The 65,633-nt window shown below is 47.0% G+C and overlaps 6 protein-coding genes across 25 annotated transcripts; 2 read left to right on the top strand and 4 right to left on the bottom strand.

Moving 5' to 3' along the window:
- Window positions 1-6,524: 6,524 nt before the first annotated feature.
- On the top strand, window positions 6,525-14,264 carry APOBEC2 (apolipoprotein B mRNA editing enzyme catalytic subunit 2). Of its 2 annotated transcripts, XM_052698409.1 has the most exons (3): window positions 6,527-6,900; window positions 12,560-13,107; window positions 13,651-14,264. In XM_052698409.1, exons 1-2 carry the CDS (start codon window positions 6,773-6,775, stop codon window positions 13,098-13,100), a joined length of 669 nt encoding a protein of 222 aa, XP_052554369.1. In that variant the 5' UTR covers window positions 6,527-6,772; the 3' UTR covers window positions 13,101-13,107; window positions 13,651-14,264. The 2 variants fall into 2 exon arrangements, with proteins under 2 accessions (XP_052554370.1, XP_052554369.1); XM_052698410.1 differs by having other exon boundaries at window positions 6,525-6,900; window positions 12,560-14,264.
- Window positions 14,265-14,811: 547 nt separating this feature from the next.
- OARD1 (O-acyl-ADP-ribose deacylase 1) lies at window positions 14,812-18,386 on the bottom strand. Of its 2 annotated transcripts, none has more exons than XM_052698415.1 (6): window positions 18,157-18,386; window positions 17,807-17,871; window positions 17,182-17,326; window positions 16,991-17,049; window positions 16,519-16,631; window positions 14,812-16,213 (listed from the first exon to the last, which is right to left on the bottom strand). In XM_052698415.1, the coding sequence occupies exons 1-6, from the start codon at window positions 18,239-18,241 to the stop codon at window positions 16,111-16,113; spliced, it is 570 nt and encodes a 189-aa protein (XP_052554375.1). In that variant the 5' UTR covers window positions 18,242-18,386; the 3' UTR covers window positions 14,812-16,110. The 2 variants fall into 2 exon arrangements, with proteins under 2 accessions (XP_052554375.1, XP_052554376.1); XM_052698416.1 differs by having other exon boundaries at window positions 18,262-18,386.
- A 259-nt stretch (window positions 18,387-18,645) lies between these two features.
- NFYA (nuclear transcription factor Y subunit alpha) lies at window positions 18,646-30,381 on the top strand. Of its 16 annotated transcripts, none has more exons than XM_052698392.1 (10): window positions 18,646-18,780; window positions 21,230-21,349; window positions 22,867-22,953; window positions 25,175-25,321; window positions 26,480-26,611; window positions 27,216-27,321; window positions 27,767-27,933; window positions 28,719-28,892; window positions 29,257-29,358; window positions 30,171-30,381. In XM_052698392.1, exons 2-10 carry the CDS (start codon window positions 21,275-21,277, stop codon window positions 30,222-30,224), a joined length of 1,044 nt encoding a protein of 347 aa, XP_052554352.1. In that variant the 5' UTR covers window positions 18,646-18,780; window positions 21,230-21,274; the 3' UTR covers window positions 30,225-30,381. The 16 variants fall into 16 exon arrangements, with proteins under 16 accessions (XP_052554352.1, XP_052554355.1, XP_052554350.1 ...); XM_052698395.1 differs by having other exon boundaries at window positions 18,651-18,780; window positions 20,556-21,349; XM_052698390.1 differs by having other exon boundaries at window positions 18,651-18,780; window positions 19,773-21,349.
- A 5,955-nt stretch (window positions 30,382-36,336) lies between these two features.
- LOC128088145 (uncharacterized) lies at window positions 36,337-42,833 on the bottom strand. The gene is made up of 8 exons (XM_052698383.1): window positions 42,387-42,833; window positions 41,509-41,862; window positions 40,463-40,783; window positions 40,008-40,091; window positions 39,406-39,460; window positions 38,645-38,745; window positions 38,351-38,403; window positions 36,337-37,764 (listed from the first exon to the last, which is right to left on the bottom strand). The coding sequence occupies exons 1-8, from the start codon at window positions 42,427-42,429 to the stop codon at window positions 37,477-37,479; spliced, it is 1,299 nt and encodes a 432-aa protein (XP_052554343.1). The 5' UTR covers window positions 42,430-42,833; the 3' UTR covers window positions 36,337-37,476.
- Window positions 42,834-43,165: 332 nt separating this feature from the next.
- Window positions 43,166-49,667, bottom strand: LOC128088156 (triggering receptor expressed on myeloid cells 2-like). 2 transcript variants are annotated; one of them, XM_052698412.1, is made up of 5 exons: window positions 48,589-49,667; window positions 45,786-47,802; window positions 45,307-45,651; window positions 44,937-44,991; window positions 43,166-44,536 (listed from the first exon to the last, which is right to left on the bottom strand). In XM_052698412.1, exons 3-5 carry the CDS (start codon window positions 45,611-45,613, stop codon window positions 44,311-44,313), a joined length of 588 nt encoding a protein of 195 aa, XP_052554372.1. In that variant the 5' UTR covers window positions 45,614-45,651; window positions 45,786-47,802; window positions 48,589-49,667; the 3' UTR covers window positions 43,166-44,310. The 2 variants fall into 2 exon arrangements, with proteins under 2 accessions (XP_052554372.1, XP_052554371.1); XM_052698411.1 differs by lacking the exon at window positions 45,786-47,802.
- A 1,033-nt stretch (window positions 49,668-50,700) lies between these two features.
- On the bottom strand, window positions 50,701-55,868 carry LOC128088148 (uncharacterized). Of its 2 annotated transcripts, XM_052698388.1 has the most exons (8): window positions 55,565-55,868; window positions 55,035-55,370; window positions 54,388-54,720; window positions 53,372-53,447; window positions 52,123-52,220; window positions 51,712-51,723; window positions 51,632-51,669; window positions 50,701-51,188 (listed from the first exon to the last, which is right to left on the bottom strand). In XM_052698388.1, the coding sequence occupies exons 1-8, from the start codon at window positions 55,605-55,607 to the stop codon at window positions 50,982-50,984; spliced, it is 1,143 nt and encodes a 380-aa protein (XP_052554348.1). In that variant the 5' UTR covers window positions 55,608-55,868; the 3' UTR covers window positions 50,701-50,981. The 2 variants fall into 2 exon arrangements, with proteins under 2 accessions (XP_052554348.1, XP_052554347.1); XM_052698387.1 differs by having other exon boundaries at window positions 51,632-51,723; window positions 55,565-55,867.
- Between the last annotated feature and the right edge of the window lie 9,765 nt (window positions 55,869-65,633).

Below are 65,633 nucleotides of genomic sequence, written 5' to 3'. Positions count from 1 at the left end.
CAAGAGAAACAAACAGCAGCAGCTGAGCACAGACAACATTTGTGCTGCTTTTTGGAAATCTGGCCACGGATCTTGTTCTGTCAATTTGATCCCATCCATTTCCTCCATTGCAGCTGAAGGACACCTTCATTCAGGGCTGCTGCGAGCGTTCTGTCATCTCTGGAGTAAAAGCTGCGTGAGAGCAGGGCATTGAGCAGACGTGATTGTCAGCTAAAGTAGGGCCATAAAGCACAAAGCAAGCAGCAGCAGAAAGATCATAAGCCAATTACAAACAAACAAACAAGCAAAACAATACCATGTGCTTCTGGGCTTTATCTAACTGCATGCTACTCATCTTATTTACAGCAAAGGACAGGAGGACATACATTATTTCTCCCTAAAAAGAAAGTAATATCTGGGCTGGAGATTCAATTCGGTGGAGTTAGGAACGATTGGGGGCATCTGAGCACCGTTACGCCTCTGCTCTCCTGGTTAGCAGCCTCGAGGAGCAGAGCAGAGCCATCTAGCGCAGCAGGAAGGATAAGGCAAGTCCTCGCAGCGCTCCGGCCTCTGCAGAGAGGAGGAACATCACTTAAATTACGTGTAAGCTGGTGAACTGCTCTTGAATCGGCACAAAACTGCAATGCTTAATAACACGTCCAAATTCAATACCTGGACACCTATTTGGACATTCTTCAGAATTCCCCCTCTTTTCCCTTCTCCCTAATTTTTATTTCCTGTTAAGGTAAAGTAATACCTTGAATTAAATAGGATTGACTTTTATGAATATTCATATTTGCCCTCCCCATTTTCACCGCTGGCTTCTTTATTGCAGTTCTCCCTTCCAGTCCACCTATAATGCACCAGTAGCTTCTCTGATGCTTGCAGTTTCTTGCAGGCAGCAAAGCCAGCAAGTGCTCCCATGTGTAATGCATACGATTACAAGAAATCAATTGACAAACTTAAATTCAGCAAAGCACCCTCTTGTATTAATATTTAAAGCATCATTTAGTGTATTTACCACTTAAACAACTATGCTAAAACCCTTTGCATTAGAATAACGTTAATGATGTTTCAAAGTCAGCCATCCAGAAAATCTCTTCTGTTGTGCAGTGCAGAGCAAAACCAGCCTGTCCTCATGGCCTGGTTTTCTATTACTGCTACCCTGTGGATCTCGTGCTGCTGACCACCCAGGAGGGGAGTAAACTCTTCAAAAGGGCTGACAATAGCAGGACTAGGGGAAATGGATCCAAGTTGAGGGAGAGAAGATTTAGGTTGGATGTTAGGGGGAAGTTCTTTACAAGGAGAGTGGTTAGGCCCTGGAACGGGCTGCCCCGGGAGGTTGTGGATGCCCCGTCCTTGGACGTGTTCAAGGCCAGGTTGGACGGGGTCCTGGACAACCTGATCTGAATGTGGATGTTTGGTGGCCCTGCTGGGCAGGGGGATTGGAACTACATGATCCTTGAGGTCCCTTCCAACCCTGGTGATTCTGTGATTCTGTGATTCTGGAATCGCGACAGCTGGAAGAAGCACGTGGCAACACAGCATCCTCCTGCAGACCTGGGCTACCGTCAAATCAAAGGGAAGAGGAAAGAGAACCCAGAAAGATGCAAGAAATCCAAACCGTGCCTTGGAGCCTGACCTGCCAAAACTTGTGAAATTTTGCCTCTAAGAGGAGATTTCACTGGAGGTGCCATGGGGTTGAGCTCAGGGCCCTCCTCCCTGCCATTCTCTGTCCGAGGGGCTTTTTTTCCCCAGCCCATCTGCAAGGAGCATGGAGGAATTTTGCCTGAGCCAAAACAAACAAAGGCAGCCGGCAGGCTGGATCCACGTCGCCTTGGTGGCTATGCAAGGTGCTCGTCCAGCCCCCTAAATTAGCCTATGGAATGGATACCATATCCCACCCCAGTGTCAGGGAACATTCATAGCACACCGCAGGACATGTCGTGGTCTACATGGCTCAAGCAGTGACTCAGACAAAGGCCATGCATTCGTGGCAGTTTTCGCAGGGTCGTGGCATTTAGAGAAGAGCCACCTCTCAGATCTCCATGTCCAGGGATGATCCTTCTCTCCAGGCTTCAGCCAGTCTGTCCAGAAAGACATTTTCAATACGAAACCAATTGTACACTTGATCTGAGCCCACAGGGCACATCCTCTGCCTGCTGGATACGCAGTATTTGTCCACAAATAAAATCTTGCTGCGCCTTTCCATCCAGCCCCTTTCTCCAACCCTTCCTCATTCAATAATTTACTAGCTGTTCCAGAAAACACTCTGGCTTCAGCAGGGAGGAACTTAAATTGACTCGCTGGTGTCTGGAGCTATGTTAAAATAGAGAGTGAAATGTTAGAAAGAATTTGCTGCTGTGTGTAAACTTCAGTGAGCTGATGACAGGCCAGCAGCCCTCCCACAGCCTCTCGTTAGCGCTGGGAGGAGCAGAGCATCAATTCCCAGGGCTCTGAGCACCCACGGCTGGGGCTGCTCCCAGCAGCAAGGAGGTTGTGCTGCCTGGAGTTGGCCTTAACTTCCAGTTGGACTTTGAGTTAATTGGGCAAGCAGCAGCGCCTGCCCAGTAACACTCCTTCTCAGCCCTACAGGAAAGCAGTAATGGCCGTGTGTGCTGGGGATCGTAGCCAGGGACGTCTAGGGCTCAGATGTGAAGAGAAAGCGGGCGAGGAGGTGAGAGCATCCCTTCTCTCTGCTTGCACCATGGCTCGTTTCAGCTGAGGTATTGCTCTTTTCACAGCACTGCCCAGAGGGGCACTGCTCAGGTTGAACCTTGTGGGATTCTGCAGCAGCTGACGTCTGTGTTTTCCTACCCCTTCTCTTAAAACTTGGCAGTGCAGTCCTGCAGTGCAATGAAAGGGGCAGGTGAGGGCCTCCAGGGGCTGAAGGAAGGAAAGCTGCCTCCGCACATCACTGTCAGCGAGTGTTTATTTATTTATCACGTAACGGTAGTTACAGCCGGAAAAAGCAGGAGGGGGATGGCTGCCAGACAATGTATCTAGGGAGATGTTTTGTTACTGCCACCAGCTGTCCCTTTGGAATAGAGAGCACATCTCAGCCATGACTCACACAGCCAGTGTCTTATTTCACTCTCACATCTATCCAGAAATGTTCCTCCAGCCCAAGAATGCAATAAAAGCCTCCTTTTCCTGGCAAGGACTTCCACTGCCAGGTCTCTTCCACTGCCCCTTTGTGATCAGCACAGAGCAGCCATTTCAACAGCAGTAAAGCTGCTCGGGCTGCAATTAAGAGGACAAGCAAATAACCTGCTGGGCAGACAGGTCAAGGGATTACAATACTCTCCTTGTCAGATACTCGTTCAAGATGAGAAAGGGGAAAAAAAAAAACCCATCAGATTGTTCCCACATGTCTCTAAAATCAGTGGGAAAAGTGCTCTGTATTTGGAGGGACCCATGATCAGATCTTAATACCTGAGACGTGAGCCAAGCCAGAGCGCAGCCTCCAGAACAGAGCTCAGCCTTCCCTTGCTGGCTGTCCCCTGCCGGCAGCTTTCCCAGCTCTTCAAGTCCTACTGCAGGGTTGGTGACTTTGAGGTCTATTCCTCCTCTTTATTCACAGCTCTGATCGGGCATTCTGGCCTCGATGCCCCAACAAGGGGAAGCACAGGGGGACGGGCTGCCAGATGTTGTAGGACACATCTTTCACAGGATGGAGAACGGGCTGAGGCAGGAAACCACAGCCTGGGTTTGCGCCGCTGAGAGGGAAGCAGCTGAAGGGCCCGTCCAGTCCTGCAGGGTCGGGTCCCTCCGCGGGAGCTTTCCCCACAAGCGAAGTGCAGCTGCTGAAGATTTACTGAAGAGGGAACAGTCCTCCCCTCCCTGCATCCAGCAGGGAGAGGCACAGGGTTCTGCTGGAGGTGAGCAGGATTTGGCCTCTGCTCTCAGCCTGCTGTGAGCTTTGAGGTGCTTGCAGACCTCCTGCGCTTTGCGGCCACGTAGCCGTTCTGCTGCGCAGGGTTCTCAGAGCTGCATGAACTTCACAGGCAACAAAATAAAGCATGGAATCAGTGAGGAGAGGAAGGGTGAAGGAAGCCTGGGTAACAACGCCTGTTGGGAAGCGCAGTGATTTTAGCCGAGTGCTGCTGGGAGGTCCTGACGTGAGGACGGCTGCAACCCGGACCCCCAGCACTCCTGTTCCATAACGTCTGATGGGGAAAGAATTCCATCAGTGGCTCCAGCCATCAGCTCCATGCGTGGATGCCCCTGAACACACGCACAACTTCAGGGGAATTAGGGTCATTTAAAAACAACTGAATACAACCGATCAAAGCTTTCATTCCTAAGGCTCTAATGCAAAATGTCAGCTCGACAGCAGCTCGGTGGTGTCCCTTTATATTTTTGGCACAGGCAGACTCTGCAGGGGGGTGGATTGTGACTATTTAGTGCACTGCCCTAGATGGAGCTGTGAAGCAGCTGGGGAAGGGCTGGATAGAGGTAGAGTCTCGGTGCCACATTCCAGAGATTAGATAGGAGCTCTGCCCTGAGCTCTGCGGAGGGGCCAGGCCAGTGAAAGCTAAGGCTGCAGGAAAGATGGGACCTTAACAGTCAAGAGCTTCCAGAAATAAAAAAAGAAAAGTGGGTCAGAGTGAAGAAGGGTGCGTTTAACATACAGGGGGAAGACAGAGACAAGCTGTCAGTCATTAAGAGAGGATCCCCATCCCCAAAAACACTCCCAAAATGTCAGAGGTGAGAGTAACTGGACAGGGGAGCTGGAATCTGAGCGTAGTTACCAGGCAGAGCAAAAACACTACACTTGCTCTCCAGGAAAGTATTTCCAGCTTAAAAATAAATAAAATTTTGCACCAGGAAAATATATGTTCCACGGATAGGATGTCTTGGAACGTCTCAAATCCTTCACTGCGCTGCTGTCACAAAACTCCATGCCAGCCATCACATAAACAACTTTCTCATCACTAGCAAACAGAGGAGTGAAGGGGTGGGTGGTGCGCCCTGTCCCCAGAACACATTTCAGTGATGCTGTTAGTGAAGAACTACAAAAGGTATTGTGATTCTCACAGTGCAGAAAGCCAAGCTAGCAAGGGGCTTGATAAAGCAGCCAGAAGGCAAACTATCTGCCCAGCAGCACAAGTTCATCCCTTTGTGGTGGTGCACAGCCTGTAAAGCTGTAGGAGAGCTGGCGATGGGGGAACCACAGGTGTGAGATGAAAGCAGGTGCTCACATCTCTGATTCCTACACAGAGCAGCCTGTCCTCCTCAAAGCTGTTTCCCGCTAACGTAGCCTGAATGTTCGATACAGCACAACATTTCATCTTCATCTAAATCATGACAGAGGGCTCCTGGGTGCAGAACCCAGGATGCTGGAGCTTTGATTTCCAATGTGCTTTGGCTAAAACTTTTGTTCTGCATCACTACACGCCTCCCATTCACCCCACTTCATGTCACAGAAAAGTTTCTCTGAGAAAGGCATGCTCAGGTTTTCACCAGGCTTGGCTCACATGGGATTGATACAAACTTTGATTAAACTGTGAGAAGAATTTCACATCATTCTGCACTTCTGAAGAGAGAATCCTCCCAAACTGAACATACAAACCCCTTTTCACAGCTCACGGGAAGCCCAGACAAACCCTGAGTATCCTTCCAAGCCACCACAGCCTCTTTGAGAGATCTGCTTGACACACTGCTGAGCAAAGCAAACACCCAAAGCTTGTGTCAATAGAATCTCTGTAGTCCTCATTTCTTTTATGAAGGACGGGTTCCACACCCACAATAGTTCAGAGCAATCACAATAAGCACTTCACCACAATGCCTCCAAGTGCTCTGTCCTTGGCACGCAGCTCACACCAGTCCCACTAAGTGCTGCCTCACCTCCAGGTCTGCACACACGTTTATCATCACGGCTCACAGCCTGTCTGATTCTTTGGCTCCTGTGCAATCACTCATCCGACATCTGCATCCCCTGCAGAAGCAAAGGGGAAAGAAACAGAGGAACCCTGCAAGAATCTCTAAGGCAACAGGCTTTCAAAATCCGTACTCTTATCTAGCAGTGTCATCACTCTTGGAGTGCTAAGCATTTTTTAAATATTCAGCCAAAGAAGAGAAAAAATAGAGAACAATGTGCTCAGCACGTGGAATTGGAACTGTCCTGCACCCCAAATACCCACTGTGAATTATCAGCCTAACAACATCTGGAACAAACTTCTGGCTTCAATTCGCACCGACACCATCTGTAACACTAACTTCAACAAGCTCCAATTTGGGATTTCATTCTCCTGGAAGAGCAGGGGAAGGAAAGGCAATTTCTTGCTCTGGGCGCTCCAGGTGGCTCTCAGGGCCAAATCCACAACAATGGGGATTTTCCAGCAAACCAAAGGGGATTGCCACTCTCCCCTCTGAGCCAAAACAGTGGTCCTTCAAGGTCAGCAAAATAATAAACTGGCAAATGGAAGGTGAATGGAGAACCTGCCAGCGATCCGTCACAGTCATGGATAAACAGATCCTTACACTTCCAGGATTTTCCACCCATCTCTTGTCCCGCCCACCACCAAGTCGTCACTTAATTTTAAATTAAAAAGGAGCGCGGGGGATCGTTAAAAAGACGTAGCAAAAGCTGGGGAGGGAAAGCTGAGAGCCTGGGACACCCAACCCCATCCAGCCTCTATCGCTGCTTTGTTCCATATTTAGCCCCCGACAACTGCCTCCAGCGCAGGGACTCCCAGCTCTGTTTTTCCCTGCCCCCTGCACTCCCTGAGCTCTCCAAAATTGCTCTTTTTCCCGGTGGCTGTAACTGACTGCCCCCACAGCCGAGGAGATGGCAGAAAAGCAGGAGGAGCCCAGCAACACCCAGAATGGTGAACCCGACAACGCAGAGGAGGGCGAGGGGAAAAAGAAGAAGAAGGTGAAGAGGGAAGACCTGCCTCCGTTTGAAATCGTGACAGGGTAAGGGGGTTCACCAGGCAGGGGTGCAGCAGTCTGACATGGGCACCTTCAGAGGTTTTTGCCTCAGCTCTGATGTCAGGTAACTAAAGGCAGCATCTGAAGTCGTGCCCTTCTCGGTGTTCTTAAAGGCTTTAAGTCTGGCTTTCATTGCTGCGGGATTTTGTTAAGTTTCAACGTGTTTTGGAGCACAGACTCAGTCTGGGCAGGCAGGCAGTCAAATCTATTTGTTTTTATACAAGTAGGGCTGCTTCCCTAGAATTCAGCAGTCTTTTGCATTGCATGGAGTCCTGCTGAGTGCACTGGGATGGCTGCCCGATGGGAGGCACGGCCCTTGGTGAGCAGAGATCGATTTCTTGGCGTAATCAATGGCTCTTGTCTGAAAGTTTCTCTATCTGTGCGTTAGGAAAAATAGCCCTGCTATGGCTGATTTGCTTTACGTACCTAAGGGACAGATCTTCCAAGAGCTCCACGCTCACATCTGGAATTGGGCACTTGGAGAAGCCCTGCTCATGGATGGGCATCAAAACAAGAGGTGGCTTTCAAGCCAGCAAAGCAGCAGGCAGCTTCTTTTGTTGCAGAGAGCCTGGCCCTTGAAAGAGGAGATACAACAGATCTGCTAGGAAGCTGAACTCTTGTCAGACATTGCTGACAACCGCTAAAAAGGTGTAATCTGTTCTCTCTAAGCACTCAGAAATGGTCAGAGCTCTGGTGTAAAGATGCCCCATGTCGTTCTTCCCTCTATCTCCCCTGAAGTCACCAAGGCTCCCAGTGCATAAACCAAACCCATGATTTCTTCCAGCTGCTGCAATGCAAACCTCAGAGCAGACTGCAGAGCCCCACTAGGAAGGGCTGCTGCCTGGGACGTGGCCACCAGTAAGAGATGCTGCAAACTGTGCTGGGTTGGCACTTCTGAAAGCCACGCACGAGGTTTCATCTCACACAGCTGGGTTAAGCAGGGATGAATGCATAGGCTCTGAAAATCGTCGATTGGATTACCTTGGGTAAAGCTTTTTTGGGAATGAGTTTAAATCCATGCTCTGCTATCTGCATACACGAAGCTGGGAGCAGCCCATTTTCTTTCTGTATGTTGATACCAAGCAAGACAAGAGCTGAAATCCCTGAAGGACTCAGCTTTTTAGTGAGGGAGCACAGAGCTGTCACTAGGGGTATTCATGCTGTGCTCATTACGATACTATTTGGAATCTGTTTAAAGCAATCTGGAGAATTCCTGCATCGCTCACGGCCTGGTATCCCCTGATTATTAGTTTATGACTGATATACTGGGTGCTAAAGGTGAGGATGAGGAAGTGAAGCAGAAATCCCAGAGGACCCAGAAAGACGTGCAGGAAAATCCAGCAATTTTTGCTCTCGTTCTGGGAAGGACCCTGTCACTGCAGGCTGTGCCTCCACCTGCTCTCATCACTGCTCAGATTTCCCAATTACTTACAATTTTTCAGCCAATAAAGCCAGCTATGCGAGTTATGAGAAAGCAACTGCCACTGTGCAAGCACTTAAATTCAATTACACTGCCTACTATTCAAGAATTTCAGTTTCAGCCCTTGGATTGGGGCATCTTCTGACACACAGCCAAGTTTTCAAGCTGAGGCTCATAGCAGAGTCTGGTGCACACAAAACATGTTGGGAAACTGATCAGTCTGTTTGAGAACATTAACTTCCCCCCACCCTCACTTTTTGTCAGCATTTGGCTCAGTACAGCCCTGGATAAATGCAATCTCCTGCTGTGTGTTTTTCATGACATTTAAGTGGATGTATTTATTCACACATTACCTAGAGTGTAAATGAGGCTCCTTCTATCAGGAGGTGATAAATCCTTGGTTTCTGTTACAGCTGGTCATTACAGACTTTCTATCATCGATGAGCACAAGTGTTTATTTGGGAGTAGTTGGCAAAAAGCAGCAAAAACTTCAGATCCCAAAGCACCCCCCCTTCCACACACACAGAGCTCACATGCAGCTCCTAAACACCGTGCCCTTATTGGAGAGGGAAGATGGCTTCTCTATTTGCAAAACGAAAGAAAGCAGAGCAGCTGTCAGCCCAGTCACCACAATAGTTGGCAGTTGTCTATTTTAATAAATTCACAGTTATAGGCCAGACAACACCATGCTTGCATTTAGCACCTACAGCAATACAGGGTCTGGTGTAAGAAATAGGAGAGCGGAACTCATCTTGGTACATTCTGTTGGCATTCTGCTTTCCTAATCTTAGAAAACCAAAAAGGGCAAAATAGGGATAATGTTAACGTTTGCACACCACCTGCCATGCAATCCTGGGAAAACAGGCTTGCCAAGACTTGGTGATTTACTCAGGAACAGACACGAGGCTGGACCTCAGCGTCCAAAGAAGTAGGCTTTGCTTTCACAGCACGACAAAGCTTTCTTATGAATGTATTTTGGTTATCAGTCACTTGTGGAGCGTTTAAACCTACCCAAACAATCATGATACCTTGCTTCATCTCGGGTCATCTGCCAAGCACGCTGTAACTCAGAGGGGAGAGAAAGCAGCAGACAGCATCCAAGCACGCATGCAATCCTATGCACACGTGGATGCTCTTCCTGCTCTTTCACTGCTGCACCCCTTGCTGTGGGACTTCCCAGTTGCTCAGGGGACCAGAGACACCTTGCCCAAGTCCCAGCTGCTGGGAAGTCACAGCAAGGACGCAGCTGAGCCTCCTGAGGACTGTTGTTTACAATTCACACTTGTGCTGAAGTGCCCTCCCTCCTCTGGTTTACGTGGGATTAAGGAGATTCTTGTTAACTAGCAAACAATCTACTGGTTGCCTCCGAATCAACCATCAAGTTTTCCAAGCTCTCAGCCAATTACTTAGGCTTGGAAAAAGCCCTTAGCTTTGTTTACATTCCTTATTGGAAACCTATTCATTAAGCCAACGCACATTCCATGCTGCCAGGACAGATTGAAGTGAACATCCCAGATAATCTCAGATGGATGCCAGGATGATAAGCACACAGATCTGTCTAGAAGGTCTGATTAAACACACAGTGAGTCAACGCATCCTGGAACAGATCACTGCTGTTCAAACTGCTCATCAAAACATACATGCTTAATTTCATCTCTGATGTCACCACTTTGCAGTCAAGGGAGTTAAATCAGGAATTAACTCGCACCTGCGACACATGCGATGTGACACATCTGAACACACGACGTTCCTTCAGAACAGCTTCTTGCACCCACACAAACTTGCCTTCGACACGAGGCGGCCGGCAGCTCGTGGCACTCAGCAGGCTGGGCTTCCAAAGAAAACCTCAATTAAGGAATCATTACATCGTTATCTGAAGAGTCGTTTATTATTATTAGGACAGAGAGCAGCACAAGTGCTGTTCTCAGAAAGATGTAAACTTTTCTTAGCTCAAAGACAACAAATGGAGTTTGTGGAATGAGAGAAGCTTTGCTGAAATAGCCTGTCGATGCTGTTCAGTGACACCAGAGGAGGTCTTATAACACAAAGAAAATGAGACTGGCTCTAACAGGTAACCTTCGCTTCCATTTCTGAATGTTTTCCCTCTGTTCCCTTAATTTAGAGGACTCCAGAAGCTTTTCTAGGTAGTTTAGAACTTGTGCACAGAGAACCACAGACCAAATCACAGCAGACCAGCATGATCTGTTTGCTCAGTAACCAAAACAAAAGCCTGTATCCACACTACTGCTGCCATCCCTCATGAGCACACCTCCAGCTAAGACAATGCTAACACAGAAGGCCCCAGACAGGCTTTGCTATTAAATCCCAGCTTGGATAGACCTCATCTAAGCAGCACTGAATAACGTAAGCATTTAATAATACAGTTCAGAAAGCAGCAGAAAATCTGCTTCTAATAAAACTTCTGAAGCCAGCCTTGCACTCTAACCAAGCATCGTTATATAAATCAATGACATGCAAAAAGAATTAGGGTACTTTTTGAGTGACAGCACCAGCAGACATTCCTGGTGTGGCTGCTGTTCCACACACGATGCTGTTTCGACTCATCCATCTCACTGCATTCTGAACAATACCGATCTTCTCCTCCGAGCACAAAGCACTGTGCCAACCCAACCGTATCAACTCTCACACGACTTGGCTTGTGCAGCACACTGCTATTCCAAGGGAAGTCACTCATCTGTAAAATCACACTGTTGGGAAACCCAAACCAGAAGTGTGAGCTGTAACTCCAGGCCTTTCATTGCAAATGTGCGCTGCAGGACCAACCAGAGCCTCCACCTGCTGGAGCAGCAGCAAACGTTCTGCAGGGACAGTGCTCTGTTATGCTCCTGCTTTCTGAAAAGCCAAAAACACCACTGGACTTTGGCAGTAGGGAAACCTCTGGCTGTGTGAGGACAAGTGCAGATATGTGCGTAGCAATGAGAAGTTTCTGGAAGTTTCTAAGTGGAATTAAACAGAGACAGAAAAATGTATTTAAACATTTAGGGTGACGTGGCTAAAGCTTGATAGCAGCTATAATTTACTCTGTTATGCATGTAGACAGCACCAATTGCAATCCTTTTCCACACAGAAGTCCTGCAGCCCATGCTGCAGCTCTTGCATCCAGGTATGACGTGATGGACTGTTTGCTACACCCTGCTTCCTGTTGAGCTGTTCCCATTCCAACCTGACAAGCAGAGCATCACACTACTTGGGGCATTTCGTGCAGTCTTACCCTCAAAGCGAGGCCTTTTTCATTACAGTCCATAGGAAGACACCTGCTGATTATATATATATCAAATTCCAGCCCTTCACAGAACAGTCCTTATTCCTGGATTGCAACCATCCCACACTCTCAGCACGGCCCAGGCCAGGATTCTCCGCTAGCAACCTGACAGCAATTCACTTCTCACACACTGAGCACAGCATACTGATTTTGAGTCCATTCATTCTTTTCCACGCCATTTATTTCCACCATCTCTGGAGATATCTTGGGCCAGGTTGCATCATAGATTCTTTCCTCTCAGCAGAACAACATTCTGTCGCTGCTCCTGCAGCCTCACTGCTCTCCGCAATTAATATTTCTAGGAGTTTGAGAAGCTGTCCTGACCTTTTCACATTGCACCCCCTGGAGAGATCTGACATTATAACGTAACTGTAGACAAGAGATGAATAAGACACTTAATGTTTTACAAAGATTGATTATAGCTTCAATGGGAACAGCAAGGTTACAGGTGCACCTGAAGCTCAGATGAGAGGAGTACAAGACTCTGGAAGATTACTAGCATCTAAGCAATAAATGTTGTGCTGCTTTTTGTTATTTTGCTTTGGCTACTCCATGCAGCCATCACTCCCACCCTCACAGGTCACAGGGCACGTTGTCAGCAGTATCCTTCCTCTTTCCAACATTCTTCAAGCACAAATGCTTGTACTACACGCTCCAGTTAGGTGCTACAGGGAGCAAGCAGGAAAGCTCCGTACTGCCATTTATCAAAGCGAAAAAGACTAAGTGTTGAAAACTGGAAGCCTCACCACACAGTAATTGATCACCCAATGGTGTTTAATGCATTTTTAGCCTTTCTTGGCAGGGATCTCCTTTTAATAGATAGCAAAAGAGAATCATGGTGGACGGTGCGACCGGTCCACGATCACACAGGATCTAAGGCAATGCTGTAACCTTTCATCACCTGCTTCCTGAGATGCTTCTCTCCTCTCTACTTCCCACAGGGAACGCCTCCCAGCCATATTTTTCAAGTTCCAGTTCAGGAACGTGGAATACAGCTCAGGCAGGAACAAAACCTTCCTGTGCTACGTTGTAGAGACCCAAGGCAAAGAGTCGACGACTTCCCGGGGTTACCTGGAAGATGAGCACGCAGCCTCCCATGCAGAAATCGCTTTCTTTAACACCATTTTGCCAAAGTGTGAATCGAGCCTCCGCTACAACATCACCTGGTACGTCTCCTCCAGCCCCTGCGTGGCCTGCGCCGATCGGATCAGCGAGACCCTGAGGAAGAACAAGAACCTGCGCCTTACCATCATGGTGGGACGCCTCTTCATGTGGGAGGAGCCAGACATGCAGGCTGCCCTGAAAAAAATGAAGTCTGCTGGCTGCAAGCTGAGGATCATGAAGCCTCAAGACTTTGAGTACGTCTGGCAGAACTTTGTGGAACAGGAAGAAGGAGAGGAAGCAAAGGCTTTCGTGCCATGGGAGGACATTCAAGAGAACTTCCAGTACTACGAGGAGAAGTTGGCTGAGATTCTGCAGTGAAGCTCACGTGAGTGAGGACTTCTGTTTGCTCACCTGGCTCCCTGTATTACTACTAGACTTGTCTTTTTCTTCAGGTTGTTAAAAACACAGCATGCAATCATTTTCATTTACTATTCCCTCTGTGCCCAGCTGCACCTGGCAGTACCTGAATATTATCCTAGGCAGCACCTTCCCCCTCTAGAGGCAGAAAGGACACAATTGTCTCCTTCACAGCAGATGCTGAAGGGACTTAGAGATATTTTTTCCCTCGCAGTGAACACCTCCCAGGGGAAAAAGAATTACAAGGTAGGATCGCTAGATGGAACAAGAGTACCTCACTATTCCCTGCATGTATGATATTCAGAACACATGTGAAAGAAACCAAAGAACATACAGAAAAATGGAGCTTCCCCCCACACCCAGAACAAAAACCAAAGCAACAACACACCACTAAAAGCAACCAGTTGTGACAGCATGCTCCTTTTTATGGGGTGCAGAAGACTCGCCTATTTAAGCAGTAAAACACAAAAGCATTTGAAGCTTGTAACATGTTCCTCTCCCTTCCCTCCAGGCCCATCTCAGGAAAGATCCACACAGAGACACAACTGACTTGGACACTGGGACACCCCTGCCTCCCAGAGCTTTGAATCCAGCAGATGCAGTGCCAGCTTCTGGAATTTTAGGCCCTAATGGATGACAAATATGCATACAACAGATATTCAGCGTTCGGAATCTGATGGTACTTTGTTTTGTTGTTCTTCTCCACTCACCCCACTCCCCCTGAAACAAAACGGTGTTGTCACTGCTGCCAGGAACAGGCACTGAGCTGTGTGGTTAAAGCCTTGAATGAAATGCATTGCAGTGGAGCAACAGGAATGAGCGTAGGCCTCACATACCAGGATTACTTGGAGATAAAAGACTGCAGAACAAAGCTGCCGATGTGATAAAACTTACTGACAAACAGCATGCTTCATCAGCATCAAAAAGATAAATAAAGTTCTATTCCTCTGTCCTCCTCAATGTACCTGAAATTTAAGTTACACTTAATTTCTTAATTCTACAGTTATGGTAGAGCCCTAAATACTTGATTTTGAATGCATCAGATACAATTTTCCCCTTGTTCAGTATGTCTGTGATATAAACCTGGGCTAAGCAAATGAAATAAAATTGGAGCCTGCTGAAAAAGAGTAAAGCAGTGCTATCTGTTCTCTATTTCAAAGAGGGCCCCAAATTAACCTGACAGGTAGACGCTGTGGGACACCCACACATAATATGAAATTCATATCTGGAGCACAGCATGACCAGAAGGGAGAGTTAGCAGTACAGTTTCAGAAGAATGCACAATCGCAGAGATGCAGACAGAAAACATGGGATTGTACTTTCCATACACAAGGCACAGAACAGATGGAGGCGACAGAGCAGCACACCAGCTAGGAAACTGAGTCTGAAAGGCCTCCTTCTTCCAACTGCTGGATGTTGGATGTTGATTGCTGCACTGTCACAAATTTGAAAGGCACTAAACATGCACAAGCACACAAAAAATGCTGTATTACCTTCCAATGCAAAAAAAAAAAAAAAAAAAGAAAGAAACAAAAGCCCAAGCAGCAGTCAGAGCACCTGCGGCTTTCATTTCTTTGCCACTGGATTTAGAAAACAGACATAAGCCCAAGGGCTAAATGAAGGAACAGGCCTGGTGCTCTTGATCAGCTCTTGATCAGCTCAATACTCCGAGTTCCTTTGTCTCACTCAAGTTTATTTCTCACAGCTCTGTATTTGGCTACAGCAATTATCCACCAAAACCAAGAAGCAGAGGAGTCAAACGGGAAGGAAACACTGTGCAGTTCTTAAAGACACAAACAGAATCTGCAGATCTCCATTAGCAAAGAAAAACACAGTACAGATTCACCCATAAAGTCAGAACAGGAACGGCTCCATACATTCAATGAGTAGCAAGAAGCAACTCAAAACCTTTCTTCCCACTATCAACTTCTCAGCTGTCCCATCTATTCGGTTTAATCAATATTTCTGGCATTTCTGTGAGCATTCGATGTGACAGAAGTAGAAAGATTTGGTATTACAGGGCAGAGGGTAAACATCAAACTCAAAGGAAATACTTGATGTTAGCTGTTCAGTACCGGAACCAAACTTCCCCAAATCAAGTGTTCAGCCATGGCCTAACGAGCTGGCACTGATTTTCACATTTGGTGACACCAAACGTGTACCAGCCAAACTACAAACACAGTAAAGCAAAACAAACACAGAAAAACCTTAGCTTCCATATATTTTTAACACCATGTCAGTCATTCATATGCAAGGGCTCAGAAAACAGAGGGCTGCATGTGACACCAATCACACCCACAGAACGCACAGAACCACCAGCAGGCGTCTTTGTAAGCCTCCAGCATTCCCTTCCAGAACTCTGCTTTCCTCCCACTGCCTACAGCCACCACACGTACAGACATTTGCACGGACTCTGATCTGACAGCAGAGTACTGAACAGCTGTCACATGCATGTTGACAGCACAATTCTTCTGGTGTACAATTCCATTTTTAAAAAGTGCTCATGTCCAAAAGATACAAAAACTACTTTTTAATCCTGCAGAGAATACATATGCTATATATGAACACTGCAAATCCTGGAAAATAAAAATAGACGAGGCTGCACAGGTCATCATTATGAACCAGAACAACAAATATCCAAGCATTAGACAGCTCCAATTTCACTGCACAGGAACTGCCAGCTGTAGGAGGCTCCAGTGCAGGCAGGTGCTCTGTGGAGGACGAGTGACATCTGGTGGCTTGCTGGGACAGACTGGGAACTCCCTGAGAGTCACAATACCCCTGCTTTCAACACGGGTTCCCTGAATACTACATCCCAAATCAGCTGCTCTGAGACTTTTGAGCTTTTTATTTTCTTTTAGAGCCACGGCCACCACCAACACACGAGTGAGCTGTGCTCAGCATGCAGTTTTCCCCCTCCTCAGTTAAGAAGTTGCCGCTGTTGAAAGCCAGAGAAATGAGACTCTTTTGTTCAGAGAGTATAAACAGTGATCTTTATATCTGTGTTTTCAAACACTTCCCCAAGTATTGCTGAAACTTTATCCCAATCCAGGCCGTCCAGTCCACACCCAATTCTGGAAAATAAAACATCAAAATAACTATAATGAGCTCTTTTGGAGTATGCAGTGAACAACAAGCCCTTCAGGCAGTAACCCAACTCACCTTAAGTCAATATAATGCAGTTAGATTACAGAAATAACCAAACCTGAGTGTACTTTTATCACTTAAACCCACAAGGGAACACAAGCTTCATTTATACAACGGATCAGAAGAGTTACAGTCAAGATGATATTGAACTCTCAGAGTAGGAGATCACGTCTCAAAACCATCCTCCTACCCAAGTAACACTGAGTTATTTACACAGCACTAATTTGCTTACTTAGGCATAGAAATATCAGTAACTCCATTGTTTAGACAGTGAGTTTTCATGGCTTCTAAACTCTTCCGCATGTCATCATATGTTGGTTTGTGAGAAAATTTCTTCTTTGTAATCTGAATATAAAAGTAAAAAAGTTATAAATTAGTCGTTACCACTGCAAACTCCCCCCCTCCTCTCTCCAACACTCCTCTACACCCTGAGTCGCTACACTCAGAGTCACCACTGTGAAGGGAAAGAGACTTGGAAAAAGAACTGTTTCATAGCTTGAAATAGTATAATTTGGCAGCTAGTGCTGTGAACTTGTAAGTATAAATAAACACACACAAGAGAGCTTGGCTTCTCCTCAGTAGGAAGACTTGAGTAATACATCTCACTTACTTAGGAGAAAGTACTCAAAATTATTAAAGCTGTCTTCGTAATATCGAATACAACTTTGTTACAGGGGAGCACTTGAGTCATTCTCTACTCTTACCAGGTAGTAAATATATCGGTCATCTCGTTGGAGAACTGCCACCTCCCCAGTCTTCTTTTCTAAAGGGAAGAAGGTGGCATTTTAGGAAGAGTTACAGTCTACTACGCAATTGACCCTGGACCCCTGGTAGCAACCTTCAAGCTGGAAATCCGTCAGTCCTTAAATTCCCATGATCATGCAGAATTACTCACGTTGACCTAACAGCTCTTCGACGCCTCCAAACTTTTTCTTAAAAAGAACAGCTATCCCTGCACCCATGCGACAGTCCTCACTGATGCAATGTGCCAACGCGTCCGTCGGGGGGCAGGAAAACAGGTCTCCCTTAACACACTTCATCTAAAAAGCAAGCACAAGTGTGAAATCTCAGAGTGCTGGCCAAGATAACAGAACACTCTGCACAAACCTGTACAACGGTATCTATATGGTAGCCTGTATAAGACTTAGATTATAAAGTCAATATGACAATAGCATATTTTCTACAGGATCAGATATGAGAAACATGCACCAGCTCACCAGTTCATTTTACACAATCAAAACTGAGAAAGGTAAGATACATAACACAGAGTACCTTTAGACCAGTGCACATCTACAGCACACCGCGTGCCAGAGCTCCACACTCCCAGGCACTTAACACCCGAGCTCTGTGCTGATGCAAAATAACTGCATCACTGATACAAGCACAGAAGCAGTGAGAAGTAGCTTTATTATCAGCCAATAAAGTCCCCTAAGCTGTACGGTGCAATCAGCTGCTGTTATCAGGCAGGAACGTCTCAGTGCACACCGCACAGCAGCCCACATAACCCGTTTCCTACGCACCCGCTCGCCCTGCTCCGGGCCGTGGGTGGCCATGGTAAGGCAGGCTGCGGTGAAGGCTTCAGTGGCTGGAAAGATGACAGAAAGAACAGCGTTAATAGCAACCTCAGAACGGAACGGGGCAGCGTGGCTCAGGGCGCAAGGCTGAGCCTTCACCCAGCGTGCTTCTGGAGCACAAAGCGCCCACTACGCGGAAAGAACGACAAAGGGCAGCAACGGCCCTGAGCAAAGCGGGGCCGTCCCAGCAATAGCCCACCAGCTGGGCCAGCGCAAGTCGAGCCAGAACCCACAGGCCTCGTGTTCTCCTCCAGGCCACCCCTGCCCGCTTCAGGACACCCCTCAGCAGAGCCCACCCGCGGGCACGACGTGAAGAACGGACTGCCGGGCCCGGACTGGCAACGCTGCGAGTGTAGCAAGCCTGCCCAGCACAGTCCACATCGCTCGGCCCGCTCCGTCACCTCCACTACCGCACTCCCAGCGTCACGTGAAAATGGCCGCCTCCACCCGCTCGCTGGCCAGCCCCTCTAGGCGGGCTGGAGGAACGCCGCCTCTATGGTACCCGCCGAGAACATTCCGAAGGCCGACCTACCGCAGCGAAAGCGCGGGCGCGAGACGCTCAGAGGCGGGACCTACAGAACACGTGACGGGATGAGGGCGGAACCGCAGCTGCGCGTGCGCATCGCCGGCGTCGGCGGCCCCGCGAGGCGCGCGCGCTCCCTATGGCGCAAGCGCAGTCGCTGCAGCCGGGCAGGCCGCGGGTGGGCGGTGCCTGGCGCCGAGGGCCGAGCCGAGGCAGGGGGGGACATCCGGAGCGAGAGCCGCCGTGCGCACGCGCCGCCTGCGCCCGCCCACTCTCCTGTCTTTGTTCGGGGTTGGGCGCCATTTTGCGCGGCGGCCGAGTAGAGGCGCTGATTGGGTTTCGGGGGCCGGTAGCGGAGCCAATCAGCGCGGGACCCGAACCGGGGGAGCGAGGCACGGTGAGTGCGAGCAGCCAATATGGAGCCCCCGAGCGCCGGCCCCAGCGCCGGGATTGGCGGGGCCGAGTGACCAGTCAGGAGGCCGATCGCAGGGCCGGGGCCGGCCGGCCGCAGCCGGGGGAGCCGAGGGGACGGGGAGCCGAAGGGACGGGGCGCGGGGGGCGGCCTCGAGAGAAGAGAGGGCCCGGGGCGAGCGGGCCGCGGGAGGAGAGGAGCTTCGGTGGGCGCGCCGGGAAGCGCGAGGCCGAGGGCGGCAGCGATGGAGGGAAAGCTGCGCCAGCCCGAACGCGGCGGGGACGCGGCGCTGCCGGCATGGGGTTGCGGGGACGGCGGCCGGCAGCGCCCCGCCCTCGAGCGGGGGGAGCGGGGCGGGCGAGCGAGCGAGCCTCCTGCCGCCTCCCCGCCGCCCCGCTGACAGATGGGCCGCGGGCAGCGCTGCCCCTCCTCCTCTCCACCTCCCCCTCCTCCTCCCGCCGCCGCCGCCGCCCCCCGCCGGCATCGGGCAGCGGGGCCACAACGCACCTGGACGCCAAATGGCGGCGGCCTCGCGCCGCTGTGCTGCACTTTGAGCCCCGCTGAGGCCGCTGCTGGAGCGCTGAGCTCCCCTGACACGTGGCCGGGCGATGTTGGTGCGTCCCGCCTGGGGCTCCGTGCTGTGCCCGTACCCCGAGGTCTGCCGGCTCGGGTTGAACGTCAGCGTGCAGCACGCTTTAAAATGGTGCTTTGGAGCTAAGTGGTTCTTGGTGCAGGTAATTGGCTGAGAGAGCAGTTGCTGTAGGTTCAGTACCCTCGTATATGTGTGCACGTACCTGGAGGCATTCAGGGCCGGACTGGATGTGGCTCTGGGCAGCCTGGTCTGGTGGTTGGTGACCCTGCACATAGCAGGGAGTTGAAACTTGATGATCATCGTGGTCCTTTTCAAGTCAGCCCATTCTATGATTCTGTATATGAATGCATGTTAACACTGAGCTCTTAAATCATTTTCTGTGCAGACAGTTGCTGAGCAGGAGCTGACAAGTGAGATCAGCTGTGGGAGGAGCACCTACTGAAAGCCAAGGCTGAGCTTTAAAATTCAGCTTTGATACAGTAACACTGGTGCTGTTTTGTTTCAATGAAGGAAATGAAGTAATCCCTTGGAGGGCTGTGATCCTGCACGTGGGAAACTTCAGCTCAGGGCCACAGCCTGTGCACCTGAAATAGAACTGCGGTGCTGTCTTATGTTATAGACAGGCCTGACAGAAGAGATCTGATAGAAACCATTTTTAAATACACATATCCTTTAATTTCTGATTTGGTGTTAGAAAGCCTGAGATCTTCTTGCAAATAGAACTCAGTGGTGTCCTGTGCTCGTTACTGAGCAGCTTCCCTGCAGAGTGAGCTGCTTCCTGGTAGGCCCACAGGCAGCGAGGGCAGAAATTAAATGTACTGTGCAGAATTCAGATGGAAACTTTGATAGGCAGCGTCATCTGCAGGGGAAAAAAAAAAGAAAAGCATCTCTTCTGGAAGGCAGTGAGAAGCTATTGCTAAACGAGCCACGGATGGAGCTGATATTGCATCAGAGCGCAGGGCCTTTCTGTGCTGTGACTCGGGTTATCGTTGTGATCTCCAGGGTTCGTATCACTGCGTCAAGGTTCTGAACCAAAGTCCCAGTCCTTACATTATTATGGCTGAGTATCAAGCCTCTGGTAATAAGACTTGCCTGTGGCCCATCTTGCTGCACAGTGATGTTAATGCTATCAGTGATAAATGTGGTAAATAATTGTGTGTTTTCTTAGCTTACAGGGATAAGGGGAGCTGCTGGATAAATGACACTGAAGCAGAAAGGGTGTTGTAAAGTGAAAGGGCAGGAAGGTTGAGCAGTTTGCAGCCGTAAGCACAGCAACTCTTCCAGGTAGTGGAAATTGGGACTACAGACTGTATACATTTTTTTTCTTGAAAACTGTTTTGCTTTTTGTTGCTTGTGAGAGTTACGTGCTGCCTTTTCAGCAGTGTAACAATCACAGGTAAATCAGATATCTCATTAAAAGTAAGAGTAAGAATTCCTTTGTGGATGATGTGAGGGAGAAGGAGGTAATGGAACAAAGTATTTTGTTTCAGTGTTCTTCATGTGTCCAGGCAAGGCTCCAAGAAATGAGATCTGCTCTCTTTTTAAAATATACATAAGGAAGAGAGATAAGGAGGGACTGTTGTGTAGTTGGGGAAGGAGAGGCTGTTTCACTTGGCTTTAAGTCTCAATGTCTGGGTCAGTTTTACACCCAAGCCTTGTTTTCTGTTCCAAAGTAAGGCAACATTATGAAAGAGGAAGGTGTGCAGTTAAACCACGGCCTGGCTGTGCGCAAGGCACCACCTCCACATCAGCAGGTGCTTTGCTGTCCAGCTGCTGTAGGACACAACAACCTTCAAACTTTGGGACAACGATCACCTGTTTTTTTTTCTCTTTTCTTGCCAGTTACGCAGACCGTGCTGCGCCTTGGTCGTGTGGAGCTGAAGCACCATGGAGCAGTACGCAGCCAACAGCAACAGCTCCACGGAGCAGATCGTGGTGCAGGCGGGGCAGATTCAGCAGCAGGTATGGGGAGCTGGTGCTGGTGGGTTACAGACCTTCACAGTGGCACAGCGCGATGCTTTGTGGTGCCCCCTGAGTTACCGGAGTTCTGTCACTACGCTGCGGTGTCGTCTTGTTGAAATCACAGTAAATAGGCTTATAAAAAATACCTTTGTTAATGGAATACGAGTTTTAATTCCAGTACAACGGGGAGTTTGAAGTCTGGTGGTGATTTGAGGAAACTAACGTCCTCGAAATGGAGGAAACAGTATCAAAGAAATATGTATTGAAATCCTTTAGTTTTTTTTACCTCAGATGCATCAAAATGAGCATAAGAATGGTGAGAAAAAAAAAAAACCAAACCAAGCAACCATGTAACTTTGGTTGAGTTCATCCATTCCAGAAAGAAGATTGCAGTTTATGGATTAGAACTTGCAGGCTCTTGGGCCTGGTTTTGGTTTGCCTTTAAGGCTTATAGGTTTTCAGTGTTAAGTTTCATCCACGCACATTGAGCAGTGCTCTTACAGAGGAGCTGTGCTGCTGCTGAACTGCTTTGGTTGTGTCTTTGTTCAAGGCAAGAAGTGTGTCTTAGTTTGTCACGTACATGACTGAGATGCTGGATGATGTTTTCAGTGGGACACACTGCCTTACCTTCAGCCTGCTGGAGTGCTTGATGGCTGGGAGCAGCTCCTTCCACTGAATTTAGTGGAGTTTGATTTTTTTTTTTTCAGTAAGAATAAGATTGGAATTGGAATTAGAAGATGATAAATTAAGAATTATCAAAAAATACCTGATTCCAGCAGGTAACCAAAGACATATTTGATTTGACTGGTATCTTCTAAGCAATAGAGGTAAAAACATTCACTGACCTCTTTCATTTTCAGTGCGTGCTCACCAACACAGTGATTGGCTGCATGTGAAATGGTTTTCTAAGTGATTTTTTCTCTTGAAGAAGCCAGTTTCAGCTTTCAGGAGAGAGACTGTCCTTCGTCTCTCAAAATGCTAACACAGTTAGCATTGATTATTTTGGGACTCTTACTAAGGAGGCTAAAGATAGATGAGGCTTTTAGGTTTAACTGCTCTTGCAACATCTCGAGATCATCCTTCAAGGTCAGTGGTGGGAAGGCACTGATGCAGGGACGGCACAGATGAGCTCCTAGTCTGCTGTGCCGCTCTTCTGTGCAGAAAGGAATGTATGGCCTTTATTGCAGCTAACAAATCATAATTTTGGAAGCCTTTCACAGGAGGTTTGAGTAGTGGAAGGAAACATTTAGCAGATAGGCAGCAGCCGAAAGCAGCGATTTTGATTTCTGTACAATGACCTCTCGCATTCTTTGTGACTGACCTTTGTTTGGAATGTTGAAGCTTACCAGTATGCTGCACAGGTTTGCTGGTATTCCATTCTTAGATGTGTTAAATCGCATTCCGTATGTTCCGAGAGCAGCGTATATGAATTTTACAATTCATCCTCTTCAAAGCGTGGTTGTCTCGTGTGAGCTGTGCATTTCCATGTTTCAAGCTCTTCCTGTTCCTGTTCCCAGCAGCAGGGTGGTGTCACTGCTGTCCAGCTGCAGACTGAGGCCCAGGTGGCATCCGCCTCAGGCCAGCAAGTCCAGACCCTCCAGGTAGTGGTGACCTCTCTAATTGTGTTTGTGAGCACTGCATGACTCTCCCCATCACCACATATCTAATGCTGTGTTTTTTACAGGATTTGGAATAGGCACAGGAAAATTGTTGGCTGATACTGTGTGCTTTATGTGAGGCTTCCCACAAAGAGAGTGAGGCTGTAGCTTTTCAATGCATCACAGGCGTGTTCATGAATTCCAGCTGTAGTAATTCAGAAAGCAAACAGTGGATGAAATGAGAGTCAAAAGGGAAGAATCCCACCAAGATAATGAAGTCAAGAGACGCGACTTAAAAGAGATAAAGCTTAAAGATTTTCTGTACTTCCACAATTACATTTCTGATACTCACTGTGAGTCGTTTGCAGGTTTTTTTCCTACATGAGAGAGAGACGCAGAGGTAGGGGGTGACCCACCAGCAAGAAGAGAGGAACTTTTTGTATCTGTAATTGGAAAAGCTGCCTGGAAACAGTATTAGCTGCTGCAACAGTATTAGCTCCTGATCGCTCATTTCCTGCCTGTATTATACATTGCAGGGGAGCTCAGATGTGTGCTTCCTAACAGCACACGTAGCAGAAATTGGAAAGAAGCACATGGTCATTTCAAGCCCTGATTTACTTTAGTGTGAAGTTCTGTGGGCCATGCAAATGCATTTGCCATCTCATTAGTTCACGTAGGAAACTTGTGGAGGAGCCCTGGGCAGCTGTAGCAGTTTAGCAGTGCATTGCTCACTTAGTATTTTGGTTTTGCTTCAGGTCTGAATGGTCTTGCCAGGTGTCAAGTTGAACACAGCATTTTTTATGTTTGGAGTTCAAGTATGAAAAGCTGGCTGACTTGAATTGCTTGGATCACTGTGACCTCCTACATCTTCCCACTTTTTTTTTTTTTTCCCTTTGCTTGCCTTACTGCATTAACAAGAATCCTGGAATGCCCACTTTACTTTCTGCCTGCTGGACGTAGTACTGCTGCTGTGCTTCTCTGGCTGACACGAGCATGCTTTTCCCTCTGGTAACTCAGAACACACACTGCCCATTTTGTCAGCGACTGCTGTGTGACAGCTGCGAGGTTGAGGAAGGAACGGATCAATGTGGCAAGGGGATCAGGCGACCTCTAGAGCTACCGTGTCCTATTTAAGGCGTTGATCCCTGGGATGCAACTGTGGTCGAGTCTGTTTGTGTGTTAACACGTAGTTCAGCAGGGTATTTGAACGATGCAGAGGGAAGTTGGTGGGTTTTTGAAGTGAAATGTGATGAAAATCTGTGCCGATCTCAGTCTGGTGCTCTACAGTGGAAGTGCCTGAAGAGTGAATGTTTGGCACTGCCTGCCCTTGAATTTTACTGCTAGGAAACCCAAGAACTCTGATTTTTTGTCACGTTGTTCTGGTTTGTAAACAACTCCCAGCTGGTTAGGAGTCATTACCCAGTTCAAAAGGCTGCTCTCACATTCCAGCTGAGGCGGTGCGGCTTTCTGTAGGCTTCTCAAAGATACATTTGGGACTTAGAAGGTAATAATAAAGTTTAAATGGGGAGTTTCTCTCCTTGCCTTTTTTTTCATCAAGTTTTTTCCTAGTGACCAATTGCAGTGACCTTTATGTGCAATTTGGAAATCTGCATTAAGTTTTTTGTCCAAGGAATGTCTGCAGCTCATTTGCTGTCACTCTTCCTTACTGAGCTGCGTTTTGTGCTGTTACATTAACAACTTCACTTAATAGCCGTGAAAAAATTCTCTGAGAATATCACAGGCTGCGTATTGGTTAGGAAATGGAAATGTTGTAAGCATGTAATTGGAGAGAGTGAAGCTGCTGCAGAATCTCTCTGCCAGAATGGCTTACTTTGAGCTTTTTCTCATTAGAAGCCTCAGTAAAAGATTAGCAGTGATGTAGTTAATGAAGTTTCTTTTATTACACTTTGCTCTTGGGCTGTGCATGAACATAGTCATAGTGTCTAGAAAACTTCTCCGGCTTTTATGCCTTATTGAATAGAGTGCAGCAGGAAAAGATAATTTACAAAATCCAGCAGAGCAGCATGGAGAGCAGTAGAAACCAAAGGTATTTGGTACTGATTACGAGCCCAGCACAGCGACTCCTGCTGTGACTGAAGTGAGTCAGTTCTCTGGTCGCTCACTGAGATGGGTAAGCAGCTAGCCATGCGTGGTGTCCACTTCTGTTCCTGGCTTCACACCACCAGACTTTTTCATTGTTCTGTTTGTTTTTTCTCCTGTTCCTCAGGTCCAGGGGCAGCCGTTAATGGTGCAGGTGAGCGGAGGGCAGCTGATCACATCGACTGGCCAGCCCATCATGGTGCAGGCTGTGCCTGGGGGCCAGGGCCAGACAATCATGCAAGTCCCCGTGTCTGGAACGCAAGGACTGCAGCAGGTGAGATAACCCAGATTTCATTAGAGGTGAATTGCAGAGCTGTGTTCCTGCGATAGATAGAGCGGGTTCGCCTCAGCGCTGTTAGAATGGCTGGGCAGTGATGGCTGTGATCTGCCACACTAACTGAGCATTCAGAGTGGATCTAAAATGCACTTCATATCGGGCTTTTGTATGTGAAAACCTTCCAAGTTCATTAGAATGCACTTGAATTCTTCAAAAAAAGAAATCTTGAAAATAATTCTTGTGCTTGAGTTCATCTTACGTGTGATGGCAGAAGGTGGATTTCAACATTTCTGTTGCAAATAAAGTAATATTGTGGAAGGATATGTGATGATGTTATTGGAAGCAATTGCTTTGAATTATTGAAAAGACAGTTTTTAAATTTCAGCAGGCACTCTAAGCGTGTTCCTCAGAAATAAGAGAGGAACTGCTGAGAGCAGCATGTTGGAAGTGTTGCAGTGATTAGAGAATGAGGTTTGGGAATGAAGTTCTGCACCGTCCAGGGAGGCGGTGGTGGTGGTGGTGTCCTGAGAGGTTGATTTAGTTACTGAATTCAAACTCCTTGGCTGAAAGACAATATTTTTTGTCTTAGGTTCTTTATGCTGTGGTTGTTGAGGAAGGTCTGTAACTGGGTTCTAAAGCAGAAGCTGCAAACCATATCCCAGTTTCTCTTTTTTTCTTATCTCACAAAAATGCTCCAAATTGGCGGAAGGATTTCACAAAGCTGATGACATTTTTATTTGTGTCCTGAGTACTGCTGTATGCTGGATGATTAACGCTCTGCAGATATCTTCAATCTTACCCCTCGTTTCTTTGACCTGAGTAGTATTCCTAGTTCTGTGTGAATTTATTTCTTCTGATTGTTTTACTGTGTAAGCAGAGGAGATCTGCTGGAACATGACGATGCTGGCATGTTACGTGTTACGTTTCCTCTATTCTGTACGTTCCTGACTGTTGTTCTATCAGTGACTGCTGCGTCACAAGGAAGAGTAACTTAAAGCTCTTCGTTATAAAATAGAAAAAGAGAAGTACCAGTGGTTTTTTTTGTGTTTTTCTTTGCAGCAATAAATCATCCTCAGATGATCTGGTAATGCTGAGGCCAAGGAGGGGGAAATAAGAGGCATAGTTAATGTTCCTTTCTGACTCTTTCTTCCACAGATTCAGTTGGTCCAGCCAGGTCAGATTCAGATTCAAGGTGGGCAGGCTGTACAGGTACAGGGGCAGCAGGGCCAGACCCAGCAGATCATTATACAGCAGCCACAGACTGCAGTTACTGCTGGCCAGACACAGGTAACTGCACCAGCATGAAAGGGTTTTCTTGAGAGGAACAGGAAGAGAAACTTGGCAAATGACTTAAGATACGGTTAAGTAAAAAGGAAAAAAAATATTAATGTGGAGGAGAACTTGAGAATAAAATTAATATCGTTGTAGTGTTTCATTTACAGAGTAAATAGACTGCATGTTCTTATCCATCGTGTTTCTGTATATTGGTTCATGGCTGTTTTTGTCTATCTGTTGCAATTTGAAAGCATAAGTACTGCTAATGCCATCCTCGCGCCATGTTGTGCAGTAGTCCAGTCATACCTGGGTTTTCTGCTGTTTGTTTTTTTCGTTTGTTAGGACCAGAATTTAATGTACTGATAATGAGATGGGACACTGGAACTTGTTTCTCTGACTGTAAAATGCTACAGTATTAGAAAAAGTTTATTATACGTGCTTCAGGTGCTTTACCTTCAGTTCAGTTGGTTTGTACTCCATTCTATTTCTTTATGCTAGTAATAAAGCAAAAGAAATACACGCCTGAAGTGCCGTAAGCACTGTGTATTAATTCAGGAACTGTGAAACTTGAGAAGGAAGCAATTTCTGAAGTTCCTATGTTCTCTGTTTTGTTTAGACTCAGCAGCAAATAGCAGTTCAAGGACAACAGGTAGCACAAACGGCTGAAGGGCAGACCATAGTCTATCAGCCCGTTAATGCGGATGGAACCATTCTCCAACAAGGTACGAGTTCTGGTGCAAAAAGCTGGGACTTCACAAAGCCCATTTTGTAGGTTTTCATTGCCTTGCCATGGCTGTCGGTGCAAACAGTGCGTTGCAGTGCTGGTTGGTAGTGCTGTGCCTGCTGTGGAGCGATGGCACTGCAACTGGAAGATGTTTGTATCGTTATACAGGAAAACTGCAACATCCTTTTTTTCCATGGTAAGAACTGTTAGAGTAGGAATGCTCGTTTCCTTCTGCACTTTCAAATGCCTGCTCTCTTACCTGAGGCTGGGATTACAGTGCAGGTACAGAAAATACAAAGTATGTTTTAGTTGATATCTTGTAATGCATTTCTAAATCTCGCGGAAGGGTGAATGAGTGAAAAACAGAAGTGGGACTAATGGTGTTCCCTTCTTTCTGTGTGCGTGTTTTTGTTTGTTTTCTTTTGTGTTTTATTTTCTTAAAGTTACAGTCCCTGTTACAGGCATGATCACCATTCCAGCAGCCAGTCTGGCTGGAGCACAAATTGTGCAAGCAGGAGCCAACACCAATACCACCAGCAGCGGACAAGGGACTGTCACAGTGACACTGCCAGTTGCTGGAAACGTTGTCAATTCAGGTGGAATGGTTATGGTACGTGTTTAGGTTGAAGGTAGAGCTGTAAGGTGTCAGTGCTTAAGTTGTTGTCTGAGATCCACGTCAGCTTAATGAGGTCAGTCTTCTCAGTAGGAACAGGAGTTAGAAGTTTAAGGGATGAAAGCTTTCAGTTTTAATGGCCACTGTCCTGTTGTGATCTGTGTATTCTGTACTTGCTTTCAGCTACAGCAGATTGAGTTAAAAAAATACAGGAGCTGAAACTCAAGATAAGCTGTTAGCTGATAAGCAGGCATTTAAAAAGATTGAATCGACTCGCGTGTCTCGAGGATTCCTTGGTATTTGTTTTTCTGATTCTTAGGACTTTTTTCTGCCAGTTCTTATGTCTTTGTAGTTGGATGCCTTTCAACTTGAACTTTATTGTTCATCTCCACTAGATGTCAGCAGCTCTATGAGTAATAATTGCTTAAGAAATGCTCTGAAATTATCATATAAATTAAATAACTCATAGCCTAAAAGAAGGGGAAGTGATGGGCATGTCCTGCATGCAAATTAGACAAGATGCAGTAACATAGTCATAGAATTGTGTATTGTATTGAAATTTTAACCATTATCACGAAGAAAGGAAGCACAAATGGTGTCACTGATGTGTTTAAATTTGTCCTGCAGTTTGAGAAGGACTTTATTACTCCTTTCAGTTTAAACTGGCGCATTAACTGCAGAAAAAAACAAGCCCATTCCATCGCAAACACTTCCAAAAGTGTATCTCTGCATTCCCTTTTCATTCCAAACTAAAAGTTGTAAAACCATTCTTCTCTGTACAGATGGTGCCTGGAGCTGGATCAGTACCAGCTATCCAGCGGATACCTTTGCCCGGAGCAGAGATGCTTGAAGAAGAGCCCCTCTACGTAAATGCCAAGCAGTACCATCGGATCCTGAAGAGGAGGCAGGCACGAGCAAAGCTTGAAGCGGAGGGGAAAATTCCCAAAGAAAGAAGGGTGAGAATACAACACAAATCCAATACAGGGCTGCTGCGTGAGAAAGGAGCAGAAAATCATCTCTGCCAGAAAAATGATGGTTGGAATCTTAGTATGGTTTCCTTTTTTTTTTGCTTGTTCATAAACTACTTCTGAGTAATCTCCAAGTCCCTTGGTGGTAGTAAGTCCTCCCTTTCCAAATGTTTAACAGTTCATCTAATGTCTCTATTTCAAACAGGTCTTTACCATAAACGTCTTAGTTCAGGGGTGGGGGGAAAGAATGGAGTCTGCATCAGGTTTTTCTGCCGAGTTCTCAATTTCTGTAAGTACTGAACTGGGGAGGAATAGGCCGCTCTCATCGCTCTTCTCTTCCGTGTTGTGACAGAAATACTTGCACGAGTCTCGGCATCGTCACGCCATGGCCAGGAAGCGAGGGGAAGGGGGGCGTTTCTTCTCACCAAAGGAGAAAGACAGTCCCCATATGCAGGTAAGTAGAATTTTGTCTGTTCTTTGAGCAGGGCGCGCTTTGAGTTCTCCAGGTTACAGGTTAGAGGAGTGTTGCTACTGTTTCCTGTTCTTTTTTTGGGTTAGGCTGCTGACCTTTCGCTCTTCCTGCCTACAGATTTTTGTTTGGAGCTTTGTAAAGAAATCCTCCCTCTCACTCTGTTCACTTTGGAGAGCAAGCACTCATTTACCTTGAGTAATTAATTCATAGTAATGTTGATAGAAATGTATTCATTTGTTTTACAAATAGAGAATGCCTGTATTTATTGTTCTAAGAAATGCAATCTGTGCAGCTGTTGTGATTGCATACCAGAAGTTTCCTTACTAGGACGTGCATTAAGGGCCATGCTTTGTCTCACACGTGTTGGAAAATTCAAAAATGTTTGTCTGATTCTTAGTTGTTCTCTTAGATACGTAAATAAAATGCAAGAGAGGTTTCAAGGGAGGGAATATCGTAGGGTAGAAGTAGCAAATTCTGTTGTTGACCAGTGCTTTAAAGTCGCCCTTTGACTTCAGTGGAATGATATTTCTCATTCTAAAGTGGAATCCTGTCCAAATGCTAGACCTGTACCTTCCACTAATACCAGAAACAATCCATTGCTAGGAGTTATTAATAGATGTGTATCGCAGTTAGCCTGTGGTGGCTTGTAAGACCCATTAGAAATGTGGTATGTTTGAAGATTGTGGGCAGAGGGGGGTAGAGGAGTATCTGCTCCTGATAAAGGCAGTTGTGAGTGACTCTCTGTTATGGAAAATTTTTGAAATTACAATATGACATTTATTTTGTATCTCTAGGATCCACCTCAGAACAATGAAGAAGCAATGACACAGATGATCAGAGTCTCCTAATCACTGCTAACATAAAAATGTAACTGAATTCCTGTCCCTTCTGCAAGTCTGTCCTACCTTATCAGTGTATCAAGCAAGTCTTTCAATGGGACAATCACCACATCACAGCCTATCCTTTTCTACAGACAAACACCACTTTTTCAGCGTGTGGTAAAGATTTTAACTGCAGTTGACTCAACTAATAGAAACTGAATGACTGTCTTGGTATACTCTTCTGATTCAGTGCAGGGATTTCAGTCTGACAGCTCATGCCTTTTTTTTTTTTCCCTTTTTTTCTCCTTTATAACATCTCTCGCATTAAGATTGGCCATGGTGAGTGTACCACTGACTGACCAGCAATAACTGGTGTGCTGAAGGAGGGCCAGTAAAGGCTTCTTGGAGTTATGACCCTTCTGCGCAGCGACATAATCCAGTTGATAGCAACCAGCACTGATGTGGCTATACCACAGTACTTCGTTTTCCCAGTAGAGAACTGTTAGTTACATCCACTATTTACATCTTTGGATTTACTGTCTACTGAACTGTTCTCTGCTGTTGCATTTGCACCTGCAAAGCTGACAGAAACTGAAAGGTGTTCTCTTAAGCTCCACTCTGTAAAATACGTAAACAGCAAACTCTTCTCTGGGAAAAGTTCAGCCATCAAGTCAAAGTGATCAAAACAGTTCAAGATTATTACAGGACTTGATTTATTGTGTATCTCTTCCAGGAAGTAAGAGTGGAGAGGGCTATTGATGTGAGGATAAGGATTTAGTTAGTAAATGCAATTTGTTGGTGTTTTTTGGTATGTTTATTGCCAGCAGTTAGTGCTTTGGAAGAAGAGTGGATGCCAGTATTAAAGTATTGAAGCTTCCAAGTGAGTCTCTTCCAAAGGATTACTTTTAAAATCTTTATTTCCAACCTAACCAGTCTGATGCATGGTTCTCCAAAAGAAATACAATCTGCAACGTCTGAGTGATAACAGTTGACCATCCTTTTGACAGTATTTCTTGATGTGTGCTGTAAATCAGTTCCACAGTTCTCATTCTACATAGAGTGAGGGACGTTTTATGATGGCAGAAGCGCAGGGCCACTCAACCAGGTGCATACTGATGTTTTGAAGGACTGTTGAATGAAGGCGTGTATTGGTTAACTGTTCAGGCTTCTAACAGACTATCCACTTAAAAAAGAAGAGTTTTTAAAATGTGGCACTCAAGAAGTAGCTGCATTCAAAAAATAATAATAACAACGTCGTGGATTTTTCATTATTACAACTGGTTTCTGGCTGCATACCTTAACAACACAACTTGTTGTTCGTTATGGATTTTTAAACTTGTCCCATTTTTACTGATGTAAAATGTGATGGAATTCATGAACAAGCAACCTGTGATGCAGAGTGCCTGCCTAGGTACTAACACAAGTGTCCAGATCAGCCACCTGCAAAGACACTTAGCCAGTACAGGTACAAAGAGGAGGAGCAGATTTGGCATTCGCAGTAAGGCAGCTGGATTTTCTAAATGAAGTTCCATTTATTCTCTTCTGAGCTTCTAGCTCTGCATTCTTACCCTTACACAGCTGACGTGGTGAGCTGAAGCAAAGCTGACAAACAGTTCTGCAAGGCAGGCCTGCAGCCACAGAGAAAGGTAAAAGCCAAGTTCCAAATAGATCTTTGGATTCAGTTGTCAAAAATTATATTAGTAATCTAGTATTCTGCTCACAAATTTTACATGAGGGTTTTTTCTAGCTATTCAAAAGGCATTGATAGCATTTTTGGTGCCTTTGGTTGCTTCTGCCTTAAAATACTTGGCCAGTTAGAGCGTGGTGCTGCTGCTTTTTTTTTCTTCAGTCAGTAACTATAAAATCCTCACCTGGCATTTCTCGTGAGGTCACCCATTTCAGGAAACCCATAGCTCTCATTTAGTGAAGGAATAACAAAACCTTTTCCTTAGTTGAATTTGCCGCACTATTGTAAATACTTTTTTAAGCATCTGTACATGTTGTCGATAGGGTGTTCATGTGCTGGAGGAATATCTCTGTGCTGCAGTAAGACGGCCTCCATAACATTTCTGCTCTTCAACTGACAGCTAATCTCTGTCTCAGAGAACCCCCTCAGACAGTTGGAAGTTATGGAAGCAGAGATTGTTGCTCTGACGTAGGTTTTTGTTTATTTCTTTTAAACTAGTAATTCTTGTTTTTCTTAAAGAAGTTGTCAACTTCTTCCGAACGACTAGAGCTTTTTTTCCCCAGTGAGCCCTTCATATATAGGTTCTCTGATCTGTTGTTGTAGAACGTGTACTAAGGCCTATGGATTCGTGTTACTTAGGAAGCTTTACTGTTAATACTTAAAATAAGGATGTGAAAACCTGAGTGCAGCTGTTACGTTTTTCACCTGCATTTGGTTATTTGTGTTGGCCTCTAAAAGCAGCGTTTGCTTGGTGGCAGGGCGACACATGGAGAATGGTCCTGGAGTGATGCTGGAGTGCTTCAAGGCTTTGCATGTTAAAAACGGGAGAGAGGAGAAAAAATTCTTTGTGACTGGATGTGGGGGGGGGGGGGGGGAGGGGGGGGAGGGAGGGAGGGGACACTGAAATTTGCATCATGTAAGGCGAAGTTTGTATATAGTTAAAAAGTTTATAATTTTTTTTATATAATGCATTTTTTCAAGTGTATTTTGGTCTTTAATAGATGCAATTGTAAGTACTGTGTACACTATCCAGCTAATAAAAATTTATAAACCAAGCAGCGGCTTTGGCTCTGCTTTAAAGTCCTCCTTTCAGTCAGAGGGAAGAAGCCTTTTCCACACCTGGCATTGCTCTGCCTGAAGGAACCGCCGGTGGAGGCCTGGCGCCTGCGAGCGCTGGAACCCGATTGGCTGAGGGAAACTGTAGCGTCCCGCCACGCGTGCTTATTGGTGGGTGCTGAGGTGGGACGCCTCTGATTGGCTGGTGGTGCCCGGCTAGTTTCCCGCCTGGCATGGGGCAGTGTCTCAAGATGGCGGCTGAGGGGCTGAGGGAGTTGGGGGGAGGGCGTAGCTCAGCTCTTAGGCTGAGGAAGATGCTGTCGCCCTCCTGGAGTTGGGAATGGCCTCTCAGCTGCGGGAGGGAAGAAAGGAAGGCTGCTGTCACCGGGTCAGTGTTCCTTTTGTGTGTCCTTTTGAGTGTGGAAGAGTTGTTGGGGGAGTATCTGGGCTGTGGCTAAAGGAGGTGCATAGTGATTAGCTTGGTAGTTTTTTGTTTCAGACAATAATTATTTGGGGAAATATGCCCAGAAGTCACGCTGTCTCTTCTCCCTTGCCAGTCCAGCTCCTGGCTACCCATTGGCATTATGCTCCATGTACCTGAGGGCCATCTTCTGTGTGTGTGCTGCAGGAGTCATTGCACGCCTCGGGTAATTATTCCGGAGAAGTCTTCCAGAAAAGTCAAATGATGACACAAACAGCCCTGGAGCACAGGGAGTGCCCTATGGGTGCAGTGCTGGAATCTGCTCAGGGTTGTGTAAGCATAAAAGAGGTCACTACTTTCACGTTACCCAAGTGCTGTGCTTCCCAAAATGTTTACTTCTTTGTATTGCTGGTTATCTTCCAGAAGGGTGGTTTATTCTTGTCCCCAAACTCCCTAGTATCATGTCATTATCTTTATTTGCTCAAATATGGCAGAACGGAGACTGTTAGAGCTTATTTTTTGTGTTTTGGTACAAAAGGAAGTTTTCCTCTTAAGAGGATTGGGCAGGCTTTGGAAGGCTTTAGAAATGCTCAGCTTCCATGTCCTCCTGCTAATCCCTCTCAGGCGTGCTGTTCCTTCCACGCATGCTGCTCAGGATCTCTCAGCAGTGTTGTAACTTCAGCAATGATAACATAAATACTTTTATCAGGACTGCTGTTAGGCTGTCTTTTTGTACGGTATCAAGTGGTTGTGCTACTGCATTGCTGTATGTTTGTTGTTCGCAAAGCTCTTTGGATTAATAATTGCCATATATATATTTATATAAACAAAATGCTGCGTTAAGCCTGTTCATTTGTTCCTGTGTTCTTGGGGTATGCTTTATTTTAGAAGGGATACACTAAACTTTGCAGGCAGTTGTGGCCATACAATGAGTTCTTGAAAGAACTAGAATCAGTAGAGCTCTTGGGGCTTGGTTCTGCCCTTGCTGGTGCAAAAGCAACTCCTTTGCTAGCAGAGGTGTTGAGCTTGCATGAGTGTCACCTGCTGCCCACAAGCAGAACAAGAACAAAAAGGGCAGCTTTACTCCAAGCACTGTTGTGTTTCTCCTGCACGGGATGCCTTAACAGTGCTTTCCATGCTATCTGTAAAACAGCTTGGAAATACTGGCTGAAAGCTCTAAGTGAAAATAGGTGAGTTCTTCTAATACCAGTTCTGATAGAGCACAGTCGTACTGCCTGTGGTCAGTGCCCAAATTAGAGGGATGGTGTCCCCATAGATGAGGTGGGCTAGGAGTGCCTCCAGCAGGTAGTTCTGAGCATCCAGTCAGGTACTGCTGTTAGGGGTTATCTTCTGAAAAAAATATTTTTCTCTCTGCACCAGGCTTCAAGCTCGGACACTGGTTTGTGCTGCAGCGCCGAAGGCTGGCAGTCAGTGTGGGTCCTGACAGATGCTGGCCTGCCCTTTTCACACAGTGTTGCTGGCAGCTCTGAGATCGTGATGAAATGCAGAAATGCTACAAGTGTGACTGTGGGCAAATAGAGCAGAATAAATCCTCAAGGACATCGCAGTTGAGGAGTCATGAATGCAGAAGAGCATGAAGGGCAGTGGCTCAGGGGAATAAGCAGGCATCATAGGCCTGAAGGGAATGCCCACAGCACATAATAGGTTATGTGATTACAAAGCCACTCAGATATTGATTTTCACAGCTTTTTGCTTTATTCTTAATTTGAAATTCTTTTCAGTTCCCTAACAAGAGCAGGACCAGACTAATTTAAAGCAACCCCTCGCTTTGGAGAGAAGTTCCTGTATCTGCTAATCTTGGGCTAGTCACGGTTGCCAGGATCTTGTCCTTTATTGCTTAGCTTTCTGCTCCGGGAATCAATATTCTGAGTTGCTGGGAACAGGAGAGAAGTAAGGCAGGAAGTTGAGGACAATTGAACAGATATTCTAAAGCGAACAGAATGGATAAAATTTTGTGCTGCTAATGTGTGAAGTGGACACGGTTGGTAAGTGTTGGGTTTTCTCTGCTCCTTGGTTCCTCATGCAGTAACATGTTGCCAATTCTTTGTATTTCAAGGAGCTGGAGACAAACATTTGTTCCAAAAATATTCTTATGCCCCAGTGATCTCCAGAGGAAAAGGGAAGGTACGGATGAGCCAACTGTATTTCATCCAGCAGGAGACTCCTTGATCTCTGGTATTGCTCCCAACCAGTATCATCCAAAATTCAATTTACTTTGCCATTTTGTTTTTTGGGGGGGCTTTTGCTGAGATCTCAATGGCTTCTTTTGCATGCCCAATTTGCAGAGCTGCTGCTGGACGTTCTCAGGATGGCATAAATACTGTGGTGATTGGGGTAGAAATCTCTGCAGTGTAATTCACAGTCTGTGTGATTGTTCTGTTCTTATAGTCCACTTAAGGCCAGAGTGCTTTGCGGTGAGCAGACAGGCTGCTCAGCCATGGGGCATTTGGAAATACTTCTACTGCCTGTTAGAGATGCAGACAGTCCTCAGAGAGCCTTTGCTCTAAGGCTGGCGGTTACTGATCTGCGTTTTGTGACAGAGGACTGATGCAATCTAAGTGCCAAAGTGGCCCTACGAGCCGCCTCAGCTTCATCGTGTGATAGTAGATATCTTCAGCTTTCTTGAGAAAAGGAAGTGTGTACCAGAAAGCCTTTCTGTTGTGAGTTAGTTATTTCCATTACATTACTTTTAAGATCTACTCTGTGTGCCACTGCAGCTAGATGAGAAATTTGGACATACAAAGTTTAGTTGCTTTCAGAGAATCAAACTGGTTAAATAAGAAGTAGAGTTTGTTTATTGATGCTTGTTATGACAATTGCTCATCTTTCCAGGTGTGCATATTTTCAGACCTTAATGCAGGGCTGCATGCAAACACATTTGTTGTTTAAAAAGCGACATGAGCCTCAGTCATTAATTCTTTCCAGTGTGAGCCAGTGCAGCTGTTTAGGAATCAAAAAGCACACACACATATAGTTAGCAGTTATTTTAATGTTTTTTTTCTGGTACTGTTTTCAGAGAATTTGCGATAGAGTGACAAAGTCATCTCAGCTTTAACAGCAAAGACCCTGATGTCCTGTAGCCACATCAGACTTGGCAAGAGAAGTTTCATCTTCTCTCCCCTCTCCTCTCCCCACGTCTCCTCAGAAATGGAGAAGAACCCGCAGGCAAAGTGGAGTTTCTGTGCAGGTGATATGATTAATTGCTGACTGTGCCTTTTCACGTTCCTTTTCTCCCAGTTGTAATATAAAAAAACAAAAGCCATTTCTGTGTCATGTTCAGCAGCTGTGGATCCAACTCAGAGAGCTGAGGTGAGAATCTTAGTCAGCTTTATTCTAGGAGTTATCCATCATTCCTAGGGGTGTTGATCACCACGATAACAGGATTCAGTAGTTTGATCAGAATGAGTGAAACTTATAACAGAGCCAAGACAGAGTTATGCTGTAGCACGAGTGTGGCATTAATAAACAAGCAGGGAAGGCAAGGAAACCCAAAGTTATACATACAGTCTGAATTCTGCAACTGTATGTTCAGACTGAAGACATTTTAAGTGGACAAATACTATTCAGCAAAGCCCTGGTTTGGTGAAACCAGGCATTACTTGTTGCTGTTGAAACTGAGAGCGTTACTTGTCTCCCTGAAGTACGCAAAACAACTGTGCTGAAATTCAGCAGGTACTTTTACCATTTTGCTGTTTTGGTCCTAATCAGTGGGCAGTAATTAACATTTCACATGCAGATATTTAAGTGAGTTGGAAGTCCAAGCAGAAGTGCTGTGCTCCCATATCTCGCAGCCCATTGCTGGCTGTGGCACTGGATCTGCTGCTATCACAGCCCGCCTGTTTCCTGAAGTCGGGCTTATAGTTGCTCACTGCTTAAAAATAGAGCCCTGAACAGAAGGCAAATACGCCCCAGCCTTTCACAGTGTTTGTTCATGATAGCTGAATTGTGCTGCTGTGCTATTAGAAAAGTTTGGTTGTTTTTCAGGGAAGATTTGTGCATCCATGTGTCTCATCCTTTCAGCAGTGCTGTGTGTACGCATCTCCAGCAATTGGTTACGTGCGGGTTGTTTCTAAGCTCAGTTCAGCAGCGTTCCATCAATAAGCTGAAGGCTTTGTGCTGCTTTCTTTCAGTGGGCCTGTTCTTCTCTCTTCAATTTCAGACTGTGGAGCTGTGTCCTTGAAGATAAGGGTAGCATATTCCACAGGCCCTGAGGGATGTGAGCTCCCAGGTGGTTCCTGAAGGAAGGAAACTTTCGGTGAAGGCTGTATGTTGACATACATCACATCTTCAGGTTTGGGTCGAGGTTGGTGCCTTATTGCAGCATATATCGTACTCTCACTGTGGTCCCCATCTGATATTCTACTTGCTTTTTCTCTTCCTTCCTTTAAAAACAAACAGAATGAGAAGATAAAAAGAAATGCAGCACTTTTTTGATTCTCAATATTAGCCTCGGTTCGATTACGATTACAAACACTTTCTCCACATATTATGAAACTGAGGAGGAGGAGGAGAGAAGGTGCAGGGAAAAGGGGAAAATTCTTGTACACAAAACTCTCTTTTCCAATCCTGAATCATAGATAGAATGGCTCAGCAACAGATAACACTCAATATTTAGAGAGATCGCAAATAACAAAGTTTTCCTTTGATGAGAGGCTTTGGTGATATTACTGAAGATCCAAGGCCAGTAAACTTTCACAATTACCTATTTGTTATTGAATTTATTTTCTGAGTACTGTAAACAAAAACAGGGATTATGACTTGCTCAGGTTACTGGGGCTGTGTCTGTTTTGCACCCAGATGTGGTCACAAATACAAACAGCTTCAGCCTGCTGGCTTGGCTGGATGGAACACATTCTCACTGTAGGATGAGTGGCACCGTGTGCTTTGTGATCCCCTTGAGCGCTGAGCGCAGAGCCAGCACTGATCAAACAGAGCACCAAGAAGAAGGGATTTCAGATGATCTCTTACCTGTAGCACTCCCCTTCTGAAAGCAGGGTGTCTGTCAAAGTCCATCTCTTTTCCTGCCACAAAGAACGGAGTCTCTTGAGTGTAAAACCACACACCTATTTTTTCATTAAAAAAAATGACTGCTTCCACTCTCCCTTCCCTGAAGTTTAGTGCACATGCTGTGTATTGCTCTCAGCTCAGTTGCACTTCCTTCCTGAGCAATGATACCTCTGAATAAACCATCCTTAACCTTCAGGGTGCTGGGATACCAGGCTGCAGGGGCAGGAAAAAGACAAGAGGATTAGAGAGCTTTACCTGCTCTTTTCTTCCCGATGCAGCTGGTGATGAGTGTAACAGTAGCGATCAGGGCAGCCGTAGCCAGCAGGGAAATCAGCACCATGACAGCATAGGGAGTCCTGTAAAGGAAAACATGGTGTCTCCATCACTATTTACAGCACCACAGTGACTAGGCTAGTTTGGGAGGGGGTTTTGTGTGTCTGAAATTAAATTCAGAATACAACTATTAACCCCGTTGTCTCTCAACAAGTGTGATTCTGTGAGGTCAGTACTTATGTGCAGTCACAGAGGATCCATCCCAACTGTATTTTCTCTGGTTCTTTACAAGCCTGGGGCACATTCAGGAGCTTGAAATCTCTTCCTGCACTCAATTCAGTGCTGCTTAGAGTTCAAAGGCATCCCTTATCGGGATGCAGGAGCCCTTCTCATGGTCTGTCTTTGATCAGGATCATTATGGGTTGCTCTTAGGCTGTTGTGCTTGTACAAGAGCAGAATCACTGTAACATAACATTGCATGGGTTGTATAGTTGTCCCTTTTTAAGCAGGTAGAAAGGAATAACACTGAAACTGAGCATCTTCAGTGGAGTCCCCACCTAGAGCTCCTGAAACCAGTAGGAGACTTGTATGGCTTTCATAGGGCCTGAGCAGGTTGACCCAAACTCCGCAGGGAGAAGCCTGTGTGTGTGTGTGTGTGTGCACGTTTATCACAGCACTGCTCAAATCCTGCAGTGCAGCCAGAATGCCATAATTAGAGTCTGGGTGCCTTTGTTTATTTTTACCTCTGGTCCTTTCTGCTGTTGTCTGTGGGGCTGCCATCCATATTCCACTTTTCCCCTTGGAAAAAAAAGCAGAAGTGAATGATTTTCCCACACTGATCCATCCCTGATGACTCTCTGTCATGCCAGCATGCTCCAGAGATAGTGCTTGTTTGTTAACCATGACATTGTGGAATGCAGAAGGATATCCATCCTGTGCTGTTCATCAGCAAAACAAAGCTTATCAGTGCTGCTGAGTCACGGGAATCATCCAGTTATAGGATCATCCATTTTCTCAGGAAAGAGCTGGGATTTTGTGTATGCTGTTGGCTGGTGTACTGTCAGCAGTGCATGTGCATGAAAGCACCAGTGTAGGCGCAGCCAGAGAGCCAGCAGCAAATAGCAATGGGGACAGGAACAGACATCTTGTGATTCCAGGTTTCTTTCCTTCAGGTTATGGGCCTCTGGTGCTTTTTCACTGCTGCCAAATAGGTAAGCCACGAAAATTCATGTCAGTTTAGAGAGCAGCCTGAAAGCTGAGTTGCATTTAAATGCTGCTGGAAAGAAAGTTTCTTAGAAGACAAATCTTGACATCTTTGTCTTAAAGAAGGGATCTCGTTATTTACCTCCCCTCCTGCGTTTTTCAGTCCGGTCAGAAAGATCAGATTGTTTCCACTCAGTGCTTTCTGCTTTGCTGCTTTCTGCACTGGCTGAAAGCAGAAGGGAAGTATTAAATTCAAAAGTTCATTAACAGACAGTGACAAAGAGGTGAACTCAGGTAGAAATTCATGGAAACATTCCGATCTCTTGGAGTCTGTTCCATCTGCTGATGCAAATGTGAAATGTCATCAGTCTAGGAAACCAGGTCAGACTGCCCCCCTCCCAAGAACTGGCAGCAATTTATACCATTAGTGTGTGTCAGAAAATCTGTTTTAAAAAGGAAATTCAGGAGTTATCTGTGTCTCAGGAAATTTCAAGGCTCAGAAGAGAGCTCTTTAGCACTGACCTGTAATCTTTCTTGTCAAGTATTAAGAAATTGCTGACTTTTAGAAGATCATCATTAATTCTTTGATTAACTCACCCAAAACTTTCAGCACGATCCTCCTCAGTAGTTTGTTTCTCCCCTGGAGATGGCTCTCAAGACGATACTCTCCTGAGTCATTAAGTTGGAGCTTTTTCAGCCACATTCTAATCATTTTCCATGAGAAGTCATTCATCATTTCAGTCCTCTCTGCTTTAACAATACTTTGATCAGCATTACCTCTGATAATAGGGTGACAAGTAATTTGGGACACCATTTTGCACCAAATAAAATGTTGAAGTTCTCCAGTGTTGATTGGTGCAGAATAGGAGCAGTGGAGGAACAGAGATTTCCCTTTTTTGGCAAACACTGTTACAGGTTCTAAAGAAAATAAAGTGGTGATTCATTAGAAGGATCAAAGAGAAGAAAGAACAGTCCCTGTGGTAGTGTGCATCACCCAGCAAAGGAGAGGCCAACAGCAGAACAAAGAGAGCTTGCAGAAGAGGTGGAAGCCTGTGTCAGGTACTGTCACATTGCCCAGGTGCTGTGACAAGGAGCCACCTCAGCACATTTCTAATGCCTAATATCTATCTTCAAGTTTAAGAGGGTGTTGCTCCCTCTCATGAGTCTTCTTGAGTTATCAGAGCCTTTCTGCGTGAAAGGCTTCTGTGACTGGAAAACACTTGGAACAAAATGGAAAATTTTCTGCAAAAGAAAGTTGTATTCCTGTAGTTTTCATCAGCTTGTCTGAATATTCTATCCCAAACCCATTTGGTTTTGATTAGTACAATCCCACAAAATTGTATTCATGGTTTTTCATGGTGATTTTTAAAATAATGCTTTCTTTTGCTTTGGAACTTCTTCATTTTGTATGGGGAAAAAAAAAATTATTGGCCATTTCTGCCTCTAGATACATACAGATACATATTGTGATTTTATATGGAGCTATAGAACGTAGTTTTATCCTGTCCTCAATAACCTCTAGGGGAATTACGATGTCTAGATGTACCATGTTTAGCTATGAAACAAAAAAATGGAATTGACACATCATTCTTGATTTATTTTGGTAGTCTCCCACCCGGCGTGCTGTTGACCACATAGCTCACCCTTAGGTGAAACCACCATCCGTATTCTTTGCAGCAAAACTTGCTTCATTTCAACCCAAACTCCACACTGGTATGTGCCAGAATCCTCTTTTCGAAGTGCTGTCATGATTACAGAAAACCAACCGCCTCCAGAGTCTCTCAGCTCAGCTGGAGGGTGCAGTGCAGGGCTAGGAGCAATCCTTTCTTCTGAAGGGAAGCTCAAGGGTAAGACTGGACAATGTTTTTCTGATTGTTCCTTGCACCAGAATTTCTTCTCACGTGAGTGCTTGTGCACGTCGTATGAGCAGTTAGCTCTGAAGGACTCTCCTGGTACTTGCAGAAAGACTTGTGTGTCCTCTGCTGCCATGTGTGATCCTTTGAAAGGAAGAAGAAAATTGATGCCAGAGGTAGTCACCACGTCCTGTGCCACCTTTTCTTGCATCACACTGCTGACACCTCTGGGACTGTGAGAAGAGTTACCTGTCTCTGCAGGTTTGCATAAAGAAACATCCATACCCAGCCTTGGTGCCACTACCCTTTTTCCATTGTTATTCACACTGTTCCTCTCTGTGGACTCAGTATTCACAGGCTGTAAGAGAGCAAACAGCAGCTAGCCTGTCTCACACTGCTCACAATGCCTCATCCATCATGTTTCCAGAGAAAATAACAAACACAGATTTCCCTCCCCATATGCTAGGTGATTTCAGACTGAGAAAACCTAAGCTTGTGTAAATAAAATAAACACATTTCAGGCTGAACATCTCTTGTTGACATCTGGCAATCCTATTCCTTGCCTGGCTGTGGATGGCCTGAATAAAAATTGTTCAAGCAAATAACAGCTGCACTGTGTACAGCAGCACTGAGAGCACCCTGCTCCTCAGGGTGATTCGAAGCCTTACCTGGTAGCACCAGCAGGAGCAGCAGGGCTGGAAAACTTCCCATCCTGCAGTAGAAAGTGGTATATGGCACGGGGAGAAGAATGTATCCTAGAGCTTCGTTACCCCTGAGGAATTCTCTGATACAGAGGAAGCTAAACTTGCTTTGTCATTTACAGTTTCTGCTGCTTGGAGTGATGATAGCAGTTTGGAGTTGCTGAGAACATCTATTAACCACAAACTGTCTTGGGTGGGAAGACTGCTTCATGTTTACTAGCTGCTTTTTTGCTTTAAATATTTAGTTGTGTAGATAGCTCTATTTAGCAATCAGACTGTGGGGCTGGAAAAGAAATAGGCATTTTCAGGCTCTGGTGCCACCTTGGCAGTGCAGCTTTCAGTAGGATAAGTTAATCCTTCCTGCAGTTTTGTGCTTTTGTGCAACTTCCATGTTCTTGTTCAGAAGTGCCCAGCATCAACATGAGGTGATGTGAGTGGCCCTGCATGAGGTGTCAGGGTTGCCTCCTGGTTAGTGCTGCAGTTCCCTTGCTTTACAGCCCATGCCTATGCTAGGCACTTCAGAGTTGAGAGGGAATGCCAAAATGAAATGAAATTAGTTTAGAGCACAGCTGTGCGTAGCCTTGTCTGAATTTGGGATCTCAGCTACTGTTACCACCAGGTGCTAAATGGAGCTGGCTGGATCCACCCACCTGCCAGTTTGGAATACTGCAAAACACAGCAGTTTGTTCTGAGTGGTTTATTGTGAATTGCTGTGCTCCAGCCCTTTGACATGAATCCACACTATGTAAGATAACAGTTTGTTTTTATTTAGCTTTGTAGGCAATGCGGGAAGCAGTGTGAATGGCATTGGGTTTGGGTTCTTCTTTGGACAGGTGATTGCAGCTTCCTTCTGGGGTATGATGAACAATGAACCCCTTGAGAAAAAGTGCAGGTAAAGTACAGAGAGACAGATCATCTTTGTGTTCATGGAATGATTTGAGAAATGAGGAAACAAGCTCAGAGCTGTGTGCAGATTTCATATGCCTTTGTTATGTTCTGCAGTTCTTTGTTCCTTTCCACACTGACTGCCTGCTAAGGATCCACTCTGTGCAAGGAGATCCTTGGGGTCTTGTGTCACCTGTGAGATGGCACAACGCTGACAGATCTCACCTGCACAGGGGATGAGCACTAGGAATAACTGCCTGATCGTGTGGTGCAGTTACTGGCAGTGACTGGAGGTGACAGCAGAGCACTGCATTGCCATAAGCATGGCAAAAATCAGTCTTTATGGACAGGAGTCTTACAGACAAGTCTTAACAAAGCTGATTTCTAGACAGCAATACTAGCTTTCAGTAGAACCACATTACGTCCATTTGTACTGCGTGCTTTTGGGAGAAGCATTCATGGCTTCTGTAGAGGTGTGTAGGACATTCTGAATAAAAGCCATGAGCTCTTCAGCACTGTTCTTCAACGAATCAAAACTTCCTTGGAGGTTTGAGATGAAACTGCCATATTATTTTTGCTGTGTGTGAGAGCACAAAAGCACCAGGTGGTTGAGATGTGTTAACCTGGACTCTTGTTTATGTTCAGTGGTTTTCCTTACAGCAATGCATTATCTGTGCATTACTGTGTCTGGGGAAGCATCTCTGCCACATGAGTAGGGTTTTGTTGGATCTGTTGACGAAAAGATTTCTTCTTCCTCCCTCCTTCCAGCCCTCAGTCCCACCTGCTTCCATCAGTTTCAGGTGTTACTGGCAGCATCATTTCAATTGGGTTGTGTTGGAGAAAGCAATGAGAGAAGGTGGTAGATGGTGACATTCCCTCTCCAGAGTGATAGGTTTGTCAATACCTATATTTAGTAGGCAGTGCTTTTCTTTCTTACAGCAGGTGGCAAAGCTTTGCTCAAAAAAGCTTGATGTTCATTTCCCTGTCGATTCCCTTTGGTTCGGCTCTAAGCAGAGCTCTCCCAGGAGGGGCTGATTCCACCATGTGCAGGCTCTACGAGGTCACCAGGGAAACGGAGGACCTGCTGTTCATTCAAGCTTGGCTTGTTCTGCTCTGCCTCTCTGTTTTTCATGCTGTTGCTAATGATAAAGATCAGCACAGCCACCACAAACTTAGTAGCCAGTAATCCAGCAATGATGTAGAGGACCGTGAAATCAGCTTCAGGAGGGATGCTATGGGGAAACATAAACACAACAAAATGAGGCTTAGTAAGGAAGAGGATGATTCAACCTTAAATAAACTCTTGTATTTGGATAGGATAGAAGTGCAAAGGTGGTAACAACTCCTCTGAGTGCTACCCCTGCTTGGGCACAACAGAGCCTGCGAGGTTAGAGCAACTGTAATAGGTTTTCACTGGAAGATCTCACATATGGATAAATTGCAGTCTGCAGGATTTGGCTTGCCTGGCCCTGGAGCACTGCTTTGTGTTCAGAAACCATGCAGCAGCTACAAGGGTTGTCATGCATTAGGAAGGGGCAGATAATGTGCCTGTGGTGATATTCTTCTCAGCTTCAAATGGGATTACAGGTGCTAATCTAGTTTAGTCTTAGAAGAGGGAATATTATGGTTTACCTGGAGATGCTCTGCACAGCACTGGGCTCCTCTGGGATTTGGGTCTCCAGGACAGCTGGTGACAGAAACAGAACAGTTCAGTCTGCAAATGTTCCATGTGATATTCAGTGGTGTCACAAAACCAGTGCCCCAGATAGGCACAGGTGACCAAAGTGAGGCTGGGCACTGGTTAGTCTGGGTGGTGAGCGATGGCATGTATTAGATGTCCTGTAGCAGTGAGTTTGTGCTGCTATAAATTGGGAAATAAAAACAGGCTGGGGACTTCCTTAGAGACAGACAAAAGTAAATGTTTACTGAAGTACAGTCCTGGCATCTGCAGGGGTGTGAAATTTAAGTAGGAACTGGTGAAACTCAGAGCCCCGGGACCTACCTGTCAGCACATCCACTTGCACCCTCCGTAAGGTGTTGGTTTCCCCCAGGTACTCCGTCCTGCACTGGTACAGCCCGGCGTCCTGCTTCCTGAGTCGCCTCATGGTCACGGTCAGGACCCCATCCTGGATGTTGTCGCTGATGGAGGTGGTGCCGTTCCTGTTCCTCAGGAATGGCAGCCAGAAGCGGCGGGCGCTCACCACGTGCTGGCACTTACTCCCATCGATCTGCTTGCACCAGCTCTTCTCTCTCCACCGCTGCTGCCGGGGGTTATAGGTGCAGTTCACAGATATGGTCCCCCCCTCCATTCCGTACACCGTAGTGATGTTCTGTGCAGTACAGGATGCTAGGAGAGGAGGAGAAAGTGGTGAGCCACAACTTTCATATCTATCCCTTACTGCTATGCTTGTGCCAAACAAATGTCATTTTCCTCTTTTACAGCTCTGATGATGGCTACTGCCAACTGCAGGGCTGGCTCACCTGCCTGCCGTGTCGAGAAAAATGCAGTGTGCTCAGGTTCAGTCTTGGCTCAGACTTCCTTGAAATAAGCCTGCAGTGATCCCATTGACTGGGGTGTCATGTGGCTCTTGCTGAGCAGCTTTTCCTGTGGGAGTTTGCAGATCTTCTGAAGCTCAGCAAATTTCGGTCCTCATCTTCCCCCTCTGGCCCTGTGGTGACTGCTCTGGATTGCAGTCTAGAGCTCAGTGTTGTCACGCTTGTTGTGGTCACTGTGCTCCTGCCCAGCAAGGGGAGACTGTTTGTCAGCATGACTAGGACACTTAAATAGGAGCTTGTGTTTTCCTCTGATCTGGGGGGGCACAAAGCTGGAAGTTGACTTGACACTAGGTAAACTGGCTTGGTTTTTACGAGGTGTTTTTATGAGGCAGATCATCACAGAATCACAGAATTGTAGGGGTTGGAAGGGACCTCTAGAGATCATTGAGTCCAACTCTCCTGCAAAGCAGCTCCTACAGCAGGCTGCACAGGAAGGCGTCCAGGCAGGTCATCCTGACCCAGAAATCACTCGTCCTTTCTCAGCAGCCATTAGTTAGTTTCTCCTTGCTGTAACACCCCTTCTTTGAAGCATGCAGCCTGCCTACTTGCAAACAGCTGCAGCAAGGCTGCTTGCTTCAGGCTTTAGCCTTGAGCTCAACCCTTCCACATATGTTCAGAGGTGCAGATTTGGCTCTGATGCAAAAATGGTGCTGTGCAGTAAACGCCTATAAAGTTTGTCACAATTTTAGGGCCCTTTACAGAGCCAAAGGAAAGCAGAACAGCCTTGGCAGGTGCTGCAATCAAAGTGAGAGATAGAAACAAGTGAGCAGCTCGCTGTTAGCAGGTTGCTTGTTATTCGCATTCCTGACTTCTGATTCCAGAGTCTTTGCAGATTGTTTCATCCTGTCTTTTTAATAACCTATTAATTTTAATCCTGTTGATAAGTGGTCTGCAGCTGCTTGGCTTTTTTTGTTCTAGTTCCTTATTTCTAATTTCCATTTCCTCCTTATAGTGGGCAAAGGCAGAAGGGAAAGTCTATTAATATTTAGAGAGAGAAGTACAGAGTGTTATTTCTGGAAATCTATGTAGATTTTGTGGCAAGATAAATAATGCTAAAACAGGAGTAAATTAAAAAATGGGTTGTTGTGAGGCCTTTGTGTTGGCAGAGCCTTATCATAAAGCATCTTAAAATAATTTTAAACATTCTAAGTGCTTTGTAAGCTGAAAGAAAAAAGAAGCTGAAGGTCTTTCAGGCTTTCCTAGAGGATGGCATAAAAATGGATCTATGCTCCTCAGTCATCCATCACCTACAAACTTTCATCCTGCTGTTTTGTTCCACTCAGTGGTTCCAGGGAAGGCTTTACCTCTCTGCACATCCCGTCCCAGGAGAGCCAACTAAACGTTGTAATTCCACCTCTTATTTCTCCTGCAGACTCTTCTCCTCCCTTGTTCAGCTGGGCTTTTCAGTTCCTGGAGCGACTTCTGGTTTTGCGTTTATGGACCAGAAACACTGTTGCAAAGCAGTGCCTTGATCGTCATGGCATTTGAAGATTTGCTGATGCCCCAGTGGAAAACTTTGTGTCATTATCTTTTCCGCAGGTTCTGCTGACAGGTCATTCACTGTTTGTGTTCCTCCTCCCTTTTTTGCTACTGAAAAAAGCATTGTGGACTTTTTTTCCAAATTCAGACTTCAGTCAGAATTGAGATTCTGTGTTCCCAAAGCCTGTATGTGTACCTGCATGTGCAGTGTTCCAGGAATCGGACATCTCTAGAATTTGCCTGGAAAGAGAAGGCTGTCAGCTGAGAACACCAGCTGGATCCCGTGCCTTGTTTCCCATTGCTCTCCAAGCTGAAAATAATCAAAGACTGGGAGTGTTATTCCCTACAGAGATGTGCTCCCTAGCTCATGTATTTCTTTGTGATGCCCAAAGGATGTCTCTACTTCACTGAGTTTTATTTTCCTCCTGTTGAACCACAGCTGTTGCGATTTACATTCAACCTCCTACGAATGCAAACAAATAGAATTTTGCAGTTTCACTCTGAGAAAGCACACAAGACTTCTGTAAACAGTGTTTCATCTTCTGACTCAAAAGGATCGCTGTGAGGAAAGCTGAGTGCTTGGGTCATAGAATCATTTCAGAATCATTAGAAGTCATCTAATCCAGCACCCCTGCAGCGCACAGGGACACCCACAGCTCTGTCAGTGCTCACAGCCCCATCCCGTGGGGGTCTCCAGGGAAGGGGCACCACTGCCCCTATGGCAGCCTGTGCAGTGCCTCACCGCCCTCATCACAGTCAGTGTTTTTCTTATATCCTAAATCTTTCCTCTTTTCATGTGAAACCACTTCCCCTTGTCCTATCACACAGACCCTTCTACAGAGTCTGCCCTCTGTTTTCTTACAGTCCCGTCGTTCAATTAAGGCTATAGAGCAAACTTGGAAGAAAGGGTCTGACATCCCTCCAGTATAACAAGGGAGGAAGAGCAGGGTGCAGAATGTACTGCAAAGCTCCAGGTTCCCCCTGCTTGTACTGTGTTGCACCTTGCAATGTGCAGACAGGTGGTAAAGCTATCCATAGCAAATGATTGTATTGTTTTTTCCAAAGAGCTGCATGCTACAGTGAAGGTACCTTTGCATCCAGAAGGAGCTGCTGCATCTCAAGGCCTGTGCAGTCTTGTTGTTTGTTGTAATCTTTGTCTCACAGAGGTCATTACTCTTAAGATAGAGTTCTTGCATCAGTTCTTCACCCTACCTGTCATCATCACCCAAGGCCACGTATGCTTTCTTACCTGAGAAGAAGACCAAGATGAGGTGCATGAGTTTCTCCATGTCTGTCCAGCAGAGAAGGGGAAAGAGAGGAGTCCAGACAGAAGTGAAAAGGGCTGTTGCCCAAGAGCAGTTTGCTTTTCTCTCCTCCTAGCTCTGCCGGAAGGAATGAGCACAGGAACTTGGCATCTTTTTTGTCCTGCACGTTGAGCAATTCACCACGGATGGGCCTTTCTCTCACTGGCTGAAAATTCAGGCATCAGCTTTGCCTGCTCACAGCCACAATTTAGTCTAGACAGCCTGAAAGAGAGCGTCATGTGGTGGCCTCTGGTATCGTTAGCAAACTGATGGGCTGCCCTTGTTAATTTGTTGGATTCGCTTACTTGGAGATCTTCCATTCAAATGCTGATAAAACCTTGCTTATCTTACAGAAACAGGCAGATAAATCTGCAGATCTGTCTGTTAGTAAATGTGCCTTGTTTTCTTTAATCAGTGTTTAAAAAATGGTACCTAGAAGTTCTCTGTGGGTCTTTCTATCTTCCATTTTTTTATTTCTTGCACCAAAAAGCTCAAGCCTGGATTCTCTTTCATGAGAAGCAACTGAGATCCTGAAAATGTATTTCTTGCATTTTATTATCTTTTACCATTACTATTCTACTGTTTGACCCAGTGTAACTGACTGTATGAATAGTTAGGGGAGTCGTAGCCTGGGGATCCTTTTCCAGATTTTTTCCATTTTCTTTTTCTTCCTTTCATTTCAAGTTAAATGGGTCAACTCTGATAGTCTCAAAGAACAAACCTGCATCTCTGCTGCAGCCATAGCAAGACAGGCCTGTGAATAACAGGTGGTCCAGGTGTCTTTGATCTGCCACCTGCCTGCAGAGCTTGGTGCAGCTTAGGAAGTGCCAGGGCTTTTATTTGGTGCCAGGGTGAGTAGAGCACAGTGCTGCAGGGACACAGAGCTGCATCTCAGTCTGGCTAATGGTTGATTCAGAGGTGTGTGAGGGGAGCCTAGAGAGCAAGTCCATTGGGAGTACGTGTCCTGGTTTATGGTGGGGTTATTCAGGACAGCAGGGGGCTGGTCAGGTCCCTGCCAGTCCAGTGTTCTGCACCAGGGATTTATAAATGTATTATGTATGCAATTTACTTGGACATTTATATCTGTAAGTAATCTACTCTTGAATTACCAGCATTTCCCTTCTCTTGTATCACCTGCTGTTGAAAACAGCCCTCTTGTGCTCACACTTCTTCCTCTGTTGTCTTTGCAGTACTTCCTGAAACTTTGCTAAGCTTATGGTAGAATCATAGAACAGCTTGGGTTGGAGGGGACCTGAAGCATCATCTAATTGCAACCCCCTGCTGTGGGCAGGATTGCCAATTTCTTGCTGTCAATTTCTTCTGTCAGCTTTTTTGCTCTGTGCTGCTGTCTGTATGGACTTTCCTCCTCTGGCTCAGGGCTCGCTTGTGCAGTTGGCAGATGGCAAATGCTGCTCAAAACACCCAGTGCCCCGTGCATTCCTTGGACGTGGTGCCACGTGCTCCCTTCCTTCCTTTCTCCAGAAACGCTCATCTTTTGTTTTCTCTTTTCCATGCTCTTTCATTTGTCTCTGTTCCACGCTGCTTTGGTTCAAGCAGCCAGTTTGTGTCTTCTTGAGGAACAGCTGTAAGAGCAAGCCAGCCACAAGCTTTTGAACAGAATGAAAGCCTCTGATTAGGAGGTCTTTAAAGGAACGTCTGTGCTTGCACTCAGTAGTGCCTCACCTTCTTTCCCTCCTACACCCATATCTAGCACATGTGCCCTTTTTCTTGATTAATGGGTGGGCATTTAGCTTTAGTTTGAAAGCCTCTTTCCATCTTATTTCTTACCTAGGCAGGCTGATAAATGTAGGAATTTGCATAAAGTATCAAAAACTGTATGCATTGTGATGTGCACCACTGTTTTGTTCTTAGAAGACCTCCTGGTGCTCAGATTCTTCCAGCAGGACCCTCAGCTTGCACCACTTGCAGAGCACTGTTTCAGCTTGGTGCAGTGCACTCAAGCCACCTGCCTTCAGGCAGATGCTGGTTCTGCTTATTCCTAGAACCCAGTGCTCATATCTGCCACCCACTACAAACAAACCCAGTGGCAGCAAGGGGAGAGTCCTGCACACCTGCCTCTCCCGGAGAGGCTGCATTTTAATGGAATCAAAAAAGCAAATGTGCAGTCGATCCTGAGATTTACCAAGCACCTCTGACCTAAGAGGATCTGCACACTTATCACAAATTTCTAAGAGGAAAGAAAGAGGTCTTAAGATGCATAGGCAATGTACATGTGGTAGCAAAACCTTAATTCTTTCCCCAGTGTTCGTGTACTGTTCTCCACTGCCACTTTATGTAGCAGTTCTCCCATTTCTGGATTGCTTTAGAATTCTGTGCTTCATTCTTTGTCATTCTTAGGTAACTGCTTGTGTGCAATGATGGCATATTCCACATTTTCCTCTGTGGGTTTCCTGGGAGTCTGACTCAGTTCAACATTGCAGTAGAGAGGTTCATCAGAGCTGAGCTGGGATTTAAAGTCCAGAGTAATGTAATTTAGATCTCTGCTGTCATCTGTGGTTCTTCCCATTCTTTCAGTGCTCTCAAGCTATAAAAAGGAAGAGCAAATAGTAGTCAGCATCATTCAGTGCCAAGGCGCAGCTGTTATCAAAGGAACAAGATTCTTCCAGAAGAAGAATTTGTGTGAAAAGTGAAAAGTCACCTCTGGTCATGGCAGAGGAAGAAGTAACAGAAAACCCTTTCTTTAATCTCCTCGCCTTGAGACAGGCTACAGTTTCATCTTCTAACCTTGCTTTCTAGTCTTTCAGTCATTTCTCAGAGATTACTAGAATTTTCCCCACCTTGGGTTCATTATTGTTCATTTTTTCCAGTGGAATTTTCCTTCCACTGCCCCCACATTCCTTTCTGTGGTGATATTAAATATTACTTCCCCTCGTACTCAGAACCAAAAATGATCTTCATCATGTGGGTCAGCCAGCTCCTCACAGGTGTTGGATTCAGGTACCAAACGGAAATGGTCATATTCCTTACCTGTGCTGGGCTCTCTGGTTTGTCATACGTGTCCTCTGGTTTGTCATACGTGTCCTCTGGTTTGTCATACGTGTCCTCTGCTTGTCTGTTACCTTTGGAAAGAGCCAGAGTCAGAGTTTAGAGAAGCAGAGAAGCCCATAACAATGCCTGGTCATTGGCTGTGCTCCAAGGAGTTTTGGGGAGGCTTTGGGATTGCCCAGTGATGGAAGTGATGGTTGTGCCAATGGGACCCATCCACCCTGAGTCTGGGGAATGTGTTTCTCCCAGTTTACTTCTCTAAAATGGTAGGAAGTGTTTTGTGCAGGGAACATGGGTTTGATTTACTGGGAGATCACAGCAGGGAGCCTGCCTTTGAGGCTTCCCAGCCTGAACCTACGTTATCTTCCCCAGAGTACTGTGAATTGGGAATAATCGTGCTTGAAGAGGAAAAATGATGGTTAGAGAAGGACCCATCTGGAATCAGAGAACAGAAATCACCAATTTCCACACACCTCCTGTCTTCTGCTTCTTGCGCTGCCTGATGCCCAGTGTTGTTGTGATGGCCAGGATGAGCAGGATGCACAGAGCCACAGAGGTTATGATGGTGTTCCTTTGCAGGAAGAGCAAAGACATTACCAGTGCTAGTTACCAATAGCTAGCAAAGCCCATTACCAGAAAGGGGGCAGGAGTAGCTTTTATACATTTGGAAGGAGGGGGGTGGAACTAGCTGATCTTTAAGGTCCTTTCCAACCTAAGCCATTCTGTAATTCTAGTCTTCATGCTTTTAAAACAAAACACTATTCAAAGTTCAGAGCACAATTCCAGGCTCTCAGGAGCAGGTACTGCTTCTTCCTCTTGAGTTTTCCTGCACCTGACACACTGGGATGTATATTGTGCTCTTAAGTGCTACTGCAGTGTTCAGGACAGGAAGTCCAAAGGGGAAGAAAATCCTTTACATTAAAAAAACCAAAACAACAACAACAGTAAAAAGAAGAAAGAAAGAGCAGCTAAGGGGTATTTTGCTGTTAACTATTCACCAGTGCCCTGCATAACCCCCACAAGGGTTGTGAACTCCTGTGTCTGCAGGACACGGATGGACAAGGCCAGGGGCAAGGAGAGAGAGATGAGCGGCAGCTAAATAGCTGTGAAGTGCTCTTTTGTGTGGGCTTATCTTAGGATGATGGCCATCTCAGGAGGCACTCAACCACTCTTGCTCAAGGCCCATCACGTAGGCAGGAGAACAAGAAGGATAAAAGAGGAACCGAAAACCATGAGGACAGGTTTTCTGACAACAGATTCCTCATGAAGAAGAACAGAGCATTTCTGACAGATTCCTCAGGAAGTGATGCCTGCAAGGTGAAGTAGAAGAAGAGGGGTCTGACATCAGACTCCTCACACTACGGAATTCCTGCATGCTGACAAACTCCTGGGCTGCTGCCTGAGCGCTGCTGCTTCCTCCCGCATTGGCTCCGCGGCCGCCTCCTGCTGCCTGCTTGCTGCCCAAGACCCCCCCCCCCCCCGCTGCTTCTGCCTCGGACCTTCAAACAATTCTTGCTTCTTTCCTATCTTTTCTATCGCCCTCCTTCCCTTCCCCATCTCCCTGATTAGGATTTGCAATAAATTGGTTGGACTAACATATGAACCGTTGTTTCTTAATCTCACGCCTGGTGTTCAGACATTAAAAGAACCTCATCTCCCTCCTGTAAATTGGAGCGAGACACTTGTCTGTGCACAAACTCTGCAAGTTTCTTTAAGCCTTACCGTGGCTGTGTGCTGTTGCCAGAAGAGTTTTTCTGACTTGAGCCTGTAGTAACTGACAAAGTCGTTGCAGCTGGTACTGCAATCACAAACATGAATAGGAGAATAATTACTGGGCTGTTTTGCCATTACCGTCTAAACTTCCCTGCCATTGCTACCACGGACATAAATCTGTGTGCACCAACACGAAGTGCCCAGGGTGCAACTTGTGTCATCAGGACCTGCTGTGAGCAAGCAAAGCAGTGTAAGGATGAAAAGGTAGAAGGGAGAGGGAAGGACCCTGCTTTCCATGCCGACACAGTGTGTAGCAGAAGTACTGTAAGTGCAGTTGGAAGTGCTGAGCTGTCCGCTCTGGGCATCTGGGTTGCTATATTCCTGCAGTGATGTTCTGCCAGATTCCTGACAGGGCACAGCATGGCGTTGGTTTGCCAGAATCAAGTGCCTAAATATTATCTCTTATTAAGAGAATGCTGAAAGAGATAAAAACATCTGTAAAATATGGGTCTAAATCTGTGTTGCAACCAAATGCGAAAGTCTTAATAGCCTTTGAAAAGCAAGGGATGAGTTGCTATAAAGGAACAGAAGTAGTATCATGAGCATGGGTGGTAGGAACACCTCTGAATATGACTGAAACTTCTCTAAAATACAAGAGAAGCAACAGTACATCTGTGTAAGGTCAGATTCCTGCTGCTGTTCCGTAACAAAATGTCTGTGAGAAAGTAAAATCATGTAGGGCTTGGGCATAGAAAATTATAGAAAATGTACCCCACTGGAAGATGCACTAATTTGGACAGCACAAAAAGTAGAGGGGAGTAGGAAAGTGAATCTGGAGTCTACAGCCAGCCATGTTTTCACACAAGTCAGTAGTTCTCAGTGGTCTGGGGAGCCCCAGTGTTGGGACTGCAGGGAGTGATGTGGGTCTGTGGTGCACATGGATGGCACTGGGCTCCTTGGTGGGCACAGGGGAGAAGGGAGATGAGCCAGGGAGGTGAGGTCAGAATCTGCCAGCAGGTACTCACTCTTGTCCACAGAGAGCCTGACCTCCATTATCCGGGTGAATGCAGGGCGTTGAAAGGGGTTGTAGAGCGCACACCAGTACACACCAGAGTCCTGTGCCTGCAGCTTGTCCATGGTGATGGTGACAATCCCTCTCTGGGCATCATCCTGGATTGAGCTGCTTCTGTTCCAGACTCTTCCGCTGCTGCCCCACGTGTGAGAGTAACGTGTGCTCACTATGAGGGAGCACTCAGCCTCACCTCGTTGTTGGCACCAGGCTTTTCTTCCCCCGCTGTGACCCAGGGCCCTGTATGGGCACTGCACGGACAGACCGTCCAGCTCCCACCTGTGTAACTCTGCAAAGAGCACATTGGGGGCTGAGCGCGAGTGCTGGGCATGAGGGCATCCTGCTCCCGGCCCGAGCTGGCAGCTGGGCTGGGACAGCCATCAGCCGGGGCGAGGGGCTGTGGGCAGGGCAGAGCTGGGTGCCCCCAGGGCTGTGGCTCTGTGGGGCTCCTTGACAGCAGGCGCTGTGAATGGGGCAGGCGGTGGGCGAGGGTGGAGGCTGGGGGCTGAGGGGGTCGAGGGAAGGCAGGAGGATGGAGCGGGGCAGCAGCACTGTTGTCCTCTGAAGGATGTGAGTTTGTGTGGGGAAAGAAACAGTACTCACCCTTGTAAACATTCAGCGAGATGGTCTTCAGTGGAACATAGTTGCTGCTGTACACACAGGAATATATGCCTGAGTCCTCTGCCTGGAGCTCAGACATGGTGATGGACACAGTCCTGTTGCCATCCTGTATTGAAATGTGGCCCTGCCTGGCCCTGTCTGAGTATCTGTACTGCATTGAGGCAAGTGTCAGCACTACAAGCTCGCATCGTGCGTTCCTCAGGCGGCACCAGGCTTTCAGTTGCTTGTTGTCAGGCTGTGTTGTGTAAGGGCACTCGATAGAGAACGTGCTTCCTTCCCGTTGGCTAATCTCAGCTTCAGGTGTTTGGGCTGGGAGACCTGCAAGCGGGGGGCCTGGTGAAGCTACAGCTCTGCACCCACAGAATGGCTTCAGCTGGGAGCGTTAGGCAGCTGGTGCGGGATGCTGAGAGCTGCCCCTGCCCTGCACTGCCCTCCCCTGCCCTTCCTCAGCACTGCAGGACTGGGAAGCGCGTCCCACGGGATGCCTCCAACGTGCCCAGCCCTCCTCTTACCTGGGCAGCAGAGCAGCAATAGGAGGAGAACTCTCAGCTCCATGCCGTCCTCAGGCGCGGGGCAGGGGCGTTGCTGAGGGCTCCCCACCTGCCCGTTCCAAAGCGTCTGCCCTGTGAGCCTTCCGTCCTCCCACTGACGCTGCTGGAGGAAGTCCTGACGTCTTGTCTTCCCTCAGAAATCTTTCATCACATTTTGCAATGAAACTGATACCAAGATTATTTCAGGGTTCATTTGGGGAAGTGGCTGTGGGCAGAGCTCAGCCCGTATTGAAAGGAGAGGCTCTTCGTTGTGCTCGCTCAGCGGTTGTCCCCCCTCTGCTCTCACACTGGTGCCAATGGAGCTCTCTTTTGAATGTTCCAAGGCACAGGAGATGAAGCACGACCTTGGTCTTGGCCCAGCCGTGGCCAGAATGTCCCCTCCAAGCCATGGTGGCAGCGAGGGCTGAACTGCATGTGCAGCCTTATAAGCCTTTCTCTTCTTACATGTCAAATAATGATTCCTTTCCCTTCCCTTCCCTCTGCTTACCACTCAGTAGTCTTAAGAAATACTTTTTCTTTGTGGCATAATGTCACAACTTTGAAGTCACTTTTTTTGTGAAAGATTTTCTCATGTTTTACAACAGATAATGTTTCCCTCTTCCTCCCTTCCTGGTAAACAAAGGGGATTCTTTAGTCCCTTGGGGAAGAAGCAGATAGTGCCTGGCTGGACCTGCTGTTTTCTACCCTTGGTGCTCCGGCTGGCCCCCACTGCCCTGTTTACCTGGTGGCTCACCTGTTTTATTTCTGCTTCTTACTGACAGTTGTTTCCTTGGAGTTAATGCGAGTCTTTAAAAAAGGAGAATAGAAGGTTGTTTGCCATTCACCTGCAAGTAAAATACATTCAGTAAGGACTGAACTTCTTTGGTGACACAAAACAAAGTGAAACTGTCTGGACAGGCAAGTATGCAGCTCCTGAGGTGGTGTTGGCACTGATGTCTCTATAGGCACAGCTGAAGTGATTTTAAATAGAGTAGAAACAATAGAAATATTGAAATGAGAGGTAGAGCAGCTTGTGACGTGGCTGACTCCTAGCTGACTGTGCAGATGGACAGCTAAACACAGCCTCCTGTCTGTGCACATCCTTGATTCCCAGTGCCACTCAGGAATTGAAGATGAACACACCAGCACTCCCATGCATTGTACAGGATCTCAGACAAATGCAGAAGGAACACTGTGCCCAAGATCCCTTTGCCTCTCGCACTGCTGCACCCCTTACCTGAAAAACACAAGAGCAGAAGCAGGAGGAATCACGACTGTGCCTGTTCTGGAGCCAAGAGGAAAGGCAGTGCTGAAGGAAGATCAGAACAGCAGGTATCTGCACCCTTCTGTCCCACACTGGCACTGCTGGAGAAAGTGGCTGAGCTTCGTGGCTGCAGCTTGGCGTAGTGTAGAAATCCCTCTCTACAGCTGAACAACCAAATTCATGCATGAGTGATTAAATCGTCCATGTCAACAGAATTTGGCCAGTTCAGAAGACAGAGGCATCAGACAGAACCCAGGGAGCTCCCCTTGAAATCGCTGTGCCTTTCTCTGCCCTTCAAGACAGCGACAATAAAGAAGCAAAGCGGCAGTAAATTCCTCTGCCTTCCCGCTGCCAGCAGATGTGCTCTGCAGTCTCCCCTGGGCCAGTGCCTACCTGCTTTGCTCCATCAGAGCAGTGAGAAAGACTGTTCTGACACCCCGGCTGCAAATAATTTCCAATTATATGAATAAGCAGCTTATTAACAATACATTCCAGCTAATCATTTTGTGCTAAGATATCTTCACGTTGTCTTTTCCCCAAATCCCTCTCTCATCAGGCACTTGATGCTGAATAACAAGAAGGGGGAACGCAGTGGTTCTCTTATGAACAAATCCCAAGAGTCTGCAATTACTTCAGTTTCTACAACTGCCAACAAACTGAGCAGAGAACTGTGCTGCAGTGCTGTGGGAAAGGAGGAGGCACCACACCTGTGTTTGCTGTGCCTGGTGCAGGCTGAGTGCTGGAGCAGAGGAGCTCTCTGGAGCAGGACAGGTCAGGAAGAGGCGTCTGTGTAAGACTCAGTGGATTCCAGGGACAGCTGGGAAGTACTGAAGTCGGTCCCCTTGCTGCATCTCTGTCAGAGGATCAATGTGGATTTTAATTATAGCATTGCAGTAAATGAGGTGAATGCAATCTCTGGATTTAGCCTACCCCAGTGACACACGCAATAGGATCAACTCCTCCTGTGTCATTTCAGTTTAACAAGTTGAGGTTGCAGCATTCTTCTGGTGACTTTTTGCAGTGCTGCACCATCCTGATTTGAAAGCTTTTCTTAAAGCTCCCTGCTATTTGAGTGCCTCTCTGCCTTTTGTATCTGCAGAGAACACAGGGAACAGATGATTCCCTTTCTTTTGCTCTGTGTGCGAGGACTCCTGCCTTGCCTCCCCTCAGTCTGTCACTGCTCTAAACATCCCCAATCCCTTTAATTTTCACTCCTGAGCCGTGTTTCCGACAGCTTGGATCATTTTTGTTCTCTGAATTCTCCCATCAATCCGCCTCTTCTCTGCCAATCCGCCTGGCATCCCCGGGGCCCCCTGAAGTTCCTACAGAGCTTTCGCATCCAATCAAGGACGCAGCCTCGTACTTGTTGCCTTCCGCACAAACTGCCTTCCTGCTCTCTCGCTCCCTTCGCGACGAAATCCACGGCAGCCCCGAAGATGCAGCAGTGGCGGTGGGGCCGCTAGAGGGCAGAGGGCGATTAGGAATGGGGCACGGGGCTCCGGGCGCTGCCCCGAGCCGAGCTGCCGGCCCGCAGCCGGTCTGTGCCGCCGGGAGCGGAATGGGAACGAACTGCACCGCTCAGCGAGAGGTCTGTGCAGGGCTGGCACAGCGCTGGCAGCGGGCAGGTGCTTGTGCACAAAGAGAGTCTGGGGAGCTATGGAACTATGGAAGCGCAGTTAGGAGAGGCTCACAAGGATCAAAGAGATCACAAGAGCATAGCCAAGGAGCCTCCTAAAACTGTAAGCAGGCTGCAGTCCCAGGGCCATTTCTGTGAGACCTGCCCGGCTCTTTCTGGGGACACATCGCCAGCAGGGAAACACAAACACATCCTTGATCCTTGTCCGAGCCTGATGCTCTGCAGGGATGCAAGGCAGCAGGGATTGATGTTGAATAATTCTGGGAAAAGAGGCTGCTGGGATAAGGGAGAAGATAGGCTGCTAGGGGGTGACCCAGGGAAACAGAAGCGGCAGCGATAGCTAGAGCCTGGCTGGGGAGGAAGCAGGCAGAGCCAGGATGGCTGTGTGTGCTGGGGCTGCAGGGTGCAGGACGTGGGCTCAGTGCAGCTCTGAAGGAGAAGAGGCCCCACAGCAGCAGCTTAGCGAGAGGCCTGGTGTTTGGTCTGTTCCACATCAATGGGGCGTCCAGCTGTGGCTGAGGATGAAAGCAAGAGAGAGAGAGAGGATTAAAGGCTCCCAGGGTCTCCTCTAACCCGCCTAAGACTCACTGAGAGGGCAGTGTGCGGCTTCAGGAAGGCTTCTTCATATGGAAAATATTATGTGAGGGAGAGAAAGCGAGGGGGAAGGGAAGAGGGAGAGTTCTGTCCAGAGCTCTGGGGGAGAACAGATCACAAAAACACTTTGGAGCCTCCGACCTGGCCCAAGGAGAAAGCAAAGCTCCACTGTAACCTCAGAGTGCAGTGGGGCATGGGTAGTGGGTTTAGGAGACCTGTGGGAGGAGATCAGTCCAAACATGCAGGGAGAGAGAGAAAAAGGAAAGGATGAAAGAAGAGGAGAAGGGGAGAAGGGATACAGAGAAATTGGGGAGGAAAGAGAAGGCTGGACAAAAGGGAGGAGAAAAAAGAGACGTGGGGGGGGGAGGTGGTGAAAAGTGGGATGAGGGACATGGAGGAGGGAGGTGGTGAAAGGCCGGCTGTCTGCTCCGCTGTGTTGTTAACCAGGTCGCCAGGTGGAAGCCCCCGCACTCCTGGCCCTTTTCCTTCCCCCACCAAACTTCTCCCAGGAATGCCTGTGATGGGGAACAAATTGCTAACAGAAGTGAGACATTTTGCACCAAACGCAAGCAAGTTTCCAGTGAAAGGTTTCCTGTCAGCGGGTTGGGAGTGGAGGGTGTGGAGCCTTTCTGCCTGCTCTGGCAGAGTAATCCTGCAAGTTAACACCAAGCACTGGTTACAGTGCAGGATAAAGGACCCGAGGCTGGGCTTTCCTGCCTTCTGTTTTGGCTGCTGCCATTTGGCTGCTTTCATCCTCCGTTATTTTCTGCTTCGCCCCTGTGTGGCATTTGAGGCCTCATTAGCTGCTCCTCTACTCCCCCTGACCACCCCCCACCGGTGAGATCTCCCGAGAATTCACAGGCTTCCACTCCACTTTCCTCCTTGATTTATACCGTTGAACTGAATGACCTTCGCTGACCTCATTTTCATGACAGTGTGAGCACACACATCAGCGCCCGGCGAATGGCAGCGATCCTCCCTCCCTCGCAGTCCTGCCCTCTGAGCTGCAAGGACACTGGTGCTCCAGGTCGCACATGGGGCAGGTTTGGTGTGTGCTGTGTGCTGCCTGAATCTGCAGAGCTGTCTTGCATGCTAAAGCCCAGAAACGTGGAAGGTGCCAGCTGCAAAATGCTGCTCTACCTGTTCTTGCTTATATGGACAACATTTAGCTGAACTGGTGTGCATGCAAGAGCAATATGCAGAAAAATACTCCCGTGTATTTTCACTCTCTGTACAGACAACCAGAAGTTTTCCCTCTTCCATTATCTACATGTCAAGGGAGCCCTCAGATATATATGGCATCTCCCTGTGAGAAATGCACACCAATCATGTCTCTCCTTTTTATCTAGGTTGCTGTGTTCTTGGTCATCGCTGCAGTAGCTGAAAAATTGCTAGGTGGGCCAGACAACCCAAAACACACAATTGAGAGACGTGCATTAACAACCTGTTCTGGACAAGCTTGCAAGGTGAGGGAACTTCTGTTAGAACAAATTTGTGGTGCAGTGACTTTTGCTTGAAGAAGTGGATTTTAACTGGAAGGAGAAGAAGACTGCTTCTCCCTCGGAGATCCACCTGAGTCTCTGCTCCTGGTTTTCAGGAAGTTTGCCTCAAGTTCCTGAAGGTAAAAAGAGCAGCTTAGAACTGCTGCTGGGTTTTGGAGCTCCAATCCAGGCAGCCATACCTGAGCTGTACACCACCTAGCTTCCACTCCGGCATCCCAAAGCTGACTGTCTTCCACCCTCTTTCTAAATAGTCACCCCCTTCCCTAGCCCAGCGGTACATAAATCCCTTTGTCCCTTAGCCTGGAAATCTGCCTTCCTGTCCCTCCCTTCCCTGCCTTCCTGGGAAGTCAGCGTGGATATGGTGCTGCTGGCTTGCCTGTCTGAGCTGCTTAGTTAAGAATAATAAACAAACTCCTAAATGGAAGGATATTCTTTAAACCTGCCTTGTGCTGCCTGCCAGGGAATGCAGGCAGCGAAGCCCACCTCCTGTCCCCCTCCAGCCCTAGCTCCAGGCTCTCCTGAAACCTGATCTGCTTTGCTTTGGAGCTGCACCATGGCCTCTGTGTGCACCTTCCCCCCTGACCCTGTCTGGATTCTCCTGTCCTTTTCCTGACACACACCCAACAAGCACATGCTCCTTGCTCAGACACACATAACTGAAGGGCACACAGTGAGGCTGCTGCAGCAAAGGTGCACAGTGCCCAGCACAGAAGGGCACGGGATTGATTTACACACTAGTCCACACATCCATTCAAATAGGTTTGCAAAAACGCTATTGAAAGTGATGCAAACACTCCTGTGCCTTCAACTGGAGGCTGTTCATTGCCTTGGGAAACCCACGTAGGCACTGAATGCAGATCAGAGGCAGGAGGACACTGGAAAGGGCACAGACATGTGCAAGCAGTGCCCCCACAGCTCCACATGTGAAAAGCAGCGTGACACCAGGTGTGCAATGACATGGCAGCCTCAAATCACAACCAAAAACACTGCAAAGCAAATCCTATAGCAGGCATGCTGATAAAACTGGCCAGCATGTGCCCTGATTTCTTCACACTCATTTTGCATGGGGTCTATTTTCTTATTTTTCCCACTTATCTTTCCTGTGTGTGCACTCTACCTTCACTCTTATGCGTCCCAGCTTTCCTATAGACTGCATTCTCCTGTTTCCTGGATGTTTTGCTCTTACAAGGACATGCCACCACTACCACACCCTTTCCATATGCCTTTCTATATGCCTTGTCCACTGGGTTTATACACCTCTGTCCTTGCGCACCTTTGAAATGCAAACATTCCTGCACATCGCTGTTCTACTTTGATACCCCTCCTTCTCCAACACAGGTGTCTTTCCCCATTTATGTTACTCATGTGCCCTGTTTAGGCAGACAGGCATCTTCTGCTGCTTGCTCTCCCACACAGCCTTCCAGTTTTCCTTTGCTGTGGCCCATTTTCCTCATGCCAGCATTCACAGCTAGCAGGAAGAGGATGTCAGTTAGAGGCTAAGCAGTCCCTGGGACCCTCTGGCCCTGCCACACTTTTCAATCCACTTCTAATTTTTCTCCTTCTCTTTTCAGAATTTATTGTTTTCAGCTCTCCTCCTCCTCAGTGCCTGCTAAAGGGAACTCGACTCCTCGCCCCTTCTTGTTGTTTTCATCTTGAGAGAAAAGGAAAAACCCATTCTGCTCTTTCCCCAGCTCCAATTCCCCTTCCACCCCCACACCCTCCAACCCCCCTTCCCAGCCCTGAAACCTTTTCCTGATAGTGTTGCTGTAACTGTTCAATTAAACGAGCAATTACAAAATCAATCAAACCAAAACGTGTGCTGTGCACCGAGGGGAACCGACTGCAGAGTGGGGACGTCGCCTGAGCCTGTCCCAGCCTGAAGGCAGCTCAGCTCGCAGCCCAGCTGAAATTGTCTCGTTTGATGGTGAGACATTGCTCTGAGGACGTGCGCTGTGCTTTGTGGAGCTGAGCTCTGCCTGTAAAGCCAGCACCACCGGCTTCACACCACCTGCAAATTTTGCAGGTGTAAGACAAATTGTAGCAAAGCTCTTGCTGCTCACCATGGCCTTTGGTTTCAATTGGCCTGTAAGAGGCGTGCCAGTTGACGGTGGGCTAAGTTCAGATGGGAATGGCTTCTGCAGCGATAGGAAGGAGGAAAAGTGATGTGGAGAAAATGGGAAACCCAAGCACGGGTCCTGTGCAATTTCATCTGGTTATGCCTGGTGGCTTCCTGTCTTCTTTTGTGCTTACATTGCTGCTCCTGCTACACATCACACATCAGATCTGTGTGTGCCAAGGCTTTTTGCCTGTTTTCTCACTGGGTGACACACTGTCTTCCTCTCCATTATCTGCATCTCCTCAGAACATCCATGATTTTCACTGCAGGAATTCCCTCTGGACACCTGTGGCACTCTGGGTGCTGTCATCAGCAAGCAACCAGACTTTGCCTGACACAAAGTCACAAATCGTTCCAAAATGAGCACAAACAAGAGAAGATGAATTGGAGAACAGGTTGGGTTAAGGGGAAAATGTGCAAAGCAGATGAGTTTTGGTTCATATGTGGACAGAATCATGGCAGCTTTCCAGTGGCATGAGGAAGCCAGCTTTAACATACAGTGCTTAGGAGGAGATCCTGATCCTGCTCACAGGTACACCAGAGGCACTCCATCACCATCTCACCCTTTATCAGCTGAAGCAAATTTTCAGAGAATTTGGGACCAGAGCTTGGTGGAAAGGACTGGGAAGGCTTTATTTTCTTATGAGCAACGAGCTTGAAAGGAACTCATACTTGAAAGGAAATCATAGTACATATTGGGCTACAGCTTGATACATCCTCACTAGATAAAGAGGAGGGGAAGGGGGGCCTCTGAAAAAGCCCTTTGTCTTCAGACAGTCCATCTGAGCCATCAGGGGGACATCTCCATCTTGCTGGTGGCTCCTGGTCCTGCTCTTAGAGGAAGACCTCCCTCCGGATTTAAGTGAGGTAGGACTGGAGCTATTTAATGAGGCATTCTTATCCCAGACTTGACCCTGATTTTGCACAGTCAGAAGAGCAGCATCACAAAGACTTATCATTCCTTTAAGAGCAGAAATTTGGCGAGTTTCCTAGGGCAGGAGTCCAGTTTGGCTTAATTTTCAGTGAGTAATACTTAAAGCTTGGTGACCCTGCAGGTCCTATGGAAACACAGGGCTGTGCTGACACATTTCCTAATGCAGTCTACTCCATCAGGTGATACATAAGTCTTAAAATTTGCAAGGATGCTTCAGTAAGGTTCCCCACTCTCATTCTTTTTAGTTGGATCACACCATGATATTCTGGAATTTCATATATACTAAAATATGGAAGTACCAATACACAACTGCTGCTTTACCCCATTCCAAAGTTCCCTGTGTCTGTTTCAGTATTCAGCGCTGTTGCAAGACTCATCTGTGTCACCAGCCATGTGGAAATGACAGGTTGAAGAGGGCTGGAACGGAGAATAAATTGGCAGAGGGAGCAGTGGAGGTGGGCTGACTTTCTTTTGCCACCTATCTTGCTGGCTCTGTGTTATGACTGCATTGATACCACTTGGGGTGTATTTACTGGGTATGCCAAGGATGCCTAGAGTCTGTGGCCCTGGTGTCTGTGTAAATCTTATGAAATAATCTATAACATGCAGCCGCCAGGCTTCCTCTCCTACAAAGTTTTGTATAAAGCACTTCCCCCTACATTTTTCTTGGCATTGTTGCTGCCTTCTGGTCCGTATCAGAGATACAGTGCAGCAATGAAATCATGACCAGAGAAGACCCCAGATGCAGCTTGGAGAGCTGGAATTTCCACAATGGTAGGAAATGCTAAAATTCTCAATAAACGATCAAAAAATGGGAAGGAAAATACTGCTTTTGATATTTCCATCTCAAAAGAGGAAGAAAAGATTAGAGCCCTACGGCTCAGGCTCTGAGCTTCCCCAGCTCCGAAATCCCTGGCAAAGGGTACCTGGATGTGCAGTGTTCCTCACCCAGGCTGCTCACCCATCACAGCAATCTACTGCAAGGCAGGAAACCAGGCAGGTCCCTGATGGAGCTCTTCTGGTCAGAAGTTCCTTGGTTCAAGTCAATGAAATCATTCAGTTTTGCCCACGTGAAAGTGGCTGCTCCCTATGGGAGCCAGGCACCCAGAAGGCTGTGTCTTGGTCTCCCAGAGGACAACCTGATTCTGCTGCTGATTCTGGCTGCAGATTCAAGCTGGCTCTGCCCTTCTCTGGGCTCTCGCTGGGTGTTGATATGCATGAAAGAGCCTGGCCTGTGCCCCTGCAGGACTGCTGGCCAAGCTGCACGTGGGCAGCAGCAGCAGGTTGCACAGTGCTGGTGGGAGCGAGGGAACCCACCTGGCTCCTCAGAGGAGAAACCCCTGTGGGAAATAAAGGCTTCAGCAGCTCCTGTTTGTGCTGATGTTTGCTGGCGGGCTAACGGACCTGAGCACAGTGGGGAAACTGCAAGGACCCATCTCCTGTCTCGAAGGGCAGCAAGAGGACCAACAGGGAAATTCAGCCCCTCTCAGGGGAACGCATTGCCTGCTCAGAAGCGGCTCTCATGCCTGCAGCTCGCAGCCTGACTTCCCCCACCCTGTGCAGGTGCTGCTGAGCAGATGCTGCTGCAGCACGGTGCTGGGCTGTGCTTTGGGGTGGCACATCGTGCTCATGCCAGGCGGTGGCACCGTGCAGAAGCCTTTGGTCCCGTCCAGCTGTCTGTTTGCCATCTATATTTGGTAAAAAAATGCTTGGGAGTTGTTTGTTTGTGGCTCCTTGGAAACCCCCCTTAAGAAATGGCTTCTTTTGTTTGGTTACTTGGGAAAAAAATATTTTCCCCTCCTCCTTTCACTATTTTGAAACATTGAAAAAGCAAAGCTTTAAAGAGCTCGGAACATCCAGGCCAGTGGCAGCAGCAGCCTGCAGCTCCCGCGCGGCTCGCAGCTCGCCTTGGTGCTCCTCTCCTGCAGGCACTTCTGCTCCACCTTCGTGTAAATTCTGACAATGAAAACACATCTAAATGTCCTCAAAGTTTCTCTTCCCATTG

This window comes from Tympanuchus pallidicinctus, unplaced genomic scaffold, assembly GCF_026119805.1.
Source record: "Tympanuchus pallidicinctus isolate F22 unplaced genomic scaffold, pur_lepc_1.0 scaffold32, whole genome shotgun sequence".
NCBI lineage: Eukaryota > Metazoa > Chordata > Aves > Galliformes > Phasianidae > Tympanuchus > Tympanuchus pallidicinctus.
Note: the sequence above shows the minus strand (reverse complement) of the source record. Positions and strands in the feature narration are given on the sequence as shown.

Bases quoted from the DNA above. Each gene is read 5' to 3' on its own strand.
- APOBEC2 (XM_052698410.1), top strand. From the start codon at position 6,773: ATGGCAGAAAAGCAGGAGGAGCCCAGCAACACCCAGAATGGTGAACCC. The intron at 6,901-12,559 runs GTAAGGGGGTTC...TACTTCCCACAG, and splicing joins CCGTTTGAAATCGTGACAGG to GGAACGCCTCCCAGCCATAT.
- OARD1 (XM_052698415.1), bottom strand. From the start codon at position 18,241: ATGTGGACTGTGCTGGGCAGGCTTGCTACACTCGCAGCGTTGCCAGTC. The intron at 17,872-18,156 runs GTGGGCTCTGCT...TCATCTTTCCAG, and splicing joins TCTTCACGTCGTGCCCGCGG to CCACTGAAGCCTTCACCGCA. The intron at 16,214-16,518 runs GTAAGCAAATTA...TTTATTTTCCAG, and splicing joins ACTGATATTTCTATGCCTAA to AATTGGGTGTGGACTGGACG.
- NFYA (XM_052698392.1), top strand. From the start codon at position 21,275: ATGGAGCAGTACGCAGCCAACAGCAACAGCTCCACGGAGCAGATCGTG. The intron at 27,934-28,718 runs GTACGTGTTTAG...TTCTCTGTACAG, and splicing joins ATTCAGGTGGAATGGTTATG to ATGGTGCCTGGAGCTGGATC. The intron at 29,359-30,170 runs GTAAGTAGAATT...TTGTATCTCTAG, and splicing joins AAGACAGTCCCCATATGCAG to GATCCACCTCAGAACAATGA.
- LOC128088145 (XM_052698383.1), bottom strand. From the start codon at position 42,429: ATGGGAAGTTTTCCAGCCCTGCTGCTCCTGCTGGTGCTACCAG. The intron at 41,863-42,386 runs GTAAGGCTTCGA...TTCCTTTCAAAG, and splicing joins GCTCCTGCTGGTGCTACCAG to GATCACACATGGCAGCAGAG. The intron at 38,746-39,405 runs GTAAAAATAAAC...TTTCCTTTACAG, and splicing joins AACAGCAGAAAGGACCAGAG to GACTCCCTATGCTGTCATGG.
- LOC128088156 (XM_052698411.1), bottom strand. From the start codon at position 48,628: ATGGAGAAACTCATGCACCTCATCTTGGTCTTCTTCTCAG. The intron at 44,992-45,306 runs GTAGGTCCCGGG...TTCTGTCACCAG, and splicing joins GCAAGTGGATGTGCTGACAG to CTGTCCTGGAGACCCAAATC. The intron at 44,537-44,936 runs GTAAACCATAAT...GTTTCCCCATAG, and splicing joins GCTGTGCAGAGCATCTCCAG to CATCCCTCCTGAAGCTGATT.
- LOC128088148 (XM_052698387.1), bottom strand. From the start codon at position 55,607: ATGGAGCTGAGAGTTCTCCTCCTATTGCTGCTCTGCTGCCCAG. The intron at 55,371-55,564 runs GTAAGAGGAGGG...CCCCGCTTGCAG, and splicing joins ATTGCTGCTCTGCTGCCCAG to GTCTCCCAGCCCAAACACCT. The intron at 51,189-51,631 runs GTAAGGAATATG...TCCTTTTTATAG, and splicing joins AACCAGAGAGCCCAGCACAG to CTTGAGAGCACTGAAAGAAT.